Source organism: Gallinula chloropus, assembly GCF_964237585.1.
Source record: "Gallinula chloropus genome assembly, chromosome: 3".
NCBI lineage: Eukaryota > Metazoa > Chordata > Aves > Gruiformes > Rallidae > Gallinula > Gallinula chloropus.
Genome location: NC_140087.1, coordinates 105290341 through 105362429, shown reverse-complemented (window position 1 = coordinate 105362429; position 72089 = coordinate 105290341). Strand labels below are relative to the sequence as shown.

Genomic DNA, 72089 nt, shown 5'->3' with positions numbered 1-72089 from the left:
GAAGGCCACAGTAATAACAAGGGCACAGACAATTCCAATGCTCTCCAGGGTAACATTTCATTTCAGTATTTTCCAGAAACTCATAAACCACCCAGTCAAAACCAACCACTTTGCTATGCCTTTCCTCCCATGCCTTACATTTTCCCAACTCTTTCTTCCGCCCACCCCTTTCCTTGCTTCCTCCTATTCTTTCCCTCCTCCTTGCTTACAAGGAACTGATGAATTAGTGCACTCCAAGCAGTCTCCACAAGGACAATAAATCAGTAAGGCACAGTTTCAAACTTTAACCTACCACAAGGCTTTTCCTTCTCCACAGTTGACTCTCTCAGAAAAGCAAGAGCTATGTTTACACAAAGCCCTAGTAACAAGAAGATTGAGTTGTACGTTTTTTTTTCTTTGCTGGGGGGAGAGAAAAGCCTTAGAAGCTTAAAACTAGAAACTACATTTGAAGTTATGCAAAATTACTGAGAAAATGCAAATATGGGCAAGCTCTAGTTCTGAGATACTCAGAGACACCAGCTGAGCAACTCCCATTTCCACCGAAACATTCACTAGGTGCACTGCCCAGTGCATACTTGCACTGTGCACTACAAGTCTCAGGTAGAAGAACAAATCACGTGTGATTGGAAAAGCCCACTGCAAACCTTACTGTCTGTCACTTGTACACTAGCAGAAGAGCTCAGGTTTTAGCTACAGACCACATCTTCTGTAAGACAACATATACACAAGTACCTTCCTCTTATATGCTACACTTGAACTGCAAAGCAGATATATCAGTAGCTGAAAACATTAGACTGGGGTGAGGTTTGGTTAATTTACCCACAGCACACTTTGTTCCTGTCACTCAGTAACAAGGACCAAATTCCAGGCAGATATTTGTAAGAGACAGCATTTTTCACAGATCCCAGTGTGGAAAGCAAATTTCCAGTCTCATGCCCCAGATCTGCCCCTCAAGAGATTAGAGTGTTGTTCTCACTTAACTCTGAAGGGTTATCTTCCACCAACAATATTAACAGAGAAAAGAACCAACAGAACACATATAGTCAATAGGACTAGGAAGAAAATACCATGGAAGTACAAGAGAAAGAGTCTTCACAGAAGGAGTAAAGTTTCATAGAAATGTTTCATAGAAACACAGTAATTACAGCCAGCAGGAAAGTTACTTTTACATTATCCAAACCTATGCCTAAAATCAGCAACTCCAGCTAAGAAGTTGGACAGCTTCTCTGCAGAAGTAACAGTTTCTGTTATACCATATAGCACTGTGCATCAGCTGTGACCCAGAAACACCCTTCTATCTTCAGAAGACAGAAAAGTACAGCAGATTCGAATTAGATGGTACGGTATACAAACTCAATCACCAGACTAAGCATAAGAAGAAACTTCTGTAGTCTAAATCCCATCCTAAAATAGTCTTTCTATTGTTGGTGCCTAAACAATAAGATTTTCTAAGGTAACAACCTACATTTCCTATACTCTGAGAGGAAAGAAAGTGATTTTGCAGGCCTTCAGAGGAAGATCACGTGTCTAACACCAGACACCTCAACCAACAGAAGAAACCCACCCAAACAGGAGAAAAAAAACCCAAACAACACATCACATCTTTCTGGAAGAATTACACTTCCTGGCAACAAATCCAATGGCCTAGGCTGTGCAATGGACTGAATTATAGATCAGTAAGATGTTGGGGGTTTTTTTTATCCCTCTCAAACACAAGACAACTCTCATACAGCCTGTTCAATATATCCTGTAAACAGGATCTAGCCTGATCAACTACTAGCTCCTCCCTGTTTCTCTTAATAGTACTATCAAATTTACTAAGTGGGTAACAGAAGAAGAGATTTTAGAATTCCTGTACCTCACCAGTCAGCCTTATGTATTATCTGCTACTTCACATGACAGAAGTTGTATTTGTGAGCTAGGATGTTTACAAGCAGCTTCTGACCTAACAAACTTGGTAACACAAATCTCTCTCTGCACACCGTAAAAACCCAACTGATTATTTCCCTGCATCCTCCTAAGTTTTATTTTCTTTGTCTTTTTATCTCCTTTCCTACACATAATTCTGTTGCTCTGATTTCCTCCTGCTTGATACAGCCTGCCCTCTTCGCATCACATCACCTACATCACAATCCAGCTTGAGTCTCACCTCCACAGTACCCCAGGGAGAACAGCCCAGGTCAACCAAAGGAGAGAGGTCAGGGCATCCTGCTGGGAAACCAGCTTGGATCAAGCTTTTGTCTTCTCAGACAGGAACAGTTTGCCTTTTTTAGGCACAGTATTATAACATTTAGTTCTATTACCATGTGTGCTAATATCTCAGTCATACCAGCTTGATACATACAGTGTCATTTGTGCAGAGTTTTCTTGTGTGTGTGTGTTTTACAGAACTACACATTGCAACTCCATTTCTCCCTATTCTGATGTGACATTCAACCAGCACTTGTCACACTGGCTAAAGAGCTCACAGACTGATTCTTACTATGCAATCCCACTTTGATTAGGGCAAATGTTTAATTAGGTCAGGTTTCTTCCTCCGTTCTTATCGTGATCCATTCAAGCCTCTAACACTGGCCTTGGAAGACCTTCAACAAACAAAATCAACAGAGTTCTCCTGTCAGTGTGAACTGCCAAAAGATTGTACACACCAAAAAAGGATGAACTAAATCATCACCTGAGTTACAAGAAACTGCATAGGTAAACAGCTCAGTTTAGTCGTGCGCATCTCAGACACATCAGCCAGTACCTACCACATCACATAGGCTGGTGGGTGGATGAACAGTGCATTAGCTGCCTGAGTGCTTGTTTTCCTTCTCCTGTCCCTCTGCAGAGCAAGAATCAACATTTGCAGTATTTTCAGAGGTTATTAGCCTCAATATCAATCCCAGCTCTTCCCCTTCATGGTGATATTACCATTCATAGCAATGCTTGCTGCTTTGGTGGGGGTTTTTTATTGTCTGCAACAGCAATGGCTGAAAAACCAAAACGGAAGGCTGAAGTGCTAAGGGCACATAGAGAGAGCAGAAGGGTAAGAAAGGAAAGAATGTGGGCTCACCACAGTGGAAACACTCCTTTCAGGGCTCCCCACCCTGAAGTTGTCTAGATAACAAGTACCAAGTTACAGACTGTTGATGCAGGAACATAGGCAGGGGAACACTACTGGGATTTTCCCTGTATCACTTTGTAAACTTGAGCACAGCTCTTAAGAATAAATCAGTAAGTGTTGGGCCTTGGTTTATTACTTCTAGCTTCCACTTAGTTTTCTCATCTTACTTGTTGATGATTTGTTGTAAGTTAAGATGCTTTTGGAGCTTGAACTACAGCTTTTCTTTGCTCATTTATAACAAAGCTTTAAGAACAAACTACTGGCAGTTCTGCATTTGTAAATGGCTTTCCCTGCCAATTAATTCATTTAGTAAGGACAGAATGGAGCTGAAGACTTTCCGCTTTTTTCACCTTTTATATTATTATGGAAGAGACTTGGCTTTTGAGTTACCCAAACAGAACAGATGGTGAAAATAATTAAAAGAAAATACAAAATCACTATAGAATAAGATAAATCGTAAATCAGTATAGAATAAAAAAGTAAGCTTTAACATCTCAGGTGATATGAATTGCAATTAAAAGCAACATTTTTGCATTGCTTGCTGGTGCACCTAGACCATATTAACCCCTCCCAAAATAGGCACACACTTTGCAATGGGAAGTCAGTTCTGGCATGTTGGGTATAACCCACATTGCATATTCATGGGAGCAGTTTTGTTTTTTATGGGTCGCAGTGCTGACCTGCTTACTAGCAGAGAGCACATTGGGCACAGGAATAGAAGACATGTACATCTTCTTCACAGTTTCCCAGCAGAGAGATGTGGCATGCAGCATTAAAGCAAGGGAAATTTGCACTGACTTACTCTGGCAAGGAGGACATTTCTAGAGCAGCTTAAGTTGTGCTCATCATTCTAGGGATTTATAAAGGAGAGCTTTAAGAACAAAACAGGTAAACAAAGAGCATTCCTCAATGAGTATTGATGGTTTTTAAAGGAAGTTAACATTACCAGAATGGAATCATTTTACTTTCTGAAGAAGGAAACCAAATACATCACTGGCACTTACACTTAAAGCATTGATACACACAATGTATTCCCTAAGCCACTTTGTAAGATGAGCTCCTTCTACAAGTCCAAGCGATCAATCCATTATCTAAAAAGCTGACTAAAATTTGTCCCACAAAAACAACACCCACAAAACATCTAACAGCTCTTTGAAGACATACTTTTCCCTCTGTAAAAAATCTACATCAAGCTTCTCCCTTTAGACAACAGTTATGCCTGAAAAATTCTTTTCAGAAGTTTACCAGACACTCAGATGGTTGCTCCCCACTCTAACAGCCCGTTTATTAACAGGAATCCAACCAGCTACCTTAAACACTACATCAGGTCTTGCTCCATACCATAATATACCCGGAGTAGGGTCAGTGTCAGTCTCAGACTGCAAACTCCACTGAGAAAGGGTATTTTCTTCTATGCCTGCACAGCACGTGCTGCAGCAGACCACAGATTTCAGAAGTTAACATTAATGCAAAGTTACAAAAGGGTTCAACTGATATTAATACCCTTGTACTAAGTTCCATGCCTCAAAAAAAAAAAAAAAAAAAGGGTGAGTAGCTGACTTTAGTGGACAACCATTTTCTCTAAACCCTCCTGGGTGTTGGGAAGTATCTTTACAACAGTGTTTGTCAGAGCAGTTTTGACTCCTAATTTCCTCCCTATTGTATGCAGCAAAGCCATTATGTGAAGCCATTTACAGTTTCAGTTTTTTAAAAAAAAATTAAGCAGAAGATACTTAGAAACAAAATTTTACTGGAAAAAGTTAGTATTAAAAAGGCCAAATTAAAAAAAAAAACTATTACAGATTTCTACACTTTCCAGGGGCCACATGTTGAACATTTTAGATAGTAGGAATCCTTCCAAGTTCAGCTCGTGCTTTCCCAAACCAAACAAAGGCCTAAGCCACAGAAGCCTGCCCTCTTTTCAGCTTCTGGGAAGACCACAGATGAGGCTGTTCATTATGGTCCCAGCCAAGTAACATGGTAAACACATTCTGTCCACTCAGTCTTGAGACATACCCTCCTATTTAAAGGGAATCCACTGTACTAAGAAATAAATCTTTTTTGGTAGATTCTGTAATTGTTACTTTTTCCTATTTACTTCAATGGTCGCTATAGTGCTTTATGTTAAGGAAGCCATGAAAGAGCAGCCACAGTGGTCTGACACCAGTTTAAAACAGAGATGTTTGGAAAGGAATTGTTCCAGAGGTTCTCGACAACATGGGCTGCAATCCACTACTTAAAATACACTTTTGTGGTTTGTTTTTATATATTCCTAGTAACAAACTCAATCTGATTGCTCTCTCTTGGTTGACTTTATTGCACCCAGCAATCTAGGAGGCCAATAATAGAAATTTAATTTAAAATACGGTTATTAATGTTCCTAAAGATAGACTATTACATGAGTAAGTTGCCTCACAGGCCTGAAGTAATTCTCCAGATTTTTTTCTTCTTTTTGGTCAAAGGACAATAAGTGCTTGGCTAGAAGAGCTCTACATGCTTTCAGAATGAAATAGTTTGTCAATATTAAAACAGACAGGAAGAAAACTTTTAGAAGGAAGGAACTAACCCTGGAACATCTCTGAATTCCTATTCTGTATTTAAAGACACCCCCCACCCCCCGTGCCAAAGAACGAATGCTTAATCATCAAAGGTATCCCGCATTTTTTTTCTGAAATCCTTGGTTCATCAAAGTTGTCTACGTATTTTTCCCTCATTAACTGGCAAAGACAGTCCTTCAGTTTCCTTCCAGCATGAAACCAATCAAGTAGATTCAAGAGCAAAGCAGTACTACTTTGAAACAAGAGGGAGGAGCACGGTAGCTGGCTGTTGCTTCTTCAGAAGTGTTAGAACAAGCCATTTGGACACATAAGGGCATCTCCTTTACGCTTGGCACAATTGGGAGCAAGAGCATCACAGACTTGCACAAAAGTTACTTTTGCTGTTTAACCCACTAATATTTAGAAAAGGCAAGGCAAATAAAATGCATTAACTGCCAAACAAATTATTTCAGGGAGCAAATCTACATAACCTAAGGTACCAAATGCAAAGTTTTTAGCTGAAATGTTACTACCCAGGGAGTGTTGGCTACCCAGGGAGGATGTGGAGTCTCCGTATGTGGAGACATTCAAGACCTGTCTGGATGCCTATCTGTGCAATATGAACTGGGGGGTTGGACCCGATGATCTCTTGAGGTCCCTTCCAACCCCTATGATTCTGTGATCTCATTTAGGTGGGGGCAAGGCCAGAGCAAAGCAGGGGTGGAAGAGCCCACAGTGGAACAGAAGATAGGAAATTCAGGGTTTCTTTGATCCATACATGCTGTGGTTTGACCCCAGGCGATAACGAGACACCTCACAGCTGCTCCATCAACCCTCCCCTGCCAATGGGACAGGGAGGAGAATGAAAAGACCCCCACCCAAATCAAACTCCATACCTCATGGCTTTAGATAAAGGCATTTTAACGATAACAAAGGAAAAGTGTTAATCAAAGTGATGAATATAAAATGAGTGATACACAAATGCAACTGCTCACCACCTGAGAAAAAACCTGATGCTCAGTCTGATTCTGAGCACTGATCCCAGGTTGCTTCCCCAGTTACATATGGAGCATGACGTTCTCTGGCAGGGAACATCCCTCTGGCCAGTTGGGTCAGCTGTCCTGGCTGTGCTCTCCCAGCTTCTTAGGCACCTGGCAGGGCGTGAGAAGCTACAAAGTCCTTGACTTAGTGCAGACACTGTAACTATCTAGCAACAACTAAAAAGAACTGTTATCAACATTATCCTCACACTAAATCCAAACCACAGCACCATATCAGCTACTAGAAAGGTAACTTTATACCAGCCAAAACCAGCCCAATACCCAACTCTGTGCTCAAAGGAGAATAGTGAAGTTCTTGCACCACACATACTACACCAGCTGTAAACCAAAGCAATGCTACATAAGCTTTAAGTCCCTTAGGTCCAATAGCTCAAGTTACACAACTGAGTTAAATGGGGAGTTTGGGGATATGACTGACAAAGCAACTAGGTCAGTAACTACTGGCACATTTGTAGTCTACCCATACTTTAAAAGAACAACAAAAAAATACTAATAAAAAGTCTACAGAAGACAGTGAAAATGAGAAGGATGTACAGAGCAAGAGACATCCAAATACAAGATTTAAAAACATCTAAAGCACACAGAGCTTTTACCTATGTGGTTGTTAGCAAATGAATAAAAGCAACTAACCATTGGTGAAAGTGCCCAATAAAGACAGCCAAAGCAATCAGTAGGAAAAAATAAGCACAAAGCAATATAGAAGGAATGGATTAGGGTCACAGAAAAACAGCACCAGAGAGAGAATTCAAGCTGCTGGGCAGAGACCTCTTCCCCTCACGCTGGTCAGAAATACAGGCTTTTGTGCTCGGGCAGAACACTTCAATACTGAGTGACAAGCTGGACTTAACTTCTAACCATAGGTTTAAATCAACTGACCTGTGATGAGGAGGATGCACCAATACCTGCTAGTGACCCAAAATAACTAGGAGGCCTGGGCTCCTGCAGCACCAGCAGTGACTGGAGTCTTAACAGATGGAAAAAAGCTGGCAAAGTGGTATGTAGTGCACAAGGCACATAATTATCCTATGTCATAACAAGTTTGTGCTTTTCTGCCTTGAAGTGTTTTCTTCTAGGGAGGCTGGCTTTGTATTTTTGGTTAAAGCTGAGTTGAGAAGCAGGTGTTGTGCTTGGAACAGCGAGGACTGAGTGGGCTCAAAGCTCCTGGAGAAGTTCCTTCCACATCCTCCTGAGAAAACTACTTCAACTTGGCCTATGACACACCAGCCACCAACCTGCTTCTTCCTTAACCTTGGGCTCTGGCATTTACAGAAACGGGAAGCAGCACCTCTAAATTACCACATAGTCATTAAAAGGATTGCTGATTAACATAGCAAGCTGTACACCAGCCTTCATCGAGGCAGCAAAGGGATGATGCTGACAGGTCCCCCTCTCTGGGAAGCAGAGCTCTTTGGCACCTTCATTCCCACTGCCAGTTCTTATCCTGAAGGATGGTTTCAAGCCAATGTGCAAATTTTACAGGAGAATGAAACTGAACTGAGATGTGCAGAAAGCAAGCAAGAATTAAAGAAAAATAAGGAAGAGCTCAATTTCTAGCTACTGGGGATGCGAGGATGATTCAGTAATACTAAGCAATACAGCAATCCCTGTTGGGATCAATATACTAACAGGAGAATCAAAAACTGATCAGAGACAGAATTAGAGGCCTCAATGTCTGAATCTAGGAAAGGGTATGAAAATTTCACATACTGCTGTAATTAACTTGTATAAGTTGCATTAAAAAACTAAATAAAAATGAATTTCTGCTAGTGAAAGCTCAGGAACTGAGTTTGTTATGCAGCCACAAGACCTTTTTACCAAAGGCAGATGTTTGCTGCAAGGACTGGTATGCAGTGGTTGCCTAACTCTTCTCTATGAAGGTCAAAATACACAACAGCAGTCAAGTGTCTTGACTTGTGCCTGTTTCCCTACTTCGCAGATTGTCAGTACATTCCAACACATTTAAATACTGGAATCCTACTGCTTCTGGCTTTTCCCTGATGCTTTGTGCATCTGCAGCAGTTGGTGTCCTCTGCTCTCTTCACACCTGCTGAACAGGAGAAAGAAAATTATCTATCCTCAACCCCACTGACTCTTCCAACCACTTTGTAACAGGGAAGCGGTCGGTTACGTGGAACCTGGAACACACTATTCAGAAAGCCAGTTTCACATGTGCACAGAGTCTCTTAAAAACCCCCAAACATTTGCAGTCAGATTTCAGTTCTACAGACTGCAAAAGGAGGGGACATAAATCTCCCATTTAGTTTTTGGTACATGGTACAACCCCAAAACCTCTTACTCCCGTTGCACTTACTGGAAACTAATACTAGGGTTTAAATAAAGTGAGAAAATAACCCCAAAAAGATAAAATCTCCAGTATTTGGAACACTCTCCCCTCCCCCCCCCCAAAATGCAACCTATGTCAAGTTATTTCAATAGGATGCTAAGTCCTTCTGTAGTAATAGTGATACCTTCAGAACTAAGAATTAAAAGCATTGAAGACTGAGAAGCCACTGCCTGGGTAGTGGCAACCACCCCATGTTGCTCTGCACAAGCCACAGGCCCTCACAGATCAACAGCCAAGCAAAGAAAGAAACATAGATAGCTCTTGAACAAGCTGATATAAATATATACTTTATAAATTTTGCCTACTATTAAAAAAAGTAATTTCCCACCTTCAAACCTTTCTTTGCTATTGGGATGGGGGAATTTTCTGTGGACTAAATCAAATAGGTTAATTTTTACATTCTGCTTCATGAACTAGAATTAAAACCAAACTATACTTTGTGGCTGTCACCACAGAAAGTCTTTGTCACCTCTGCACAGCAGTTCTTTCTTCTTGTCACAGGCCTGATACTCTGCTACTTGACTTCTGTAGGCAGATTATATTTACATTTTTACTAAATTCCATTTTAGCTGTCAGTTTTCTGCGTTGGACTGAGCCAAGCTATGCCTTTGGCTACTGCTACAAGACATAATATAATACTACTATTAATGCAAATTATGAATGTGTCACTGAAGCTAATCATCCACACTGCACACTTGTCACTAAATTACAGTACACTGACTCAGTTACAGAGGTCTCAGCTGCCATTAGGGTTACAGACAGCTACTTAGAAAACATTACATGAAGTAAAACCAAAATATTTTGATTGCTTTATTCCACAGCAAAAAGAAACATAACTGTTTTAAGGTTATAAACAATGAGATAGAAATAAACAACTCTAAGAAAACCCCACAATTTCAAGCCAATGCTAGATCATTAGAGAAGAATTTTGCCTTTTACTGGCACTAGCTTTCCCCATCTGCTCCCTTCTCTTTCTACTAATGAGCAGGAGCAAGCTACATGTATGAAAGCATCTCTAAAGATGACGAGACACACGAGCTTTTCTCTACACACTTTGGAAAGACCAACAAGTCTTGCCAGTATGTTTACTATGTCATGGACAGGAGTGGTGGGCTCTGGTCTGCTGGACAAGGAAAATCGAGAGGGCAACACTCCCCTGCTTTGTATTAATAGCCTGAACTATGTAGAGTACGTTCTTGCTTGTTACACAAATACCTCATGACTATCCGTACGCCACAAATATTTTCCAACACAGACCTCTGCCAGGATATGCTCCACTCCTGTAATCCCTCAGAGCCATTTCAGTGCCATTGGGCTGGCGGGCAGCAGCAGAAGTCAAAAACCTCAAGGCAGATTTCAGCTATGTACGTGCATGGTGTGTCAGAGCTGCTCCTCACATTGATCACAGAAGCCCAGAGTATTTCAGAAAGTGCCTCGAAGGGTTTGGGGATCTCTAGCAACACCTCAGCAGACAAGTGAAACAGGGTTGTGAGCACAAGCTGATCCAACCAGATGAAATAAAAAAAAAAGCAATGGCACTATAGAATTGTTTTTTGAACCTCACCTTGCTTTTTAAGCAAGGGATACAGAAAGCTGTATCAGGTATTTGTTTTAAATTATGTTCAATCTCTCTTCCTTTTTTTCCCATTTTGGTTCTTTGCTAGTAAAAGAGATGTGGAAAAATGAGATTTTTTCACTTAGTACTAAAAATGTAGGCAGAAAAAAAAAATCCCCAGTTGAAAACCATTTCAGCAAGCTTTACAACTAAACAGCACTTCTTTATGCTAAGACATGTTACCCAAGCTGAGTGTACAACTTGTTAGATTAAAACCTCAATACCTAAATTCAAGCCAATGAGGGCACGATTGTGTTTTTCTGATCACAGGGAAAAAACCTCTTGTGAAAAGCCAAGCAAACATCATTACACTTCAATAATTAAGCCAAAAACATGAGTTTGAAAGGAGAAAAAACCCAACACTTTAAATCTGTCAGCATATGACTTTTCAAAACTGTTTCCAGAAGATGCGTGTGCAAGTGGCATTGCTTGGGAAAATGGAAAGCTACCAACAGCGAATCACGAGCTCAGGCAAATGAAAAATCTAAAATGTCATTATTTCTGCATACAGCCATGGATTAGAGTCAGCATAATGCAGCACTTCCAGCTCTAGTGATATTTACAGGATGATCTTTTCCAGATTGCAAAGAGAAGTGAACAGACTTTAATTGTTCAAACAGAATTCTTACTGCTTTCTAGAAGACAAGATGATAAATATTTGCTTTGTTTTTAATTGACTGGAAATGCATTTATTAAATATATCAACAATTTGTTATGGAGTACATATAGACTTGCAACTGTCTCAAAAGGAAATCACTTCTTTATTTGGAGTGTGGATCTACTGCTGCTTAAAACTGACAATGTAGTATTGTGGGACATTATTAAATCAAGGACCATACACAAAAGCAAAACAGGCTCTGTTATAGAGATATTAAGACGCAGATAACATATAGGTCATAGAGGGATATGCAAATAAAAACCTAGTGTGAACCCATTTGAGGTAGTACTGTGAGACCGTGCTTTGGAGACAGGTATCAAACTGCACCAAAACCAGTCTTTCTGCAGCTTGGACTCTGCTAGGAAGTTAACTGGAATGCAGATTTTATTGTCTTCCTACATTCAACTGGTAAATGAACCAACCCTTTTCATTCTAAAGCTCCAGAATTAAAAGCAAACTTTAACAAGTTTCCTCTGTAGTAGCTTGGGCTATGTGGGTTTGATTTTTATGGGGGAACACAACTGCAATTCCACAGACTATAAAACCCCACGTCTTGGGCACTTCCCCTGGAGCTCCTGTTGGCACAGGAGTCCTGTGAAAGAGCGGCTGCACTGGAAACTCCATCTGTCTGTGCCCAGGCCAAGCGTTGTCAAGACAGTCAATGCAAACGCCTACCACAACAATCTCTCCTTTGTCAGTCACAGGGATCCCATGAGAAAGCACCAACCAGTCTAGGAATTTGGCTTAAGGTAGTGTTAGACAAGCCTGAAAAACAAAAAATAAGGGTCAGACTTTATTTAGATGGACTGTATAAAACCGGAACTAACAGCTCCCTTCTGTCAATGAGCTTTTAAAAGTAGTGAAGGAAGACAAAGTTCACCTTTAACCCTTTCTACTCTGCACTCGCCGGTTCTGTTTGTACTTACCAGCTTGGGAAGATTAATCCTAACAAGCAAGAAATCTGTTATTGTTTTTAATGCAATGGATTTCCAAGCCTGGGCAGGAAAAATACGTTTTACTATCATCTTATACAGCTGCAGCCCCCATAACCCAGCACCTCAGGAGAGCATAATCTGAAGGATCCCAAATCATACATAACACTAGAATCAGGGACTTCTTATGTACAAAGCCAACAATGATCTACAACAACTTTCCACACACTTGGCAAAACATTTCTAGAAACCATACCAGGAAAACATACATACAAAAACACATGCAAAGCCCAATACTTTGAGCAAAAGCAGTCTGTAGGCAGAGCATTTTAATAAATGCAATGAGATGCCAGGGAAGAGGAGGAATTCAGCACACAGCAATTGGCAGGAATCCTATTTTCACTTCAAGATATTTCCCATTTTCAGATTTATTCAACAGTGTTATTTCTGTGAGACAAATCACTAGGTCAGCTTCTTTCCAGTGAATACTCAACATGTATATCCTCAAACGAAGTATGTAGATATTTTTTTTTTTTAAACATAAACCACATTTTTTATTACCAAACCTAGAAAAACACAGCTTGGAATTCATTTGTAGCACAAAGTAAAAAACACACAAGATTCTGGTCTTCCGGTTACATTGAGCATGTTAGCCTATTACACTTTAAGCTACCAATCAGTAATTCAACCAACAGTAATGTCACCGAAAAGAGGTTCTCTCCTCCCTTCTTGCATATCCTCCTCACCTTAACCTTCCCCCCCGCTTGCTTCTGTGCAAGAAATCCTGCCTGAGAATTAGGAAATCGAACAAATTGGTGTTATTGCCCTCTTCCCACATTCACTTGACATTTTAGAAAGAAAGAAGTAACAAAATCTATTTTCATTACAGGGTATCTGCTTGTAAGATAAGAAAACCGCCTCCTGTAGCCTAAGGTCAAAAGGACCAGTGGATGCATTAGGACCTGAATGCCACAAAATAGTACCCATTTCTGAAGCAAGACAAGTAGCTTCATGTGGCTAACAAATACTGCCCAGACTCATAATACTGCCTTGGGCTGAGCACCTAAAGAGATCCACCACTTCCTCTAATGGTGGGAAGGACTGAAGAGCTGCAGCCGCTGACCTTCTTTCAATTTAGAACTTCAGCCAGCGGTTCTAGTTATGCCCCTCTATTGGCTTTGCATGGCAAGGTTTTGGTAGCAGGGAGGGGAGCTACAGGGGTAGCTTCTGTGAGAAGCTGCTGGACACTTCACCAAGGTCTGGTAGAGCCAAGGCAAACCAGCTTCAAGACAGACCTGCTGCTGGCCAGCACCAAGCCCATCAATGATGACGGTAGCGCCTCTGGAATAACAAGATTTAAGAAGGCAGGAAAAACACCAAGAGCATTTGCAGCTAGAGAGAGCAGTGAGAATATTTGACAGGAACAGCTCTGCAGATGCCAAGGTCAGTGCAGAGAAGATTCCTCTGTAGCCTATGGAGAAGACCATGGCAAGGCAGGCTGTGCCTCTGCATCCCATACACAGTGATGTTGGAGCAGAGATTCCACCTGCAGCCCATGGTGGACCCCACACTGGAGCAGGTGGATGCACCTGAAGGACACTGTGACCTGGTAGGAAGCCCATGCTGCAGCAGACTCCTGGTAGCACCTGTGGCCCATGGAGAGAGAAGCCCACACTGAAGCATGTTTGCTGGGGGGACTAGTGACCCTGTGAGGGATTGACACAGGAACAGTCTGTTCCTGAAGAAGATCTGCACAATGGGAAGGACTCATGTTGGAGAAGTTCAAGGACTGTCTCCCATGTGAGAGACCTTACACTGGAGCAGGGACAGAGTGTGAGGAATCCTCCCCCTGAAAAAGGACCACCAGCGACGACATGTGATGAACTGACCACAACCTCCATTCCACATCCCCCTGTGCTGCTCAGGGGGAGAAAGGAGAGATACAGGGAAGTGGAATTGAGCCCAGGAAGAAGGAGGGTAGGGGGTGGGGGGAAGGTGGTTTAAGGTGTGGGGGGGTTTTGTTTAGTTTCTCATTACCTTACTTTGATTGATAATAAACTAAATTATTTTCCTCACTTCAAGTCTGATTTTGCCCACAACAGTAATCAATCCTTCTCTCAACCCAGAAGCCTTTTGTTGTATTTTCTCTCCCACCCAGCTTAAGAGGGCAGTGATAGAGCAGCTCTGGGGGACACATGGCCTCCAGCCAGGGTCAACCCACCACACTCTCACACTCCAAATAGGGAGGAGGAGGAGGAAAGTAAAAAAATAAAAGGAGAGTAAAGGAAATTAGTGTATGGTACTTTCTTGTCCAGGCAGCCAAGATACTCAGTCTCTTCTCATACTGTTGCAGTATGGCTAGGGTTTAAGCTGCATGCAGACAGCTCCACCACAGATGTTTTCCAGCTCTTCTGCCAGCCCTTCTTAGCACAGAACTTGTCCTGGCCAGAACTCTCAGTTGTTGCATCAGCTTCATCCAACCCAGGCATCTGCTGACCTCTCTCACCCTCTTAAAATCTTCCCCTTGCCAGCACCCACCTCAGCACTGCAGTAACTACTCACTTCACCAGTGCTGCCGTCCTGCAGCCCCCTCTCCCACTTTTATCTTTCAAGGGCAAGAGGAATCCTGAGGAAACAATTCCCTTTTTTATCAGTAGCATGTCTCCCCTCCTGTTTGCTCCCAGGCAATGTATTCCAGCCACAAAACTTCAGCCATCCTCTCTCCAGTGGGACCTCACAGATTTACCTCCCATTCCCAACCTCCCTCTCTTTATCCAAACTGGAAATTCCAGTCCTCCTCTCTGACATTTCCTCAGAGATATCCAGCTGATAGGTTAAGCTCTACACAGAGCCAGACAAATGCCTTATCTCCCCTCCCACACAAAGCTTTCCCAAGAAGCTCTTCCTTGATTAACCAGCATCCCGCCAGTCCTCCAGCCTGCAGGCTGACCCTGATGGTCAATAGGACCTGAACATCTAAGTCCTGTATAAAGAACATCCATAACATACATAAAATACAATCCGTTCCTTATGATCTGTCAGACAACTAAAATGCTCATCCAAGCACTTAAGGTATTTCTCCTTTTCCTGGGCTTCAACCAACAAAATATGACTTTGAGAAGTACTTCTGAAGGAACATAAGCAACAGACACTTCCCCTCTATGCCACCTTGTAATTTTAACCGTTTAATGCTGTTTAATTCATGTAAAAAGCCAAAATCCCTTCTCCACAATTGCGATAACCTTCTCAGCACTTTTTCTCTTCATTTTTTGCCAGTGTTTAAGAGCCAGCTGCCTACTTCTAATCAGCCAGCAACATTGCCCTCCATCAGCAACAGAGCAATGTATTGCACAGAGATAGATCTGACAGATCGATCAATTCATCTGATCTATTTCAGACATTTATCTTTGGACAAGATGAAGTTTGTTCTAAAATTATCTGGACAGGGTTCCAATAAATACAAATAAGACAAATTCAGGAAAAAGAGCTGCTCATAGCCCACCCTTCCCACTTTAAATCACTACCAGGAATTTTTTTCAGCACTAAATTCTTGTGGCTCTTCCTATACCTCCTGCACGTTTTCAAAAGACATTTTAAAGATGTGAAAGCTAGGACCAGGAACAGAATTTGAGCATTACCATCATTAATACCACATAAAAAGGTTTCTTTTATAAATCACATCAGCCAAGGATTAAACTAGCCCTCTCTCCTTTCAATAGGACATGCCCAGAAAACTTGTCACTGAGAAATGTGACTGCATTCAGGCACACCCTGCATACCTAGCTATGGTTTTACTCATCAAAACAAAGAAATACTTCTTTGTGACTGCTTGCTTATTAAAATCTGGTAATGGCAGACTGGTAAACAGCCTGATCTGATTATTTTTTTTTAAGCTTCTGTCTTCCAAATGAAACTGTTACATGGTGTCTGGTCTTGTACCAGTCCTTCTGGAGCATCTTGATTCCCAGTTTATTTCCCACAGATATCTCCTTGTTTATACTTCCCAGTCAGCTGCTGTTCCATTCACCCGGCATGCTTTTGCTGACGTGCTGTAATGGTTTTGGTTTTCCCAAGAAAGCACTATTGTACAGAGCCACAAGCTGACAGGCGGAATTAGGAAACCTGTGTCAGGCTCAGCACAGGACCAGTGACAGATGCAGAAAGAAAGGCTGTGGGATCTGCTCTGTATTTGTGTGACAGCCCATGGTTCATCTGTTTTCTGTGTCAGCCAAGAGTAGCTCGGAGGCATGAATGGCTGTGAAACTCATCTCTCCCCACTTCATCCTATCAGAGCTGATGATGCAGCTCAGCCCAGCAGCCACAGTGTCCAAGGACAAAATCTAAAGGACACAAAGGAAAAAGGATAAAGTTTGACAAGTTGTATGCACAAGAGGGAACTTCAGCTTTGGATTCTCACCTCTACTTATGGCGGTAAGAATGTGTGATCATGTGCAACACTGTCCTCACCAGCCTCCTTACCCCTGCCAGGAAACTGGATCACATACAGGTCCTACACTGTCACCTCTACAGAAAGAGGGGAGGAACAGGGGGCGAAAGCCAAGATCCCTCAGCACTGGCAGCTCCAGTGGGAGCCAAGGACACAATACGCTCCTCAGATGCAAATTCTGCCGTGCAGGGTATTTAGGTGCTGCAATCAAACCCATCGTGCAATCCCTGTGCCAAGGAGGTTACACGTAGTTACATCTTAAAACACTTCAGCAGACCTTAAGCATACTGCTTAGCGAAACCCTATGACCTTTGAGTAAAGCTCCCTGCTGCTCAGTGTGGTTCAGGCTGGGAGGGGAAATTCCCATGGATTCCCTGGAAGAGAGTCTGAAGCTACTGCCCACCGCAATCCTTCCCCTCCTTTAAACCCTCAGGTTTACATATCCTGCATCATTTTCTCTTGGCAAGAGTTATTCAGGTTACAACAGCTGAACAGTTATTTGTCTGGCTGGTTCATGACAATAAGACACTTTTTATCAGATGAGAAGTGGGAAGGTCTTTAAAGTTTTTTTACAGAAAGCAGTCAGACATGTTCATGCAGACAGAAAAGCTCAAAACAGTGATAAAAGGTATCTTAATAGATCCACTCGTACTAATACACGAGATACTGTGTGCTGAAAACAGGGAAATACATCACATCTCTAACACGACAGGTCAGAAGATTTAATTACCTGCTTCACTTTGAACCTGACAGCTATTACTACTCCACTAACTCCTGGATGCACTTGCAAAAGCTTTGTCATTTTAGATTTGTAAGAAGAGGTGGTCTTAACTTGGTTTTAACTACCAGGTTTGCAATAATACGTGCAATAGAAAAGCACTCACAATTAAGCCTTCATGGGAAGACAACTCCCCCCACGTACACACCTGCTCATTAAAGAGCTGGAATGGAAAAATGCCTTGTGTGTATATGTATATTTTTCTCCTCTAGTGAAGAACAAACAATCAAAACCTACTGTTAACATAATGAAATCAGCATTTCATATTTATCTTCCTGGAGAAGGTTTTGTAATCTTTCCAGATGATCTTCAAATGCAGTGAGTTGATAAAATATTGTATGGATTCCTATAAAAAGGGAGACGTAGGCATATCACACCACTTCAAACAGTTTTAATGCTGTGCAGGGAAACAAATGCTTCTCCCACATTTTGTTTTTTCTGAATTTTAGAAAATTTCTATCCATCCCTTGGATAGAAAAAAGTATGTGAACATAACTTTTTAATTTCTCCATTTGCAAGTATTTTTGAAAGCTATCAGTCACTTCAAGAACTAGAAAGAAATCAAATAGAAGTCTAAGGGCAGGTTGAGCCTGACCTACAATTCCACAGTTTAAACCCGACCTCATTTTGACAGTCACAAATGGACCAGAGAAGTTGCTGCTCATCTCAGATACCTTGAAACACTCATAGTATTTGACTGGGAAAAGAGTAGGTTTGTTTTGTTTGGGGTTGGTTTGTTGATGGTTTTGGTTTTTTTTATTTGAGGGGGCGTAATAAAGGAAATTTTAATTTTATATGTCCTAGATTTGCATTCCTGCAGTCCTGAAGCACCTACACTCCCCTTTGCCACATGAGCCCACAAGAAAAATACACGGGCCATCACCTTTTATGCCACTAAACATCCATGCAACAAAGCTACAGAGGTACAACAGCATTTGGTACAGTCTGCAGCCAGATGGACAGACTTGGCAATGGTTTGGTCACTGCTGGCTGGCAGGGAGCTATGCAGCCAAACACAGCTGAACAGGAGGTCAAGAAGAAACTGGTATAATGGTGTTATCTCACAGCATACACTCCCTATAGCCCTAGAAATTTTTTGGGGGGGCCACATCTCCCTACACCTGTTGTATTAGAACTGTACACCAACTGCCAGTGCTCATCCCCCTATCTTGCCTTGTATCAGCACGTTTACCAAGGGCACTGTATCGGTTGAAAGGACTACAGTCCTTTGATGGAAAAGGGAATTAGATATCTGATTTATCTTCAGTGTTCTACCTCAGGTTTCCAACAGCCTCAGAAGTAAGCCAACCACCATCCCCCACTACACACACACAGGGAGAGAGTGTAAAAGACCAGAATGATCCAAACAAGAACTGTCAGGAAGGAAAATACAGCTCTGTACACAGGGTACACAGCCGTTCTCTGTGTACACTGCTACTCATTTATAGCACGGCATGCGATGCTGTAATTCATACCACCACTGTAGTCAAAGGCCCCCATTGAGCCTGGGTAACACCAGACCATCCTATGACAAGGCTCTGAAATAACTCACATCTTCCCTGTCATGCAGTACAGCACTACTCACCCCTTCACAGACACACCAACTCTTCAGGCATTAAGGGCTCACACACTTAAAATGTGCCATCCAATGCCCAATGCTCTTGTTCATTTTGAGACACATCATCCTGAAGCCACTCTCTCTGCATATGTGGTACTTCCCAAGAATGGATGACATCTGCCAAAGCATACCGCATTGAGAGGAAAACCACTATATTTACATTATTCTTTTCTGAGGAACTTGTATCTTGTTTTCTTTGACCGTCCTATTATATGACTTAACTGTTAACATCCATAGGAAATGTCAACACGTAAAAACAGCAAGTATTTTTGGAAATAATTTATGCAAAGTATCCCTATTTCAAAGTATCTTCATTTCCTTGTTTCGGTGTACTGAATGGCTGCTGAGTAGGAAGGAAAAAAATGAAACTGGAGGAGTGCTGGGGTTTTTTTGTAATATTATTATGGAAAGGAACTGTTACTTTAGAGAAATCCAAGATGACTATATTTAGAAAAACGTTCTCAGGCAAATCAGAGAATTTTTTCTGATCCCTGCAGACTTCCCATCACTGTTGGTATATAATAGTTTTAAATGTCAGAAGCCACCTCAATTAGAGAAAGTCAATTAGGCATTTAGACGCCCTAAGCATATAATGATGCAATCACACAAGATACTTTTATGAAGCCCATCTGAGCATTTATAAATGCATCAAAACATGATGCGTTTATATCTGATGTATGCATTCGAAATTAAGATGTCCATGCCAAACAGGAACACAAATCTTCTACATTATTTCTAATTGTCACCTTACAGTATTTACCATGCTCAAGTACTAGAGCTCTGTTTTCACAGAGTGGAAACAATCAAAGCTCTGATGAATGTCTGGGAGGGATTCTGGACTTAATGATCTCAAAGGTCTTTTCCAACCTAGTGATCCTGTGATCTCACTGAGGAACCTTCGAATTTCTCCCACTCAAGCACTGGAACATTCAGACAGAAGACACAAAGACTTTGGCTAACATCAAACACCTTAGCTCAGGTCTACAGCTTCTATAAAGAACATTTCTCACAGGTTTCTTGGAAGACTTACTTCTGATGGTCACAAACTAACCTCCACCAACTTTCAAATGCAGATACCTACTGCCTTCTCAGTCATCACTCCTAATATCCGCTTAGAGACGGGCCCCTCGCTTCCAGCTTCAGGTAGGCCTCAGTATTTCCTTTAAGATACTGTCTTCTGTCAGACATCCACCTCATCCACAGCCTTACTCTGTGTATGCCGGTTTTCCCCTTCCCCTCCCGACACAGTAGGCACACAGCCTGCTATATGAAGAAGTGGAATATTTGGACTTACCAGCAGTTTTACACAGTCCCTGCAGTAATGCAGGCTGTTAACAAGGGCAGAAAGTACGGCCACTGTTTCTGAAGCAGTTAAGTTGTACTTCAAAGTTGTTTTCTTGATTTCCTTCAGACCTCTTCACCCCACCCAAGATTACCAACTATTTCACATAATTGGCAAAAACATTAAAGAAACACAAAAATAAGTCCATAAAATATTTACCAGTAATCTTTAAACCAGAAAAGATCTAGTCCTTAGATTTCATTTAGGAATACTTCACAGAATCATTAAGGTTGGAAAAGACCTCGAAGATCATCTAGTCTAACCCTCTCCCTATCACCTATATTACTTGCTAAACTCTGTCCCTAGGTACCTCAGCCAACCTTTCATTGAACACCCCAAGGGACAGTGACTCCACCACCTCCCTAGGCAACCCATTCCAATGCCCAACCACTTTGAGAAGAAGTTTCTCCTAATTTCTAACCTGAATCTCCCTCAGAACAACTTGCAGCCATCCCCTCTTGTCCTATTGCTACTTATCTGCAAGCAAAGGCTCACCCCCAGCTCACCACAACCTCCTTTCAGGTAGCTGTAGAGAGCAATAAGGTCTCTCTGGAGACTCCTCCAGACTAAACAGTCCTGGTTCTCTCACGCATTCCTCTTAAGACTTGTGTTCCAGACCATTTACCAGCTTCGCTGCCCTTCTCCAATGCCTTTCTTGTAGTGAGGGGCCCAGAACCAAACACAGAGCTCTAGTGCAGCTGCACCTGGAATAAACTACACAGGGATGATCACCTCTCAGGTCCTGGTGACTATGTTATTCCTCATGCAAGCCAGGATGCAGTTGACCTTTTTGGCCACCTGGGCACAATGCTGGCTCACGCTCACATAACACCCACAGATCCTTTTCCTCTGTGCAGCTTTCCAGCCACCCCGCCCCAAGCCTGTAGCATTGCCTGGGGTTAAGCCCAGGACCCAGCACTTAGTCATGCTGAATTTCATCCCATTGGCCCCTGTCCATTGATCCAACCTGTCCAGGTTCCTCTGGAAAGCTTTCCTACCCTCCAGCCCTGAAGTTGACTGTCACATGTTTTTTTTTCATCATTACTATTATTATTTTTAGAAGAAAAACAGCTTCCTCTTTTCATCAACCTTCAGATACTGTGAATTCTTCCAAAACTCTATTGTCAGTAAGGCTGGACAATTCCCATGTCACCCACATTAAGGCAACCACTATTTAGTATTTAGAAGGGAAGAGGATTTTCATGAGAGCTGATGTGACTTTGATATGACATCCAGATGTACACATCCACTTATTATTTTACCCTGGCACTCTCCAAGTTGTAATTACAGCAACACTGTCCAGGGCAGCACAAAAATGGTTTGGTTTTTTTGGTTGGTTGTTATTCTGGGTTTGTTATTTTTTCAAAAAAAACAAAAGCACCATCTTTTCCCTCCTTCTAAAGCTCAAGATCAGAATTAGCTGATACTACAGTGAGAAATACAGAACCATTCTTTTCATTGAAATAGCTATCTCAAGGGTTAAGAAATGAAGCTGTATGAGAAAAGATACCAAGGTGAGAGGAAAACACAGAGATCCTGAATGACCCTGCTGCCCTTCCAGCTATCCTTCCTGGACTGCCCCTAGCAGCAGCGTTGGCTGCCAGGAAAATGGAACATCGCTATTATTAATACAATCAGGAGACATGATGGGTTGGCTACTCCTTATGTTGGCAGCTATATGTAGAACTATCCCATCCAAAAGCAACACCTCCCATTAGTGAAAGCACCACAGACAGGCATACCTTTGTCCAGAGACTCATACAGTAGAATTGTGGAGAGGAAAATGAGAAAAACCAAAGAAACCCCAATAAGCCCCATAAAGACCTTTCAGATATGCAAATGCAGAAGAGTGATCTTCCCAAGGAAGAGGAAGGCCTGAAAACACGTTTACCTGTAACTATAATGAAGCTTCATAGTGGTAGTCTAAATTGAAAGGCAGGGAACACAGCCATAAACATTACATTTCATTCAAATCTGTGAACTTCAGCTTTTTGAGGAGCTAATGGGGATGTGAAGTGACTGATGAAAATATTTAGCGCTAACTGACAGTTCGCTAAAGAGACTATCACACTCCTTGGATTTATGAGTCGTCTAAGGATTTGTCATAACTTGATTTTAAGCTAAATATCTAATGTGAACTGAAGTTAGAACTACATTGCAGCTCCCTCTGAAGTGAGATTTTTCAAAAGCAATGTCAACCTGGAACAAAAGACAAGAGAGAAGAGCATTATCCCCCCTACTAATGTCTCTTTGCAGACACAAAGGGGACAGTGAAACAAGCCAGAACTGTGTTTCACCCTCAGTAACAGCCAGTGGTATAATATTTGAGAATGGATTTTCAGACACAAATCTGTCCAAAGTACATGGCCAACACTGCTGCTCCAGTGTGATGTCACATCATGGAATAAAGGCGATAAATATGGGATGTAAAATGTTCTGAACACTGCCACAGCAGTAGAGAGAAATTCTACCTGTGCGCCTTTCAAAACTGAAGATGTCAACAAACATCAGAAGCACAAAGAACATTAGGAAAAATTCAAAAGCTTTATTGAAGCTATGGTTTAAGAAAAAAAAAAATGGACTGCCTCTCCACAAGCCTAACACACCTTACACATACTCACCATGTACATTTGGTCAGCACTTTTCCCACAACAGAACAGACATTACACAAATACAAAAGCAATGTGTAGTACATCTGAAGAAAGTAGGTGTAGGTGTTTCCTCCTCTAGGCTCCAAATGCATGATAAGTAATACGTCCCACACAAAGTAAGATGCTGGCACAACGTTAGTCGAACCAGAACGAACAAACAAAAGACTAAGATGTATTCAACAGATAGCACTGCACAAGGGTGATCAGCTCATCAGCAGGGTCACACAGGGTATGTTTATGCAAAACAAATACAGATGAGAAATACAGAAATAAGACTGAGCTGTTTCAGCTCCTCAAATGGAGGCTGTTACCTGATAGGACACAGTCTTATACAAGACAACCACAGCAACCCAGAAAATTTCTGGGTCTTTAACGAATCATTATCACAAGAAAAAAAAAGTCATTAAAGGACTTGAAATAATTATTTTAAGGATAAAATTAACATAAGCAGCACATTATTATATGAAGAGCAGTACTAAAATATTTCAGAAACCAAAAAGCTATTTCTCATCATGTACTTTCTGCAGTATTATAAACTTATTTAGACATAAAGACTTGCTCTTTTTCCATATTCATAATTGTCAAACATATTCAAAGAGGAAATAACAGCCTAATTTGAGAAAGAGTAAAAAAATAGGAGCACAGTATAAGTTGATTTGTAAGCAACCAAGCCAGTAAAATCCAGTTTCCTAAAAAAGTGTGTCAAAGCGGTAGCAAGAGTTCAGACTACAGTCTCGCCTTCAGCAGGCATCTTCCCATCTGCCTACTGCCAGGAACCTTGTGGGCTTATTGAAGATAAGCTTCTACCCCCCTTCCAAATACGCAACTGGAATTGGTGAAAAGGTTTAAAAGTTAAAAAGCAAGAGCAAAAGACAGACTTTCACAGGACAAGTTCTGCATAATTTTCCTAGAAACCCAGGCTAAAAATATATACACACAGACTGCAAGTAGCTTGGTCTGGAGTTGCAGACACTGTTACAAGATCAAACTGGAGACCTAACCCTGACCACACAAGTCAGAACATCACTCTCATTCCATCTGGATAGAAGCATCTCTTCATGCAGGTACAGCGAGATGAAGTGGAACCTGATTCTTCAGCTAGTAACAGGAGGAAAGCCAGGGTTAAATAACATTCAATTTCCTCCTAAGAGGACAAACATTGCCTAAAGCATCAGGCCCAGAAAAATACTACTGCCTTAAGCAATGTTTGCTTGACTTCTCCTATCAACCCAGGGAGGAGGAAGGCCTTTAGGCACTGAATGGGTTCTGCCCACCCACACCACCCTGCATGGTCACTGTATACAGGTGGTTCTGCCTGCAAATGGGGTGGTCAAATTCCTCCTGATGTTCAAAGGTTTTATGTGACACCTGGCAGCAGCTGGGCATTTCCTGAAAGTTCGTCAGCCAAGAGCATCTGGCCAGAGTGCAGGCTCAGGGCAACAGCAGACCCAAGACTTTGAGTTATTCTGGGGATGGCACCACACATGGAGCTTCAGCAGGCTCATCTATGATAAGAACAGAAAGACTGATCTGCAGAAAGATCCCTTTAAGTACCAGAAAAAGATAAATAGCCCCAGGTTCCTTTTCACTGCAAGCATAGATTGGATGGAGCTTCGAGCAACCAACCCCACCTAGTGAAAGATGCCCTTGCCCTTGGCAGAGAGATTGGAACTAGATGATCTTACAAGGCCCCTTCTAACCCAAATCGTTCTGCAATTCACCAATTCGGCTTCCTCTCCACTTTTGCTACCCTACCAGCAACAGTTTGCGTGTCGGAGCTACCTGCAAGAGGAGGAAGCCTCTCCCAAGTCTGCACTGTTCAAAAATGAAGGCTTCGTTATTAGCACAACCCAGTCTGGAGAGGATGTACCTCAAGGGCAACATGCTGAGGAAAAGAAAAAGTCATTATTATGAGTGCTTCAGGAAAGCCAGTGAGGGTGGGACATTATGCAGTCCACTTTTGACAGCTGAACCAGATCTGCCCCCTACCAGATACTGTCTAGAGAAATTCAAGGGTAAAAATATTGTATAAAACCTGCAATACATGTATCATTCATTGTATATATAGATACATAAAAGGAGACATATCTGCGAAGTTAAGAAATCCCTCTCTATCAATCCTCATCAGCAGTAAGACATGAAGTAGACAGCAGAAATAAGCACCGGAAGAAGCTTCTAGTGGGCCAATAACAGCTTACTGCCTTAAAATATTTTGCCAAATTCATCTTTTATATTCAGCTAGTGAAGAATATCAAGAGTCCTCCACAAGGGCTGGATGTGTACACAGTTGTCAGGTATTATCCAATTCTTATGCTGCAGATGACCTATTTACCAGAGGCTGGAGCTGGGATGAAGGCAGGTCAGCTGAAACTTTCCCCAAGCACAGTGATAGCTTTCACAGATCACAGTTCATTGTGGAGTCTTTAACAGAAAACCCAAATACTTCAGAAACTGCAAGTAAAGTTTCCAAGTGAGACAAGAGTAAATATAAAGACATATCTGGAGCCTTGCTGATCATGAGCAAAGCTGTGATCAGTTGACCAGGCATATGCAGTGAAAAAAATAATGGCTGAAGCTGCTAAGTCAGAATCTGTTATTTTCCAGACAGTCCGCAAGATCCACCTTCACTCCCAAATACTTCAGATGATCCTTTGAATATCAGAGTAGGAAAAAGGTCTTAAGTAAGCTCTAGTCCATTTCTTCAATCTCAAGCCATTTCCTTTCAATACAAACAGGATCTAGTTGTATAAAATTGCCATAGTGATACTTCACTGTTATCCTCCAGGTATTTTAATGCAACAAGCTACCACTCACTTGCTACTCTAAATGAAAAGATGGAAATTATGCTAAAAAAGGAAGCAAAACTGTCTTGCCAAGACTAGAGTCATCTGATGAGAATTTTTTTCCTCACAGTAAATAAGACTACCAGACACATCGGTTCACTTTCTCTGTTCCTCATTTTCTTTAGCCCTTTTGAGAAAGGACACTTATGGTGTCACCACCATAAATGGCACCATCAGCAAACAATCAAGCTATTTGAAAACCCATTTTGTACTAGCAGTGCCAGCTCCAGTATTCACTGATTGCATATGCAGAAGAACTGTAAGCATTTCTGATCTGATTTGATTATGAAATAGAAAAATCATTCCAATTACTTTGCAGCATGCAGCCAGAGGATCAAGTGTATTTTCAACAGCTCCTCCCAGCCATCAGAAGTGAAAACCAGAAATCATCATTATGATCTTTTTGTCTGATCTCCTTCAAAAGGTCAGGGAAAGATGAACATTATGCGCTCATTCCTGCAATGCAGAATAGAAGAGGATCCTGCCTTATAAATGGAACAGCTGACCACAGCCTAAGTTAGACACAGAAGAATAGCTAAACCATTCAAACTGAGTGGTGGGTTGGCTCGTAATTGTTTTCCTATTTCCTTTTTGTAGCTTGAGAGACAAAAATGAATACACAGTTAAATCTCCTCATCAAGCCAGAGACTGCTAGCTCAACTCCCTAACTATTAGTGCTACTCCACAGAAAACATAGTGAGAAATACAAGAGACTCTGATTCCCTTGTTACATCAGGTCTCTTGAAAAGGGTCTACAGGCGCAGATGAAGCTGCAGGACCATAAGAATTATTTTTCCCCTGCATCAGCACAGGGAGGGCAAACAACAGTTTTCTGCCAGCCGATGAGAGCATTCTTGTAAACACAGCAGATACACTGAAGCCATTCATACCCCTGGTATGGCACTGCAGACAAAACTCATGGTTAAGACACCAGCCTTGTCCTTTGGTTTGACTGAAAGGAAAGTTGTGAGAAGTTACTAAAAACACCCCACAGAAAATGTGACAAAGGCTTGGAATGTAATGGAAGGGGGGGTGGGCAAGAGAAAAAACCTACAAACCTTTAAAACCAAAACCAGCTAAGCAAATACATAGTCTTCTCTCTCAAAAAATACTGAGATCAAACATTGAAATATGCAAGGTTCAGATTGTAAGTGAAGGTAACTCATAATATTAGACTGTTTCAAGGGCAAAAATCTAAAATAGTTGTTTGTACATGATAAACACGTGATTTGATCTAGTGGCTTCTAAAATAGGAATCAGGGCAATCGAGAGGGGGAGGGAGAATCAACCCTTTGTTTTACCTAGAGATGTTTCCTTCAAAGTATTGATATCAGGTTCAAACATCCGTCACTGTACTCATTTCAACCACAGATGGTTTCTCCCCCTCATGAACAATATCCATATTGCATTAAAGACAATCTTAAGACACAATAGCTAGAGAAAGGAGCGGTAAAGGTATAAAACTTGGTCCTAGGGGGTGAGCCATCGACAACCACAACCAGAAAACAAACCCTGTCTTCTTCAAGTAGCTCCTACACTAAATCAAAGACTTTCACCACCACTTTTCTCACTCTATCTTGCTTCTGCTGGGTATTTAACAAACTTCAAGTCAGGTCACACTGATGCCCTGGCATTACCAGGAGAGACATTTAAGTTCTTCCACACTGTGAAATCCCATCTAAATATAAACAGAGCAGTTTTCTTTAAAGGCACAAACCCACCCCTCAGTCCACCATATCTCCACGCATCCTTCTTCCCCCCCTCCCCCCCTACATCTCAGGTCTGTGAAAAAAGCACAGACAAGTAAACAAAAGCCAGGAACCGGGAGTTCAAACTACTGATGTAATCTCTCCAGCAGCACTCTGCCCGGGACCGTTGTAACTTCAGCTGTAGCCACTCCTGGGTCAGCACTGATAAGCTAATGCGAAATGAAGCAATCTATTTCACAATGTAAACAGTTGTTTGGCTACACGGGGACAATATAAACAAATAGGGCTATTTATAAATCATCGGTCATGCTCGTAGTAACAAGAGAATAATATGTTCCAGTGCAAAAATTACTGTATTTCCAAGAATACGGTGAACATTCAAGCAGCTTGTATCTTCTGCCAGCTTGCCCCACTGATGCTCCCAGTTCTTTAGAAGCAGTAAAGCCGAAGTGATACCGGGTCTGATTTTTCAGGAGTAAGATGCCCTCGATTCAAAACGACATCAGGGATCCAGAGGGTGTGCGGCTAGGACAGCCTGATCTACTGGAAGGTGTCCCTGCTTATAGCAGGGGGTTTGGAACTAGATGATCTTTGAGGTCCCTTCCAACCCAAAGCAGTCTATGACTCCAGGATAACCTCATTACCATGCATAGAGTTTCTTCCAACATCTAAAAAACCCCACGGCAGCATCTCCGGTACAGCGCAGGCAAGGAAAGCGCGAACAGACCCCGAGCCCTACTCCTACTTTTTCCAGCCCTGGAACCCCCAGAAGCCCGTTTCTTCCCGAACTCACACCCCACCTGTACCTGAGATCAGCGGCGGAGGTCAAGCCACACGCCCCCTTGCTCGGTCCTGCGACCCGCTCGAGGTGTGTCTGTTGCACCCCAAGGCGCTGAAGCGTTTCAGGCAGCTTGAGCTCAGGTACGGGAGTCACGGCACAGCAGACACGCGAGTCCGAGCAGCCCGTTCTCGTTACGTGCCCGACGCTACCGCGGGAAGCCGCGCCGCCGGCAGCACCCCTTCCTCTGAGGCAGCCGGGCATCTGCCATACTCCCTGCACCGCTCCCCAGACGCGGCGCCCCCGGGCTCGTACCGAAACACCAGCCCGCCGGCGAAGGGGCGGCCCCCCGGGCGGGAGGAATAACGCGGGCTCTGCCCCGCGGCAGCCCTCGGAGGAGGCCCGCAGCCCGGCGCGGGAAGCCGCGGGCAGAGCCCTTTACGTAAGGGGACGCGGGTGCCACGCGCGGACCCGCGCGGCTCAGCGCCGCTGCCCCACCGCCGCGGCGGGGAGCGGGGACACCCCCCCTACCCTTCCCCAAGCCCCAGCGGGGGTACCCCCACCTCCCGGCCGCACCCGGCTCCCCCCGCCCGCTGCCCAGCACGCCTTACCCCGCCGCTCCAGCCTTTGTCGGCACGGGGCTGCCCGCGGTAGGTGCGCGGAGCCCCGCGCTATCCCGCGGAGCCGCGGCAGGGCGCCGCCGCCCCGGGCATGGTCTCCGCGCCTCCCCCGCCGCGGCGCCGTCAGCCACGAAACCGGAGTGTGCACGGCGGGTGCCGCTCCCGGGCTTTTCTCCAGCGCGGGCGGAGGAGGAGGGCAGGGCGGGGAGGGATGAGGGCGGGCGGGGGCGGGCGCGCCCGCAGCGAGCCGGGCGCCATTAACCGCCGCGCTGCCGCCGCCCGCTTTGAAGCGGCCGCGCCGCCGGGCACAGCGGCGCCCCCTGGCGACGGCGGGCGCGGGGATCCCGGGGTTTCCCGCTTGGCAGCGCCAGGAGCGGCGCCGCGCGGCCGCTTCCCCCGTCTTTTAATGTTTTTTTTGGGGGGGGTTTTTTTCTTTTTAAGGAATCGCATCTCAGGTGTGTCCCGGTGTGACGGTCCCCGGCCCAGCAGGTCAGTCAGCGGCAGGAGAGAACCGGCGGGGGCCTGATCTTCCAGAGGGGGACAGGCGGGTTTGCCTGGCTTGCCAGGAAGGGGAGAAGGGAGATGTGAGGAAACCGCGATGTGCCGGCCGCGGCTCTCCTGCACACGCTGCTGCGCAAAAGCAGCTGCTTTCCTGCTGTTGGCTTGCGTACGGATCAACGGCCGGCTTTCTTCCCTAAGGCGGGGAGACACGTACGTGAGGAAGAACACCGGGCTGGGCAGATGAGTAGGAGCTGTCCGGTTGATGTAGTGAAGCGCGGCTTGTGCCCGTGGCCGAGGGGTGAGGCAGCAGAGCAGGCCCCGGAGGCACCGTGCCGGGGTCGCGGGGTCGGGGAGGGCGGCAGGGAGGCGCGGAGGCTGTTGCTGCCGCTCTGCCCCCGCCGGCCTTCGCTCCCCGAGAGCTCGGAGGAGAAAAAAGGGAAAAAAAGGCGAGGAGGATGAAAAGCTCAAAAGCTCAGCCTCTCGTCACAGGCGGCCGGTTGCTGTGGGGAAGCTCGATTTTGGGTTATGTGGTAGAAGAGTTTCTCCTGCGGCCTGAAGGCAGGAGGTGAGCCTGAGAAGCTCCTCTGAATTGACTGCTTTTTTCTCTCTTATTTGCCGTAACAGATGATAATATTTTTTTTTTCCCCTCCTCAAATATTTATGGATAGTTGCGTCCATCGTAATGGCTGTCGTCTGAACAGCACCAGATATTTTAGCTGTCTTCTCCCAGCACAGCCCAGTCCACTCAAGCACGTAACAAATGCTTTTCATCACAAGGAGAATCACCACTATTGTTCTCCCTTTCGGCCTAGACGCTGCCCTTGGCTGCAAAGCAGCCCCCCACCCCCATCCCCCTTCCCCGCTAAATACAGACCGCATGGAGAATTACAGAGCTCTCATGAACGCTGCCACACGTTCTGCTATGGCTCTGGGTTATGTTAAAAAAAAAAATAAGAAAAAACACATTACAGGCAAATTTAAGAAAATAGAAACATTTATTGACATCTGCAACGTACATGAAATACTTAGCACTAATTATGTGACAGTACCATGTAAAAATTCATCATGCAACCATATACACAATGAAAAAGAGGGCATCTTAAAATGCATCTTAAAGGACAGTTTTATTCATTACCCAAAGTATATGCATGATGACTGTAAGTGAAGTAACACGTTCTCCCAAACACTCTCCACATATTTTACAAATATTTACAACTGCATAATACTACTAAACGACAGTGCAAGTTCCTTCCCAATTCAGCATCTTAAATGCTTAAGCTTCAGTACCATGAGATTACACAGAAAAATACAAATAAGCATATCTGTGCTTGGAGGACTTAAATTTAAATCCTGATTCCTCTGGGTCACAATTTGCATGTAATCTCTACGCTTGGGAGTAGCCCTATTGAATTCAGTATTACTTTTCTAGTCCTGTGCTGAAAGTTAGGCCCAACTGCAGAATGAACTACAGGCCTGAAGTCCTTTTTTTGGTCCAACATGAACTGTGTTTATAGATAGTGAAAAAAAAAACACTAGGTTAATCAAGCTGTAGCCCAAAACCTTTTAAGATACTGCACAAAAATAATTTTTGCTTATGAAAACGCCCAATAGCTATTCTTTAACTTCAATGGTTGTCTGTTAAACTGTGTTACGTCAAATTCTCCATTTCCAACGTACAAAACTCATTTCCTTTGGAAGAGTATCACACAGAGTGGAATCTTTCCTTAATTACGTATGGTAGCATGAGGTGATGTGAAATCCTTAAGATTTTAAGAAGATGGGAAGTTAGAACCATCTGATAAAAGCCATCTTCAATGTCTTCACATTATTTACTGGACTTTTGCATGTGCAGCTCCAATTTGTTTATCCTGCAGCTTCCTCGGGAGGCACAGAGAATCTCTTGCAGCAAAAGAACAGCCATTCACAGAGTCAAATGCAAAAGAAAGAATAGCAGGATTTCTGGATCTGAAGGGGAGTTTGTGCACCTCACATCTGCGTGCTGTGATACAGCTGGCATTTTCTGCAGAAGCAACAAGCTGGTAGATTTAGTGGTACACTGGCACACTAAATCTTTCCCCATGCTGGGACTGAGCCAGCAGCAAAGGAAAATGCCTCTTTTCTATCACGCAGCGTAGATGCCGAGGAAGGGGCAAGATTTAATATTTGAGCAATGGGAACACAGAGGAAGTCAAACCCCACAGTAACATAAATTTGCGCTGCCTGTAGTTGCTACTCAGGCAGAACTCCAACTGAGGTCAGCGAAACAGCTGCCAAAAGACTAGGGTTAATGTGTGTGGGCCACATTTTAAATGTCACTTAGTATTAATACAAGGGGGGGGGAAACAACCCACACCAGAAATTTAAGTGTCTCAGAAGCGTTGTGATTGCAAAACACAAAATGTAAAGAGACAAAAGAGCACCACTGAGTATATTTACAGTTAGTGTAATAAAAATAGAAACTGCAGGAATTATAAATGGAAACACTTTTACGGTGTATGCAGAGATGCACCTTCCTATATGCAGAAGTAGCAACTCCTACTTACGTGCTTTCCCCTTCAACTTTAAGATGGATTAGGTGAATGCAAAACATTTACCTTGAGAAACTCTTTAAAAAAATTAACTGGCATTATCAGAAAAAGGAAAGAAGGTGCAATTTTCTATACATGGTACATTTAATGCATGTTTGCTCCTAACCGCTGCAAACATTTAAATGTGTCAGACAGTCCAGGCACTGAGTGCAATGGACAGTATGGATGAGTAGTGTCAGCTCACTTCTGCTTTGTGCAAAGTGTATCCCTGTGCCCTTCATACAGAGCTTTGGGGTGGATGGGACTAGTTAAATTTGGAAAACTCTGATTATAAAGCCAGAAGAATTGCCAGAAAACCAAGAACAAGGGCAGCATATTAGATTACTGGGTTTGTAGTGGGTTTTGACTTTTCTCTATGTTGATTCTGCCAGCACTTATGGTCACAGGCAGCAATCAAAAAACATGATTAGTTTCACTTAATACCTGCACATTTGTAAACCAGCAAGTAAGAATGATTACCAAGTCAAGCAACCTTTAAAACAAGGTTACAGGACATATGAACTTTGTTGTTTGTATGCCATCGCTTGGCAACATAAAAAGCAGGTGAATAACACAGCTGGCATGCAACAGAAAATACTTGTTAGTTACACAACGTAGTATTAATTAATTTCAGAAGGAATTTTCATCAGAGCTGTATGTATGGGGAGAGAAAAAACTGTTAAAACTATTAAATCAGCATTTGCAGATTTCACTGTAAATATTTGTTAGGACTACAGTCAATGGCAGAGTTGCTCGTTATTGGGTAAAATGCACTTTTATGTTTTAGGACAAATGGAATATTTTTTCCTCACTAAAAATACATTTTCACAGAAAATTACATCCCCCGATATTTTTGCAAAAGTCACGTGTGCCTGTAGAGGGGAGGGAGAAGAACAAGACGCTTTTACAGCGATACCCTGAAGAATGAAAACTGACAACTTTTTCGTCTTGATTTCCTTTTAAATATGTTTTTACAGCTCATGATGCCCGGACTCTGACCAGAGTCCCCCCTGGAGAAGGCAGGGGCTGCTCCCCAGGACTGCCAGATGGCCCTCTTGTGATCGAGAGAGGAACTGCAAACCCCCTTTCCCTACGAATGAGGCACTCCACCTCCCTTGCTGCTTACTCATCATTGCAGCTGTTTATAATGAATTAGAGATTAAGGTAGGGTTTGGTTTATTTCTGGCATGTAGACTTATGTATTATCTTAAAACTGCTCCCCGGGTGACATCATCCCCGTAACAGTTTGCCCTTATGTCCTTCATATGATGACTAGAAAGTCGGTTTCAGAGATACACTTAGATGAAAGCTCCGCAGGTACTTGTTAATGTTCAACCAAACAGTATCTAAGAACATCATCTACTTTCTAAAAACATTTAACACATTCATATATAGAGTTACACTGATCATCGATCTGTGTAATACACCAAGCGTAGTTGGTAGTTGATAGTATTTGTAGTTATGCACATATATACACACCCATCTTCTTTACATAACGCACCTGCCCTAACTCAGTATCTTGAGTTACCAGTCCAGCTTCATGTCTGCTTTACTCCACACATACTTTCCTCCTCTCTTTAGGAACATCTTCTCATCAAATCCACTGAATTTTATAGCTGCTTCTACGCCGATGTCTAGGATAGACTTGGAAGGCTCTTTCCGTCCATTTCTGCAGTTTAGAAAACGCATCTGGAACATCAACAGATAAGACATTAGTAAGTCAGTTTTTAAAAGCTTATTTTTTCCCACAGAATTAAACAAGTTACACTGCAATCCCACAAAAGCCTGTGTAAGTGCATGCGCAGTTTCACTGTGATCCTTAAAAGGCTCAGAACCTCACAGTTAGACACACACTGACATATCTGAGCAAGAGCAATACCATAACTCCTGAGGATTAAATAATTGCTCTTCAATTACATTTAAACTAACTAGGCTCTTTAAAACTTAACTTTCAAGACAAGTTTTGTATTTTTAAATTAAATAAAAGCAAAGATATACTGCAAAGATACACTGTGAAGACACATGTTAGCACTTTTAAGATTCATGATCATGCATGCAACCTGATGGCAGCTTCTCCTTAGGTCATACCTAAATTCAAGTTCTCAGTATGTTTCATGGGAAAAAATACATATATCCCTTGCATTACATAGTAAAATTATTTTCTAGAAAGTATGATAAATAGCGTTGGTTATCACTGTTCTACACATACATCGTATCAAAGTGTCAAGTATCAAAGACTTACGTATTCATCCAGAATGAGATACGAATCCCTCATCTGTAACAGTTCAAAAGAAAAAACTAAATTAATATACAAATCAAAATTTCATTCTAGTGAAAAATCAAGGGCAAACCAAACAACTATTCCTTTGAAGCCTGATCCAAATCTTTGGAACGGACAGTGTCTTCACGCTGTTTCAGTGAGCTTGGATCAAATTTATAGAAATAAATGACAGGATTACTAGCATGACTTAATGCGTGAATAAACCATCAACAAACTCTGGATGTGACCTCTCAAGTACCTCACTGAAATATGGGTGCCCAACTGCCTAATGGTGTTTTAAATAAGACCCAAATCTTTTATTAACTTCTACATCAGCAGAACTTATACTATTTTTTATACCCAAATGATATTGTCATTTTCCAAACAAATCACTCGATCTTTTAAGGTGGGGTGTTTATCTCCCCAACAAAGAAAGATATTCTCCCAGCTCAAATGTAATATCCCAACTCAAAAAGCTCCCAGGTCTGCACCAAGAAATAGGCCAACAACTGAAATAAGACATCATTAAACACTAGGGTGCAATTCTGTGGCACTGAGAGGCAACCCAGTCTGCTCACTAGAGCTCTCTATACATTAGAAAACAAACTATAAATGGAGACTTTTAACCTGTAGAGAGGAAAAGGAAGGCAGGATGGGAGATTTTAGCCATTCTTAAACTTGTTTCAAATTAGTATCTCAGTTCATAAACTATCTTCACAGTCTTCTAACCCTCATTATGCCACATATAGGTTCTGTAGGCATCTTACAAAATGTCCTAAGGCACTGAAGTGCTTTTACTGCAGCTAACATAAGATTGACGGCAGCTCATCAAATTAACTACTGAGCTCTGCAGTAACGCATGGAGTTTTCTTGCGAATGAAGAGCCCAAATACACAATTCAAAGGTGTCCTGACAGACAGTGTTAAAAACTTGACTTTGTTGTGGGTTGAGTCAGACAAAAATACTAGTTCTTGTTCCTTGATACCCAATATAATGCTGACTGGCATCATGTCTTTACTTTGTGGGGGTCAATGACACTACTATAGCGTAACATTTCTACTAGGAAACTACACTAAGTTAATATTCAACCTTATCAGGCTCTGAGGTCCCAGTGGGAAAAAGTCATCAAATTATGGAGGATTTAACTATCATTTAAAGTTTACAACTCAGCTGTGGATAATTCAGTTTTCTCCCGTGGGAGAGGACTCCCGCTGATTTCCCCGGGATTGGGATCAATGAGGTTTTACTCTTCTATTAATAACTTTGTGCTCAATAAAAAGCCTTAAAGAAAATTAAAAACTTTGGCTTCCACCATAACAAAAACAGTTGCTGACAAAGTTGTAGTGTACCTCTTCTAAGCCAATAAATACTAATAGGGAAAACGTTAATTGCCATGAAAGCTACTAGTTCCTTTCCATCTTTCCAACTTTATTTTAAAATAAAGTTTAGAAAGGACAGTTTTGATTTTACCTTCTGATTAGATTCAGGTACCAAACAGGAGACATCTTTGTGGCGATCCAGGAATTGCTCAAAGTCTTCATTGCTAATAACAAACTTCTCTGCTTCTCTCAGGGCATCCTCACCAGTGTTCTCCCCTTCAATGAGCAGGCACTGGAATACCTGAAGACAGAAGGCACCTGGTTAAGATTTGATGTTTTCACTTGCCTTGAGTATAAGAGACTCTCACCATGACGAAAACCTTCAGTGCCCCTAGCAGTGATGCCTTTGATTTTTCTGTTCATGGATTCACACTGATGCAAACTACGGTAAGTGAATACTACATGAAGGGCACGGTGCAGATTTATTTTTAGCAAATTAACATTACACAGCTCTAAATGTAATTATACAGTCATAGTTCCTGACCAGGTTTCCACAGAAATCTTAACTACTCTGGTCTTAATAAGATATAATATATAATAAAAGCTTAAATTAACTTTTGATTGAACCTGAAATAGTACGGCTGTATTTATAAATGCCTGTAAATACTATGTACAACGTAGTCTATTAAGTCAATCTGTATTTTTAAAGATTTAAACTTGATTTGTGACTGCAAGCTTAACTAGCTTCAGATGGTCACAGAAAAGAGAGATATGACTCCTCAGAAACAAAAGGCAACAGTTTGTCTACTTAGCGGCCGAGTCCTCAACTACATTCAGACTTTGGGGGAAAAAAGATGCCTTTGCCATCAACATGCTCTGTAACCCCAGTAAGAGAGTGGGCCAGGAAGCTTAATAAAATAAAATATTAAAATGTATGTCACGTTTTCCTTACACTCCATTAGTGGGATGAAGTTTTCACAATGATTTTTTTTTTCTCCTGAGAAATCATGTGTGTATACCAATTTCCATGGGGCAAATAATAGGAAATGATTCCACAAGTTGTCCAATATTTCTGTGTCACATAATGTCTAGCCATTTTCATGCAGGTATCATAATGTATTTAATACACTAGCCACTAATACTCTAGAACAGAACATTAATGTACGCTTATATATTGCTGATACATTAACTTCAGCATACGCTAACTTTTCTGCATTTTCTCAACATCATGACACATTTTCAAGTGTTAAAGACCTTCCATCTTACTTGTAATATTGTAAAAACTAGATCTGGGTTTGCTGAAACATATATCACATAGCACTGACAAGAAACCCACTAACACTACCCGAGCTGTAGCTGGAGATCTGACTGAGGACATTAAACCTCAGAACTTCATGGTATACGCCACTTTCTTACCTTCCAGCGCACAGGGTTGAGTGCCTTGATCTGCTCATTCATATCTTCCTCAACATTAAATCTGTTGATGACTGAATTTATTTTGAAAGCAACAGCATACTCTCGGCACCACTGTCTGAGTTTATGAAGATTTTCCACGTGGTTCTTCTTTCCTTGACCACGGCCAATCAAAACGTTGACGCTCTCATCAAAGCTATCACATGAAATTGCCAGAATGTCTAAATATTCACCTGAAAACAAGTTTTAAAGGTTGATTAGTTGTCAGTCACACTGAAAACGTATCAGGATCCTGCCCACTTTTACTTTCTCCTGGCCTGTCACCAAGTGCCATGTAAATATAATTCTGTGGAGTTATCATGTGAATCACAACAGCCTCAACAGTGGCATCCTTGAAACATATATTTTGTGAGTGTGTGTCATCCCCCCCCCAAGCATTATGGAGGCAGCCTGAGCTACTATTTATTATATTACTATACCTAAGAGGCAAGAGTACAAACTGCCTACATTCACAACATGCAAGTTAAGAATATTTCCCTTGTGTTTGGTTTGTGCTTCCTAAAAATGAGGTATTAAAACCCCTCCCACTTGCACTGAAAACCATCTTTTGGTGAGGCTGCCCCAAGGACGCTGCCAAACCCTGTCAGTGTGTGTGTGCACAGTGGTTTGGGGTTTTTTCCTTACCATACTTCTTGAACCACCGTTCTCTAATCAGGCTCCCGTTGCTAACAATGCTGACACTTGGTAGCTTCAACTCCTGCTTGCAAAACCGGACCAGTTCGCCTACAAATTCGCCTCTGTCCTGAAGGAACGGTTCTCCTCCCGAGAAATTTATCTTTTCCATTCCTAGAAAAGGACCAAAGAAAAAGATGCTGTGAGCTTCTCCCTGCCTGCTGCCCGCTCCGTGCCGGCTGCACAGATAGGAAAGGGACCCCGGCCGTGTAGTTAGCGGGATAATCCCACCACCCTCGGTCCTGACGGGACGCGGCTGCCGCGCATCCCGGCTCGCACCCCGGACTCACCCGCCTCCTTGAGCATCTCCAGCCCCCGCTTGGCCTCCTCCAGGGGCAGCACGAAGGAGGTCTTGGCCGTGTGGAAGCAGAAGCCGCACTTGTAGTTGCACTGACGGGTGAAGTGGTAATTGACGCTGGTGGGCGTCGGGGACGCGTCGTCCCACTCCCGCTCCCGCCGGGGACCAGCAGGGGCGGCGCGGCTGGGGGCAGAGACCCGCCGCCAGCCGGGCAGGGGCAGGAAGAGGGAGAGGGAGGCCAGGCGCCAGCACAGCGCGCCCAGCCGCCCGTGCAGCGCCGTCAGCACCGCCAGCACCGCCCGCGCCACCTGCCGCGGCAGGAGGCGCAGCTCGGTCAGGTACATGGTTCGACAAGGTTCGGCTCGGCAAGGTTCGATCCCGCTCGGCTCGGATCGATGCTCTGCTGTTCACTTGGACCCAGCGGGATGCGCAGCGGCTTACTTGGACCCGGCTAGGCACTGCTTGTCTCGTCTCGACACGACACGACACGACACGACACGACCAGGCTGGACTCGCTTTGGCCAGGCTCGGCTGGGCTGGGCTCGGCTCGGCTCGGCTCAGCTCGGCTCGCAAGCTGCCGAGGAGCGGTCGGCGCTCCGCGTTTAAAAGCGCTGCCATGGCCCCCTCCCGTCCCGTCCGTCCCGCCCCTCCCCGTCCAGCCGAGGCGCGGGGAAGCGCTCAGTTTCGTTTTCCTTTCTCGCAGAAGGGAAACATGGCTCCGAGCCAAGGTGCTGTTTCGTTTCTCCCGCCACGCCCCCCTCTTCCCGGCCCGGCAAGGCCATCCCGAACCCCGCCGGCTGCCCGGGGCTGGAGCTGGGTTGAACGCGCCTAGCAACTGAGCACCCTTTCCGATGTGTGTGGGCTCAGTGACTTCAGATCTTTTGGTCAGATGTGACTCGTGAAGCAGGGGAATGCTGAGCATCCTCCTGCATCTTCCCCAGAGGCAGCCGTGAGCTCTTGCAAGTTTAAAGAGATTTGGATTGCAGAGCACTGCAGGTTAGGGAGTCTGATGACTTCAGATTCATGAAAAGAAAATACTTGACAGTTCTTTACCTCTTGTTCTCTACTACTGCCTAAAGCACCTCAAGCAAGGCTCCTCCACCCAGTTGAATATAGGGGTAGTCGTAACAGCAGAAAAAGTTGGCAGCTGCCACATTGCTGGGGCAGATGGATGCCTTCATGGTAACATCAGGAGAGCCTGGGACCAAGCTGCCAGTTCCCATATTGCTCAGTTTCAGCTGTTGCTGGAGAGGAGCACCTCCATCACAGCATCAGTTGCTATCAGGAGGTGCTCCACAGCTTTTCAGCCTTGCACTGCCTTCAGTCAGTCTGTCCTCATTCTTACACGGGCAGTTCAGTGTCACCACTGTTACCAAGGTACAGAAGCAGGCTCAAATCTCAAGACTACCAACTGTATGATGGCTATGGCAGGTTAAAGTTGGAATGTCACTCACTTCATTTGACCTGCCAGAACTGCAAACATAGCAGGACAGTCTTGATCTCATACTCTCCTCTCCTCTCCTCTCCTCTCCTCTCCTCTCCTCTCCTCTCCTCTCCTCTCCTCTCCTCTCCTCTCCTCTCCTCTCCTCTCCTCTCCTCTCCTCTCCTCTCCTCTCCTCTCCTCTCCTCTCCTCTCCTCTCCTCTCCTCTCCTCTCCTCTCCTCTCCTCTCCTCTCCTCTCCTCTCCTCTCCTCTCCTCTCCTCTCCTCTCCTCTCCTCTCCTCTCCTCTCTTCTCCCTCTCCTTTTATTTCAAAGGAGTAGGAGAACTAGCTTCATCCTGTTTGCAACTTTTAATGGGAAATGATACCTACTTGTGAATAAAAAGTTTTCTATACATTAGTTTGTCATCATCTTTCCTCCACCTTCCTGGGGATGATCTACCATCTCAGTAATGGCTGGATCAGTGAATAACGGGGCTTGAGGTCTTCCCCTTCAGCCACTATTTAGTTATCTGTATCAACTGCTGCAATGGATTTGTGCCAGTAGGGCTGGGTGTGAGACTTCTTGCTGTATCTAGGTCCCTTTTGCCACCTCACAAATGTATTGCTGCAGCATGATAGGAAACATCTCAGTTCCTGGGGCCTTCCAAAACTCTCTTAGAGCTTGTCAGCAGAAACTATTTCAGTGAGTTAACATGAGGGGAATTATCCATGTGTCCTTCAATTTGCTTGAGGTTTATGTAGGACAGAAGGTTAAGGATAAAAGCAGGGTTTTCTAGTCAAATAGAGGAGTTGTTGATCACAAAGCTGAAAACGGAGTTGCAAAGAGAGGCAGACGACAATGCAAGTTAAAAATGAAACCTGGCATTGAAGTGGCTCCTTGGTTGCTTCAGTGTTCAGTTCAATCTTGGTTGCTGCAATTGGTTTGGAGAAGCCTTGTACGCTCTGTTTCCCCCCCACTCCGCAAAGCCCTTCTGTTTCATGTTAGGAACTCTATCCCACTTCCTATCTTCTCTGGACTCAATTCAAATTCCTTTCTCATCTCATTTCTTTCTTTTGTTCCTGTCAAGTTGAGCCAATGCAGATATAGGGAGTACGTTTTCTAAGAATACTTGTGGCAACCACAACACTTTGAACTGTGCCTTTCACAAAATCCTTTGGTTTGTGTCTGAATATATATAGGTGCATGTACATATATATATACATTTATGTATGCTGCCAAGCTCATAATCTCTGCATTTGGTTTTGCACAGAGATCTTACTGCAGCAGACAAATTATCACTTACCTCAACTTGTCTCAGAAGCTTACCCTGATCTTCTGAAACTCTGGGAATCAACAAAGATCCACCGAGGCTGGCACAGTGACTGAGACTTGCTGCAGTCTCAGCCCCGAGCTTGTTGCCTAGTGCCTCAGCTGGACAGGAAAATTAGGTTCAAAATACCTCATTTCCAAAATAATGAAAACATCCTTGATGTTCAAGAACATGTCAGAACAGTGACCCAGTAAACCAAAACATTACCATTTTTGAACTTTTTTATTATTTGAAAGGGAAGAGGAACAAAACAAGCAGAGAACCTGACATTCAAACTTAAGACTTTCTGTTCTCTGGATTTTATCTATGTTTTCTTAGGAAAACAGCAATTATTCAAAGCACTCGATATTTTTTGCCTCCACCAAATGTGTTTTCAGATGACACTCTGCACTACAGTAATGACCCACAAAGTAAACCCAGACCAGGATGTGCCCCCTACGGATGTGCAAGTAAGTCCTAGCAGCAACAAGACAGGCATCCACCTCTTCCCAAACTGGGTGCTCTATGGTGAGATTATAAGAAAACACAAACGTGCATTTTTATGCACTAGATTTAAATCTACAAAGCATGTTGCAAGCAAGACCTGATGTGAACTGGTAACATAAATAATGTTAAAGGAGGAACTGTTTTCACATAGTCTGTGAGGACCAAAAACAGTCCAAGGACAACCAGGCAAATTGTGAAGTGACAGATGTAGTTTTTATCATTTGATAAATGTATTACTTCTTGCTTCACTCCCAGCTGGAAATTCTCTCATCCATTGCATCTCCAGCACCATAAATGGGATTCTGTCAAGGACCTTGTACTTGCAATGACTCATGCCTTCTTGGAATGCACATATCCAAGGAGTGCCACTGATACTACCTAACAGAAAGGTAAAGCCTAAGTGCAATAAAATTATGAAACATGCAATCTAAATATAGAAGCAGACTAGTCACATTTCAAGGAAGTCCACCTTTGATCCTCAGTGTTGTGTATATGATCCACAGCTCAGGAAGCATTTGAACAGATTACTCCTAGAATCTCAGGCAAGATGTTGGGAGAAGGATCCCTCTGTCCTTTCCATACCCTTCTCCAAACATTTGGCACTGGTCACTGTCATGGGCAGAAGAGGAGGGTCTTTTGACCTGACACTATACTAACTTCTGTCTTCTTACATTCTTACCCCTGCTGCAGTTTTGCGTAGCTGGATTCTAATGGAGAAGGGGGGGCTGCAGGGATGGCTGCTGTAAGGAGCAGCTAGAAGCTCTCTGCAGGCCCCAGAGAGTAAACATCGGCCAATTCAAGACCAGAGTCATTGCTGACCAAGGCCGACCCAGTCAGTGATGGTCACAGCACCTCTGAGAATCACATTTAGGAGAAAAAAAATGTTATCAGCTGCATTTTGCCAGCAGAGAAGGGAGTGAGAAGATATAAGGAGCTGTGCAGACACCAAGGCCAGGGAAGAAGGCAGGGGCGGGGGGAGAATGAGGTGCTCCAGGTGCTGGAGAGCGATTCCCCTGCAGCCATGTAGAAGACCATGGTGAAGCAGGCTGCCCCCCTGCAGCCCATGGATAGTGATGGGGAGCAGAGACCACCTACAGCCTGTGGAGAGACCAACCCATATTGCAGCAGGTTTGCTGGGGGACTTGTGACTGTGGGGGACCACACTGGAGCAGTCTGGGCCCAAAGGTCAGCACCCTATGGAAGGAAGCTGTGCTGAGGCATTTGGTAAGGAGGTGACACCCCCATAGAAAGGACTCACGTTGGAGAAGTTCGTGGAGGACTGTAATCCTGTGGGTGGGACCCCATGGAGCAGCAGGGGAAGGGGGTGTGGAATGCTCCCTCCCAGCTAAGAAGGAGAACAACTCAGGAGGAACTGACTGAAAATACCCATTCCTCCATTCCCTGCCCCTCCCTGTGCTGCAATGAGGGAGGAAGAAGGGAGCGAAATTATAACTAAACTCAAGTCTGCAAAGAAGTGAGGGGTGGGGGAGAGTAGAGGTGTTAAGATCTGGAGAAGGAAAGCAGCTTATGAGGAACTGACCGAAGCCCCATTCCTCCATTCCCTGCCTCTCCCCGTGCCATGATGGGGGAGGGGGGGGGAAAGAAGGGAGTAAAATCATGACGAAAGTGAAGTCTGCTAAGAAGGGAGGGATGGGGGAGGTGCTTTAAGATCTGGCCACACTTCTCATTACCCAACTGGTTTCACTGGGTGTGCAGTGCAGTGTAATAAATTAGAGAGTTTCTTTCCTTTACTCTGTGTTGACTCTGTTTTGCCCATGACACTAATTGCAGTGATCTCTCCCTGTCCTTATCTCAAGTCCTAAGCCTCCCAATAAATATTTTCTCCCCTTTCCGGCTGAGGAGGGGAGTGATAGAGTGGCTTTGGTGGGCATTTGGTCTCTAGCCAGCTCCAAACCACCTCACCCCTTGATCTTTATTGGAAGGCCCTATACTGGTGTCCCTTAAAGTTTATTCTGCATGCAAACACCTATATTCTATTTGAGTGCATTTTATGTATCATGCTCTTTTGTGGGCCTTTAAGTTAAGTAGCATCTTAAGTTGCCTGGTGTCTGAGACAGCTGTTCATGTACCTTACAGGACTGTGCACTTAGATAAATATTTTAAGTTACAGGTTGATTAATTTTCAGGAGGTTTTTTCCCCCTTTTCCAGCTTTGTGTGGATCAAAAGGTTTTTGAATGGTCATACGGCTTCTTGTGTCTGTATGTCTCCCTTTCCAAAGCTACCTGTAAGCACAATGGTCCTGCAGGCTCCACGACACTATTTTTCACATAGTTAGCACATTTGTTCTTCAAAATCCTTTCATATTATACAGAAGACAAAATTATAAAGGTACTTGTGAAGAAACTCAAAAACACTTCCCGTAAGTTAATTTTAAAACATATTCGTACTTTCTACACTAATTTTAAATACAAAGACCTGTCTCAGACATACAAGGCAAATCTCTTTTCCTATATTTTTTACCCAAGCTGTTCGTGTTTAATCTAATGGGAAAGACCTACAATCTTGCAAGAAGATACTTTTAAGTAATTATCCAAGAAGACAGGCGTCATGCCTGTTGTAAGTGATATCATAGGCATATTATACATGAGGAGAGAAGCACCACCAACCTGGCTCAGGAATGCTTGTAAACAAGGTTATATCAAGGCTGTGGGAGAGGAAAAGGGAAAGCAAAAGTTGGCTCTTTCCATTTAGTCAGCAGGGAGGGGAAAGGCCACAGTGCCATCAGAAAAACAGGAGATTGAACAGCCAGACAGGTCAGCGAGGAACACTGTCAGCTTTACAAGTGCTTTTGAAGGAAAACTTGGCTGCAGGTCAATTGGACCTCTAAAAAGTAAATGAATGGGGAACTGGCAGATAAGTTTCAGTGTAGGTAAAGATAAAGCAATACACGTAGGAAAGAGGAATTGAAACCTTGTGCAGCTAATGCCGAGCTCAGGAGTGGCATATCTCAGGGAAGAGATCTTGGATATTTCTATGCAACAGGTTGTGCATTGCTGGAATTTGAGACCACAGGAGGTTTGTGGACGTAGACTATATCACAGAGTCAAAAAGGGATTTAGAAATGTGTATGAGCAAAGTTCCATAAATAGGTGTTAAAAGGAAGAGGTGAGAATGTGCTGTCTGACATTCCCAATGTGGTGATTATGGATGCTAGAGGAGCATGAAGACTAGGAGAAGGGACCATGGACAAATCAGGTTTATGCACAGCATGTCATCCTGCTAGACAAAATCTTGGGCAAGAAGAGACACTAGTCTGACCCAATAGGGCATATTATGTTCTTAAAAGTACCATCTATTGGTTTGTTGTATAATGTAATGTGTTTTACCCTGTGTCTTCTCGCATCCATACTCAGCTGCCATGTATTTGATGTAGAATGACGCAGGAGTTCTCAGGTATGAGAAAGGGCGTGTTTTGCCTTAAGAAAAAAGCCAGCTGAGACTGCACTGAAGGGCCACTGAGACTGTGTTTCCAGTTCTTGCTCTAACCCAGCTGGCTACTAGCTTCCTCAGTATGGGCAGTTTCCAACTAGTGTAGTGGATCTCTAGCTGATACTGCTATCAGCTGCTTCCTTCTCCCTGCAGATACACTTAAGCAGAAGATGACTGTCCTGCAGCACGTTTGAGCTAACCACAAGGTGCCATAGAGTTTCTAAGGAATTTCTTATAGACTGTGCTGACTTGTATAGTATATTCTTTCAGAAGATGCATCAGAAGCTTAGCTTTAGATGGCAGTTATCCTACCATTAAAAGGGAGAAATAGGATTCTGCAGAGGTGCAGGTTCTCAGATTCACAGAATTGTAGGAGTTGGAAGGGACCTCCAGAGATCATTGAGTCCAATGCCCCTTCCAAAGCGGGTTCCCTAGGACAGGTCGCACAGGTGAGCGTCCATACAGGTCCTAAATATCTCCAGGAGGACCCCACATTGGATTAGGTGGAGACACCTGAAGGATGCTGGAGCTGGTGGGAAGACTATGTTGGAGCAAGCTCCTGGCAGGACCTGCAGCTCATGGAGAGAAAGACCCATGCCAGAGCAGGTTTGCTGGGGGGACTTGTTACCCCGTGGAGGACCAGGCTGGAGCAGTCTGGGCCTGAGACACTGAGAGACATTCTGTGACTTATGACTGCACCCCACAGCAGTGACCCACGCTGGGGCAGCTGGTGAAGAGCTGAAGCCCTGTGGGAAGGGACTCACATTGGAGAAGTTTGTGGAGGACTGTCTCCTGTTGGGGGGACCACACACTGAGGCAGGGGAAGGGTGTGAGGAGCCCTCCCCTGAGGGGGAACCCAACAGGTCGGTGCTACTTGGCCACTGCAACACATCAAACCAGTCCAGTTTGGCTTATGGATTTGTTTGTCTCTTTGGGCCAGTCCAGAGAAGCAGGGTGTATTTGTGCTGCTTTTTTTTTTATTGGTATTCCACCAGGATTCGAGCCGGGGAGCCCGCGGGAATGTGTCTCTTTCCGGGGGAAGGGCAAGCAGGCCGGACTCCGAGCCCGAGCAGAACCTTATTTTCCACTTTCGTTTCCAGCCCATCCACGTCCCAGCGGGACCGATGCCGCTCATCCCAGCGCCACTGAGGCGGGGGAGGACGGGCAGAAAACCCGCCCCTCGGAGGAGCAGCTTCGGGTCTTTGCTCGGCCGGCGCGGATAGTTTCGTTTCCCGCTGGCTCCGCCGCCTCCCGCGTCTCTCCGCGCTGTCGCTGGTCCCGGCTGCCGGCTCCGATGCTGCGGCGCTGCCCGCCGGGGCCGCCGGGCCCCCAGCCCCTCCGCCGCGTCCTGCCGCCAGCCGCCTCCGTTGTCCGCGACCGCCTGCGGGAGGTGAGAACCCCTCGGGTCTGCGGAGCCGCGGGGGGCCGCGGTCTGGGGGTCCCAGCTTCACGGTGTGAAGCGGCGAGGGTGTGAAGGGTCGCGTCTTTCCTTGCAGTGCGCCACGCGGATCCCGGAGGCGGAGGCGCTGCTCGACCTGCTGGAGAAAAGCCCCGAGCACCAGGAAAAGGGACGCTTTCCCGTGGTAGTTTTTGAGGGGCTGGATGCCACAGGTAAGAGCGGTGCGTGTGGTTGAAGAACCGCGGGCGAGAAGTTGTTGGGAAGAGCAACCGGGGTGGCTTTCAGCCAGGCATTGGGCTCGAAAACTCAGCAGAATCCTGTGACAGTTTGAAGGAGGTAGTTGTTAAGACACCAGTCAGTCTTCTCATGCTTGTAAGAGATCAAACAGCCTATGCTAATTGTCATTCAGTGGATGAGCCCGTGATCTGTGCAGATGAAAGAGTACAGAGCGTGGAGTACTGGAAATTACATTTCTTGTGTGGATGGTGAAAACACACTTTTACCTGAGGGTTTTCACATCAGTGAACTAAAATTCTGCTAGGCTGGCAAACTGTCAGCAGCTTGTCACAGAGAGAAATGTTAGTTCCCTCTGGAAAACGCTGTTTTCCGTACTTTCAGTTAAAGGCAACTGGAAATTCCCTCTGAAAAGAAAGTACTGAGTTACAGCGTTGCAACATCCACATGAATCATGACCCAGAAAAGTGTTGTAAACAGACATAAAGAGAAGTTGCCATTTAACGCTTTTAAAGGAGTGAAGGCAGAAAGCTGGGTAGAGGGAGGGGAGGAAAGCCCTGATAGTAGAAAGTGGAGTAATAAATCTTGAAGCCAGACTTGTAATCATTTACCACTGAAAACCCTATCTTGAGATACTCAGGTTGTGTAGTCAGGTGTCAGAACATGTGCTCCAAGAGAACAGCTAGGAGCAGTTTTCAGTTTTTAAAACTCATTTGTACCCAATGTGTAATATAACAGACCTTTCCTTCTGTAAATGACATGCAGGTAAAACCACTGTAACCGAGTCTGTAAAGGACACCCTGAATGGCATTCTGCTGAGGTCTCCACCAGCTTGCATCAGCCAGTGGAGGACGATATTTGACGACGAGCCAGCACACATCAGAAGAGCATTTTATGCTGCAGGCAACTACATTCTTGCTTTAGAAATAGCAAAAGCATCCACCCAGGCACCTGTGGTTATAGACAGGTTTGTGTATTTGAGAAGTCCTCTTACACTGGTGCTACCATACAGTTGTGCAGTAGTGTTACAAGCAGAAGCTGTCAATTACAGTCCCCGGGTTTGTTTCTTTTTTTGGAAGTGCTACTTTGCAGATAGTCAGATAAATATGAAATCATTTAATGAGTAATACTTACGATAACAGTAAGGTGGGGATCTTTCAGTAGTGTAATATTCAGAACTCACTTGAGCACAAGTGAAAGGTGTGTTAGGAGTAGTGGAGACATGCACTGTGCAGCCTGAGCCCAGTCATAGAATCACCTGGGTTGGAATAGACCCTTTAGATCATTGAGTTCAACTTAACCCTAGTTAAGGGTTAATAGCTTAACCCTAACTAGCCCACCTCTAGATCATGTCCTTAAGGACTTCCATCTACATGCCTTTTAAATACCTTCAGGGATGGTGACTCCAACACCACCTGGGCAGCCTGTTCCAATGCCTGACAACCCTTTCAGTGAAGAAATTCTTTCTGATATATAACCTAAATCTCACCTGGTGCAATTTTAAGTCATTCCTTCTTGTCCTATTGCTTGTCACCTGAGAGAAGAGACTGACCCTGACATCTTTGCAACTGCCTTGCAGGTAGCTGTAAAGCCTTCTTTTCTCAAGACTGAAAAGCCCCAGCTCCCTCATCTGTTTTTCACAGGACTTGTGCCCAAGACCCTTCACCAGCTTCATCGATCTCCTCTGGATGCACTCCAGCTTCTCAACATTCTTCCTGTAGTGAGGGGCCTAAGCAGTGCTCCATGACAGATCTGAGCAGATTGAGGGCTGCTGATCATGGCTAGCACTGAGAAGGGTCTGAGATATGGGGTGGATTAGAATGACCGAGTTTTAGGTAGAAATATCTTTTGAGGGGGTAAGGCCAGAAATTTGCTTCCCTTTTATTTATTTTTTTTTTTTTAAATTTAATGTCATTTCTTGTTTTCACTAACTGTGTAGGCTGCTTTCTTGTGTAGGCACTTTGAATCTGATGGTTTATTTCAGCAGATGTACTGTAACCTTCCACCACAACACACATACACATAAGTTATTTGTGTACGCGAGCGCCATTTTTAACCAGCTTCAAAAATGCTGGCCTGTATAAAATATAGTGTCTTGTAGTGGTGGGAACATTAAATGCAAGTGAGATGTGTATCATGAATAAAATCCATCTTCATTCACACGTGATCTGTTATGTAAAATAGGATGGGAACCACAAAAAAGGGACCCTGAGTATTGGATTTTGACATATAACTCTTTTGACACCTCATTATGTGAGCTTTCTTTTGATAGGAGTATCTGAAACACTCTGCCTAATGTGTAGCTTTTGCCATATGTTTTACTTAATAATTCACGGTAATTTTGAATACTGCATTGAATATTATCACTCTGTTAAGGAAAAAAATTGATGGCACAGTATTTTACTTTGCAGTTGCTTTTAAAATCAAAGTGTCACCTACCTAGTCATTACTGTACTCATCGTTATATTGACACCTGTCTCCTATGTTACTGAAGAATTAGTGTCCTCTCTGAAATTTCTCTCTCTGTTCTGGATTTTCCTGGCAGATACTGGCACAGCACGGCTGCCTACACAATTGCCACTGAAATAGATGGGAAAATCCAGGATCTTCCACCAGCTCATGATGAGGTGTACCAGTGGCCTGAGGATCTGCTTAAACCCGATCTTGTTCTTCTCCTGACTGTTGACCCTGAGGAGCGAGTCCGCAGACTTCAGCGTCGGGGGCTGGAGAAAACAAAGGAGGAAGCTGAGCTGGAAGCTAACTGCTTGTTTCGGCAAAGGTATGATTTAATGAAAAACCAGACCATGGAGGCAGTCTTAGTTCCTGTGGGATCAGTAGCAAAATCTCTCAAGCTGAGAAGGAGGGTAAATTCTGTCACTTCTGTTTGAAAGTGCTTGAACGCTGCAGGTGAAGAACTTCATTCTCCTGCAAAGGAGCTTTGACTTTGCCTTTTGCTACTTGCTGCTCGTATTGTAGCACCTTTCTTATTGAGGTTGTGAAGGGGAGAAACATAAAAGTTCTAGAACTGGGAACCAAGAAGTTGGAACACATAGATTCCTCAGAAAGCTCTGGAATTGAGCTTCAGTTTTGGGGAACAAACTTTAGATCTCCTCTTGTAAATATTTTAAATTGTGCTAAGTGCCTTAGGTCCCAGGATAGTCAATACATTCAACAGTGCTTCAGCTCATCACCCGCTTGGAGCCCGGTGATCTAAGTGTAAGTATCTGGAGCCATTTGATGTGAGACATCTGCACGATGTGATGCCAAACGTGTGTGTCCTCTCTGGACCAGCAACTGGAACCTAAATGAGATAGTCTGATGCATCTTGAGAGGTACTAGATACATTTTCTTAGGCAACTGAATTGCAACCTGCATATCCTACTTCAGGGTGACTGAACAGCTGCCTGGGCTCCACCAAATGAATTGATTAGGTCACTGTTGTCTACATTGGAAACTCAAATACCTAGTGCTTCTATAGATACCTCAGTATAGTTACCTGAATGTTGGTGTCTGCATCTATAAATCACAAAGCTGAAATCTATCTCTAGGTTTTTAACTTTCCTGGTGATACCTTACAGATATCCATAGTGCAATTCTGACAGAAGCTCTGTGCAGACACACGGTTCATATAGTGGGACCTGCGGAGGGATGGGTGAGCTAAGAGAACATGCTGCCATTAAGAAATCTTTCCTGGTTTAACTCTGCTACTTCTTATTCATGTAAAAAGATTTTTGTTATTTCTACATGTTAATTATGTCAATCTGGATGTGCAAACATTCAGAATCTTGCTTGATTCATTTTACAACTTGTGGCCTGAATGCCTGGCGTAATTAATTCTTGTGGGAACATAGAAAATCATATTCACATTCTCATTCACATCCTCGTGGACTAAATTGGAGAGAGTTCTGCATTATGAAAAGGTTTATAGTCAAAGGTAGGAGTTTTTCATCCTGTATTTCATCCTGGTATTCCTCTGGTTAGCAAAGTTAATCAAAGGAGGGGATTAAATGATGCGTCAACTCTGCAATCCCATTCTCCAGTGGCTCAAAGTTGAGAGCACACCTACACAACACCATGCCATGCCATGAGACACCTTAGCAGGCTATGAATAAACTAACTCAGGTGTTAGTAGCAGGCTGTCCACTGTACAGCTGTACCAGACTGTATCCAGTGCAAAGCTGTAAAGAAATAAGTGTTTTAATAAACACTTTTGTTGCTATTCTCCTCTCCCTTTTCTGTTTTAGTATACTGTCCTTATCCCAAACCACGAGTTTTACTTTTTGCTTCCGATTCTCCTCCTCATCCCACCGGGGGAGATTGTATGGGTGTGGAATGGGAAGGAGTGAGCAGGCAGCTGTGTGGTACTTAGGTGCTAGCTTTGGCTAAACCACATCATCTTTGCAGTTGATTTCATTCTGCAGCGCAAACACTTTCTTCCAAGACCGATGACTAATGCCATTTCATATCCCTGCAATTTGTAGTTTTCTTTCTCTTGTTCTGTTTTTAAATAGTGTTGAAGAGTCATACAGAAGGATAGTAAATCCTGCATGCCATGAGGTCGATGCCAGCCCATCCAAGGAAGAGGTTCTTGAGGCAGTGCTACAACTAATTGAGAAACACTGTGCTTTGTGAAAGCACCTTCCATGTAACAGCACTTAAAAGATACTTTTTATCGCCCCTCTGTTCTTGGACCTGAACATGCACTGTGATGTGTTTCATCCCACAGAAGAATCTTCTCTTTCTTCTGTCGGCACTAATCTATGCAGCTTACCTGTTTCACCGTTTACTTTCCTCTATGAGGCCAAATGCTGCTTATGTTATTGGTCATTCCTAGAAAAGCCACTGGCATGGGTTTGGCTGGTGTATAGTTAATTTTCTTCCCAGTAACGGTATAGTGCTGCGTCTTGGATTCAGTGTAAGAATAACGTTGATGACACACTAATGTTTAGTTGTTGCTCAGTAACGTTTACAAATAAGTGAAGGATTTTTCAGCTTCCCAGGCCCTGCCAGCGAGGAGGAACGAGCCTTCTGCAGGAGGTGCACAAGAAGCTGGGAGGGGGCATGGCCAGGACAGCTGACCCAGCCTGTCCAAAGGCATGTTCTATATTGTATGGTGTCATGCTCGGTCTATAAATTGAGGGGAAAGTTGGCTGGGGTACCATCACTGCTGGGGGACAGGCTGGGCACTGGCTGTTGGGTGGTGAGCAACTGCACTGTGCATCACTCATTTCATACATTACATTTTTAGTAGTATTATTTTCTCTACCTTTGCTGTCCTATTAAATTGTTATCACAACGCATGAGTTTTGATTTTTTTTTCTTTCCCTTTTCCCAATTCTCCCCATCACACGCGGGGTGCAGGCACAGGGGCTGAGCAAGGGTGCTTAGACACCAGCTGGGGTTAAACCATGACAGCCACAAACATACTATAGTCATGTATGAAGTACCTCAGAGTGCTCTGTGACACTGTGACATCTCAAGACACTATCGTGTTGCATCTTTGTCACCAGAAGAACCCATTCCCACATCTGTTGTGTACCGGAACTCCCTGGACTGCAGCAGGAGCTCCCAAGGAGAGACTGAAATGTCTTTTAACAGTAAAACAATAAACTCTTAACACTGAGGGACAGAGAATCCAGTGGGTCAGTGTTGTTTACTGGGACAGAGGATGAGCAGCTGCTGCTGTGATGGGGATCCTGCAGAAAATGTATCACATGTGAGGGCCAATAAGCATCTAGGCCTCTAAATAATGAAGTCCAACATATGCAAATGAAGTATCAATTTATTTCAGAGGGAAACATATTAAAACCTGAGAAGAACATGAAATTAAGAAGATTTGATGAATTATTGCTATTGCTAGCATATTTTTCTACAAAACATTTACTATATCCTGATAATAACTTTGTTAAGTTGAATTTGTTTTTTTGAGGGAGTGTGAAATGAAAAACTGAATCTCAGTGATGGGAATGATTGTAGCTTTTCGCTTCAACTTTTCTTTCCCATGTGGGATTTTGCACATGCTGAATGTGAAAGCAGGCTGCCATCAAGATTTCATCTCTCCAAAGGCTCTTTTTTCTGTATGTTAGTTTCACTGTTGTTACTTTGAAGTCGATAAACTAAACACACGGATAATCTTTTGTGGGATCAGAAACAACATACCTAAAATATAAATTTTACTTACTTACCCGTGTAAAGCAAATGCAATTATCAATGAATCTATTCTGTAAATAAAAAACATACTCAGGACTGCAATTCCTATATCCAGTCTGTATATACAAGGTGATGGAAAGAAAAAAAAAATCTAAATCATGTTTTATTCGTACCCTGTGTAATGCCTCCTTGGCCAAAAGGGCACCTTACTGGCTCCTGCTGTCCACCAGGACACACAGGTCCCTCTCACCTACGCTGCTCTCCAACAGGCCAGTGCCCAACCTCTACTGGTGCCTGGGGTTGTTCTTCCCCAGATGCAAGACCCAACACTTGGCCTTGTTGTATTTCATTAGATTTCTCCCCGCCCAACTCTCCAGCCTGTCCAGCTCTCTCTGGATGGCAGCACAGCCCTCTGGTGTGTCAGTCACTCCTCCCAGTTTTGTGTCATCAGCAAACCTGCTGACTGTGCACTCTTCATCCAGGTCAGTGCTGAATATATTGAATAGTACTGGTTCTAGTACTGAGCCCTGTGGGACTCCACTAGATACAGGCCTCCAGCTAAACTCTGTTCCACTGACCACAACTCTCTGATTTCTTTCCTTCAAACAGTTCATAATGCATCTCACTACCTGATCCTCCAGACCAGACTTTATCAGTTTAGCTGTGAGGATGCTGTGGGAGAAGGTGTCAAATGCCTTTTGTTGTTAAGGTAAACCACATTCCCTGTCCTACCGTCATCCATCCACCTGGTTATGTTTTCCTAGAAGGCTATCAGGTTGGTCAAACATGGCTTTGCCTTGGTGAAACCAGGCTGACTGCTCCTAATGACCCTCTTGTCCTTGATATGCCTAAAGACTGCACTGAGGAAAAGTTGTTCCATCACTTTTCCAGGGGTGGAGGTGAAGCTCACCAGTCTGTAGTTAGCTGGGTCCTCCTTCTTGTCCTCTGTGAAGACTGGAGTGACAGCTGCTTTCCACCAGTCCCAGGCACCTCACCTGTTTCCCACGAATAAAACTAGTTTTCTGAAGCTTCAGTTGTTGTGTAAGACGGGGAGGTTTGCATGTGGCCACCAGCCCCTGCCATGTAGTCCCGAGCATGGTCAGCCCCTGGAGCATCCCTGCTTATCTGCAGCCAGCCCATTCTGGAGGCCAGGTGCTTGCTAGCACAGATGAAGGCTGCTTGCTGTCAGTCATCCTGAGGCCAGAGGACATGCCAAATTATACTTCTTTTATTACTACACCAGTAAATTTAGTCATTTGATAATTTACTGAATTACATGTACAGACCTAGCTTTAGGAAAGGATCCTGCAAAGATCCTCATATTACATCCTCAGAGCACCTGGTGGGTTGGACCAGCAAAGCTCACACACAGAGATTTAATATCAAACATGACAATTGTTCTGTTAGTAAATCCTGTCCTTAGTGAAAAATAAACTCTATTTGTAAAGTCTGGGTGTTTCTTGAAGTACAAAAAAATACTTTAATTTGCCCAAATTAAACTTTTTGTACTTGTTAGTTATTTAAAAAAAAAAACCTTCAAGAGATTTATATGAGCGAATTTTATATGAAATTTAATTTAATTTAATTGAACTCACAACAGCATTTCAAACACCGTTTTTTTTCTCCTCATTTTTTAATCTCATTTGCTCACATTTTTTCCAGGTCTGGAGGGGAATAGATATTTAAATGAAATAAAAATCAGTTGCCTAAACATGGACATCCACAGGCAGTTAGTCTCCCTAAGATATCTGAGATGTCTGTGTGGGGCTGCCAGATATGACATGAGACATTTGGTTGAGCGGTTGATCTGCAGAGTGGCAGCTGGAGGCCTGCAGGGATTCCATATGGTGCCTAAAACGGCGCTATCCACCCGTTTAAGCAGTGAGAGGGATAGAGAGCGGCAGTGGGCTGTGCCTGTATTAGCAGAGGAGCTGGTGCAGAGGCCCCGGTTTGTGCTTCAGGGATTTGTTTCAGGCCAGCCCTGATGCGCTCGCATGGGCTGGTCCCTCTGTAGTGCACGAAGTGTGGTTCTATGCCAGATCTTTTGGGTCAGCTTTGTCTGGACTGAGGCCAGTTTGCAAACCTTGGGACTGCTCCAGGATATGAAGCAAAGCGTGGTGGGGAGGGGCAGTTGGGAGGAACTCTTCAAAAGTGCATTCCTGGTCCAAGCTGAAAAGCTGACGTGGATGTATTATGTAGCCATAATATTGAAGTAACTTGTACCTTATGGGAAGGTTTCCTTGGAGCCATATCAGACTTTAGGCCTGGTTTCCTCCTTGTCCAGATTAAGGGCTCACCTGGAACGTGCTACAGCCCCATTTTGGTCCATATTGCCAGGATTTCGGCAGGGGGTACCCATAGGATGGGACCAGGGAAGAGTGAATTTTGGTGTGTGTTTGGCCCCATCCTGTCGTAGCATGGGATGTAGCTGTGGGGCTTATCCAGTGCTGGGAGTAGTAAGCGCTGCTGTCAGCCTGAGAGCAAGGAAACCACTTGTAAGCAAATACCAAACTTCAGCAGTGAGATATAAGGCTGCTATTTGGCCATTCTCCCCTTCCCCACCAAAAAACAAAAATTTGCAAGACAAAGACTAGTTCCACAAAGTCAGAGACTAGAAGATGACATGCAGGTTCTTTTAGAAGACATGAAATACCTGTCCCCATTACAGATGCAGTTTCATAGCCATGTTTTTTACCATTATTTTCTGTAGGGATAACAAGCAACTTTATATGCAAACTGATGTTTGATCAAGTAGGAGTTCACTGTGCTGAGCGCCTGGGCCTAACACGTGACACTTAGACCAGTTCTTCACCAGCTTTTCTTCACTGTCCCACATTCTGTGCAGTCTCTCCATAACATTATAGCTTCTGGAAATTTGCTCAAAAACACATATGCTGCCTCCACTATCAATTCCTGACAGTTCAAGGAGCAGGACAGCCAGGACTCTCCATGGAACTTCAATGGAAGGAAAAATCTCTCTCTTCTAGCTCAGGATAAAAAAAAGCCCCAAAGAGATTTTATTGTTATTTTCCTTTTTTTTTTTTTTTTTTTAAAGGAGTGAATAGTTGCTAGCTGTCTGTTAAAATTCATTAGCTTTTTCAGTCCCAGTTCCCCTATTTTTTCAATTTGAATATTTGAAGAAACACATAAGACTGAATTCTTGCTGCAGGGGGCTTCACTGACTTTGATCTTTTAAATGGAAAGCTCTGTTCAAAGAAATTAAATCAGCTCTTTCCTAAAGACAAAGATCATCACCCTCTGGCTTAATTTAACTAAACAGATGTAGGGTTTATGTAAATATGCAGTCATTGTGATGTGAAACAAAAGCTAGAATACTCTGCCATTAGTGCAAAAATGCGTCCTGTGTTACCAGCTGGTCAGTCATGACCTTTTATTCAGGAATAGAGACAGTGCATGTCATGCACTCCAAAGGAGGGGAAACATGACAAAAAATGGTGTGTCTGCAAACTCATTGCTTGTGAAAAGAGCCAGCCAGATAAAGCCCCAATTTAAGTACGTGGCAGGTACAGAATGAACTCTGGTAATTTACTTTTTCTGCTGCTCTCCCCCTCCCCAGAGCCAGCTGTACAGGTGAAAGGTCAGTGCAGGCTGCTATTTGCTTGGGCTTTCAGGGTTGTTTTTTCCTCATGAAAGATGCTGTAATCAAGCAAGCAGATCTTTTCTTGAGAGGATGAAAGGCATAACTGAAGAAGATCTGGACCACCTCCCACAGCTGCAGGTCTCCTTGTGCAGTTACTCTGAGGCTTTCGTTGATGATACAAATACTCTTGCAGAGGAACATTTCCAAATAAGTCTTTCTCGACTCCAGTGGCACTGGTCAGACTTACATGAGGCTGGAGCAGTAAGTAATGACGCACCATGCTAATAAATCTCACGTGTCAATGCAAGCAGATTTCAGGGTATTGACACACAGAAGATACTGTGCTGCTGCTGTCTCTGAAGTTTGGTCTGTATCCAGCTGCACATACTCCTTGTTCCCAACCTGTAAGCTTTTAGGGTGAATACTCCAATCCATGAATACAGCTCCCAGAAACTTCCCACCTGCATTCCAAAGTGCTGGCCACACAAGAAGCCCAACATACCCATATTGTCCCTCCAGAAAAGAAATCTGCAAATATTCTAGGACTACTTTTAGTTTTCACTCCAAAACAGGACGCAATGCTTCTGTGTCAGGTTGGCAGAAATCTAGGGGTTGGAAGGGACCTTGAGAGATCATCGGGTCCAACCCCCAATGTCTCTGTGCTAATATATTATTAACTTGCGCTTTCTCAGTCTACAATATTGTACTGGGGCTGATTACCTAAGTGGCTCTGTTCTCAAATGACCCATATTAACACCCCTTAACAATGTAGTTCACATGTTATGTTTGTGTACTATGTATGTACATTACCCCCCAAAATGCGGGTTTTGCTCTGCTTTTCCATTTTCCACATGAGATTTGTTAGGTAAACGGAATATAGGCTGTTTTAGTGAAGGGATAGCACTTAGAGTTTTTATTTTGCAGTTCCCAGCTTCTGAACTACCACTGGGTTTAACTGTGGTATTTGGGATCAGAAGCCTTTAACTGGATCTGACTCGTCTTGCCTGGAGCAGCACAGCTCTTCTGCTACCAGCAGCATTCCCATATGACTCTCATAACACAGCAGAGTTCAGCTCTAGAGTTCATCTACTTCATAATTACAGCTGCCTCCCTTGGAGTATGCATCATCTGTGGAACAAACTGCTCTCAAGGTATTGTAGAAAGCCTGTCCTTTTTCTGTGTGGGAGTTTCACTCAGCAGACAGCTAGGAAATGATCTAAGTGTGGGCTCTGCATAGGAAATTAAAACTTACTTATCTGCAGCTGCAATTCAAAGGAAGCACCTATATGTAGCGTTGCCAGTGACCACCAAAAATAGATTCACTTTCTCAAAGCGTTTGGTCTTAAGAAGAAATAGCTTGGTATTTCACAAAGGTTTTCCTATAAATCTAAATCTGCTGGGACAAAGCCTGTTGCTCACGCACCTCTCCAGAGGCACTGAATTTACATGGTGTTTTTTCAGGATGATTTTGCAATAGTCAGAGGGGACAGGGGTTGTTACCTACATTGCCTTTTCCAAAGGAGTTCTTTGGGCAGCTTTTTTCAGGCAAAACCAGAAGAGCAGCTGCAGTACTGTCTCTGTGAAGGAGAGCAGCACGGTCTGCAGCCACTCGTACACTGGCCAGAGGAGTCCTGGGACACTGCACATGGCTCAGAAGCCAGGTCAAAAGAAAGCAGAAAGCTCCTCGGGGAGGACAAAGGAAAACAAGAACATCTTCCAACACAAAGTAAACAACCTGGGAGCTGCAGGCAGAGGGGGGAACTGAGTCAGAGGGGAATCAGCAAGAGCTTTGCTCAGCCCATGCCGTAATAAAGCAGGAGACAGGAAAAATGGGGGATATTCAAACAAAAGTCAGGGTCAGAGAAATACACGTTTCCCTCCTGAAAGGTCATGTCACAAAAGGCGCAATAGATATTCCATGCAAAACCAGCAATGGAAAAAAAAAAGAAGAAGAACATGCAAAGGGTACAGGTATTTGTGCTTCAAAATCTGATTGTCTATGATGGAATCATGCTGATTCCATGATTACAAGGATGCTGGACTGGATGCACAGCATCCTGATATGTGCATATGTGTGTGTGCATGTGTGTGGGTGTATGTGTGCACGCCCATGCTGGGGAAGGCATAGGGAGTTAAATCTATCTCTAGATATGTCACTTAGTTACGTGACAGGACTTTTTTTTTTTTTCTTTCAAATGCCTCCTGGAAATAGGAAAGACAATTGTGGTCATTTCCTAATCTCCCCACAGGGCTACAAGAATAAGAACACTCTTATTCTCAAATCAACTTTAGCCTGACTCTTACCCAAGACAGAACACAAGGGATTGAACCTTTGAAGGCAGAGCAAGAATCCAACCCCTGGTTATGTTTTTCTGCAATGTATTTTGTCAGCCTGCTGTAAAAAGGAAGAGTGTTTCTGTCCTTGTGCTCTCAAGGTTGGTGGGTGAGCCCTGGCCAAACTTTTCACTGGAATGGCACTGCCAAGGTAAGGTTGCACACCTGGGCAGACCTGGGGAATGTATCTGGTAGGGAGGAATGTTTAATGTGGACCTTGTGCTCAGACTTTCCACTTTGGTACTTCTGGAGACCTTTAAGCTGTGTATAATTGCTGTAACGAGGTCCTTGATCAAAGTATGCAAAATATAGGGAGCTCATTAGGACTTCTGGTTCATCTTTGGCTGACAGACAGCAAAAAAATTATGTGTTTAGATTTTTAGAAAACATTAGCAATAGGGTAGGGAACAGGGTTTTGGATATAATTAAAACTCTTAAACCAAAACTAGCAGCCTAGGAAACTTCCCAAGAAGCTTCTGAAGCTCAGCTTCTCTTGTATATATCCCTCTCCCTGCCATCACCCAGGATACAAACGCTGAAGCGACAAGAAACCCTGCTTTCAGAGCGCTCTGTATCAATAAAACCACAGCAGGCCTGAAAGCTTTGCGGGAAGCTTGTTCTCACCATTGTTTCACCTCTCTGTTTGAGGGGTTGTTTTTGTTTTGTTCTCTTCCCCAGCAGCTGTACTCACCGAGAGAGAAGTGAATGGATTGTAGGTGGTGGTGTTTCATATCCCACAGGAAAAAATGTAGAGGTAAGTGGTTTTAGCATTTCCCATTGTCAGGCTAAGGAGCAAAAAATAGTGGCAGAACTGGAGGTATTGACATAAGAGGGAGTGAAGAGATGACCAGTGGGGAGGAAGAATTGAAAGATTTCTGTAATCAAGCTCTTTGTTCTAGTTCCCACCCTACAGAGAAATAGCTTTTCAGTATATATCAAACCTTGCTTTGCCTTGCTTTACAATCTCAGGGAGAAAACAGGCAGGAACATATGACCACACTGCAGGAGAAAAGCAAATAATGTCCTTTGCTTCCAGCCATGCCAGGGACATACATGGCCAGTTGTAATAGGGAAAGCCCCAAATCCAGTTTCAGTAAATGAAGCACAGTTTATGGCATCAACGAGCCTGGGGTTTGTGTTTATCTCCTGGGATTTGGGTGGCCTCAATGTTGCACAGCCAGCCTGAAGAGCTCGGGTAAGTCACAGAGGTCTGGAACTGACTCTGAACTCCTCCAGAGGTCATGGCTTCTTTGGCTGGGGATTTTGGGTTAGGTCCATTACGGATTATCACTCTGAGCTCTGATATTCTTTCTCAGTGTGGAATTAACCAGATCCACATGGTGGATTTGGAATCTAATGTTCAGATGTGGAGAGCCCTGGGCATTAATCCCCCAGTCTTTAACAGGGGCTATGCACATGCTGAGGCTCGGGATAGGAGGTCCTGCTTTTTGGGCTGGCAATGAGAAAGGGTCTCTTACCCTTTTTCTAGCAGTGGAAGAGGTTTACAGCCTCAAGGTATACTAATTTTCAAGTGCTTCAATAAGAAGCAATGGAGTTATATTCGAAATACTTAAAGGCCTTTTAAAAGACCTCCTTGTCCTCATAATCTGTTCTATAGCATAAAAAGGAAGGAACTGCATTTCCTTTGGACAAATACCTCTTATTTCTTTTGCAAGTGTTTTCTTTTGTGGGGGCTGTGTGCCTACCCCAGAGGGAAGCAGGAATTTCAGGTTGCATGCTTTTTCCATCACCGGCTGTCTGCTGGCGTGCATGACCTATTGATGTCCCTGGTGATCCGCACAGAGACTTGTGCAGAAAGGAGCGCTGCCACTTGACATTAACATCCTCTTTTTAAAACTCCAGGAAAAGGATTTTTAGTGTGGGTTTGGGGAGTGAATTTTGCCCGAGGTAGAGTCTTGTAACTGCAGGACCACAGGGGCCCCAAGGGAGGTGCAGAGAGCAGGCCTGGGAGATGCAGGGAGTTGGGGAGGGAGGGTAGAGCCCCAAAGACCCAAGGCAGGTGGCTCTGTTTTTTTGGCAGGCTCCCTCAGAGATCTACAAGACACCAGGACTTTATCTGCAGGGTGTCAAACATCTGATAAGCCAATCTGCTGTAAGCCTGGTTGAGGATCCTCACAGATTTTCCTGCCGTGTGCCCAGATTTCCCCTCATGGGGAGCATATCTGGCACGGGCAATGTGAGCAGTCTGATTTTTAAATTCCATCAAAGGGGGAAGCGCTGCGCATCAGTCTTTGGCATTTCCCTGTGCTCCGCCTGTTAGCACAGCGTGCCAGCGAGGGACGCATCCCCATGTGCGATCAACGCTGTCCCTTGGAGCCACCCGCTTGCCGTGGCTCTGCGAGCCATCCTTTGGGGTGGGTGTATAGGTACGGCGGGGCCGCGAGAGGGAGCGAGAGGGTCGGGATGGATTTAGGCGGGGTTTGTACCGCGGGGAACGCGCGGTCGGCTTGGGAGCCGGCAGGAGTACAGGAGGCATGGAGCGGGCTGGAGGAGCAGGGGGGTCTGGGGTTGCATCAAAAGGTGGAAACCCAAAAGATAGTTTAAAGCCGTTTTGATACGCGGTAGGTGCTTGATGGCGTTTGTTTGTTTTGTGTAGTTTTTTTTTTAATTCTCGGTTTCTTTTTATAAAGGGCACTGGCCAAACTGCCTGAGGTGCCGAACGGCATAAAGATGGGGCTTTTACATGTACCTTTCTGCTCTCCTAAGAGAAACAGGCAAGGGCACTATTAAATAAGGTGATTAATGTGACCCCCAGTCATTAATATGACCCTCAGTTGTGCAGAATTTAAACACAATGCTTCGCTGAAGTCACTGTTTGACTTTCCTGTCACCGCTCTCTCGTGTGGCTGCGAGCAAATCGCCCGAACCCAGATCCTCGGGGATAATTAGGTAACTAATCCTCAGGAAAACTGCGGAACCCAAGTACCTAAATAATACTGCAGCGCTCTTCCCTCCCTGCCCCATTTGTCTGAAACGAATGTGTGACAACTTCCTCCCCTTGCAGAGACACAGAACACACTCAATGCGCTAAGGAGTGTAAAGAGATTATATGTTGCAGGTACCTGCAGCTCAGGGGCTTTGATTGTTACAAGTAGCATAAAATAACTGGATCTGGATTTTTTAATTTTTTGTGGGTTTTTTTAATGATGCTATTTTTCGTTCAAGTGCATCCTGGGCTGGCTTTCCATGCAGCCATACGAAGGGGTGCCACTGAGGCAACAAGCCAGGTATTCTGATTAAAAAGTCAAGATCCCCAGAGCTCTGCAGCACCACATGTGCCACATCGATCCGGCTGCCTATTACAGACCTGGCTTTTGTGGCTCCCGAGTTTCATCAGTTTGCTTTATTGTGAAGGGGCTTGTTCAGGCTGCAATAATTAAGGGCGTGTCAGGTTTTTCCATAATACAATCTTATTTTTCAATGAGCTATAAAATTTCACTCTTGGCTGCAACTTGACATATGTAGTTGAGAACCTGCTGCTTTTAAAGCATTTTTGAATGCCTTGAAGCACTCTTTGAACCAAATTGGGCCATTAAGAGAAAGGGGACTGCACTCCATAATGCGATAGTTCTAAAAACCTCTTTCAAGTCAGTAGGAATTCCTCCCCCTCCCTCTTCTGATATCTTTCATGCCTCAAATAATGGTAGGAGTCAGATGAATTACTGGTGTTAAACATATCACAAAATTTCATTGTGGAGGTAATGTTAGCCCCACAGTTAAGGTTGTATTGAGTTTTGATTTTAAAGCAGAGGAAACATTTACTGTTAAAAATTGGTTGGGGTGCCTCAAAAATGACATATACCTAATCTAAACAGTGTAAGTAGTTATATTTATGCTGAAAGCTGCCTGAAACATGCCCTTTTAGGACTCCGTTTTTAGTTTCTCACTTTGCCAATTTTTCTGAGTTGAAGTATCCCCTGCAGAGTGCCTTGCCCCAGGGCGAATGCTTTTGGAAAAGGCTTAGCAAAACACCCAGGAAAAACATTGCAAAAATGGTGTACTGATTCCCAGCATGGTGTGCAGGAAAAGACGGACTTCACCTATTTTAGAAAGTTTCAACCACCATTTTGTCAAAAGACTGTAGCTTCACAGAATCACAGAATGTTAGAGGCTGGAGGGGACCTTGAAAGATCATCTAGTTCAACCCAGAGCAGTCTCACCTAGACTAAATTGCACAGGAATGCATCCAGGTGAAAGAGACTCCACAACTTCTCTGGGCAGCCTGTCCCAGTGCTCTGTCACCCTCACAGTGAAAAAGCTCCTCCTTGTATTCAGATGGAACATCCTATGCTCCAGCTTGCACCCTATTGCTCAGCTTCTCCCTGTTTTTCCCTGCATCTGAAACCAGAATTGCAGGCCACTTCTGACTAGGAAGTGGTTAGAAGAGCTCTGTGACATTGGGGTGAGCCAAAAGCAAGGAGCTATGTGTTGGAATGCACACAAGAGAGGATGACTCTCTGTATGGAGCCAAGGAGCAGACCTCTTCATTATTTGAGGCCCAAGCTGCTGGTGAATGAGACGGGACTCACCAGGTTCAGTCCAACAACATGTTGGACCCGCATCTCACTATGAAAATGGAAAGAAGGAAAGGGCTTGCAACTACAGGAAGGCTGGCTGGGTCTTTCAATACGGAAGTGATACTCAGTCCTGCTCTCTGTCTGCAAAGCCCCGTGCAGTCCTGGGTGGGGGCATAACAACTTTCATTCCTGCCCCTCCAAAGAAGCAGTCTGATAGCACATAAAATGAAAGGCTGTTTTTTCCAAGTCAATACCTAATTCAGAGCAATTTGCCCAGTAAACACTCAGCCCTCAGAGCTGTCCCCAGAGGCATCACGTCCTTTCTACAACACATGGCTTGTTCTCTGCCAGTTGCCTCCATCCTTTGGGCAGGCAGGTGGGCCATGGCTGGGCAGGTCTTACAAGGTCAGGTCACCCTATATCCCTGGGAAAGCAGATTAAGTCACCTCTTTTTTTCACAGATGACAACTAAGCATGTGTGTTCCTCACTGTAATGCTTACCAGGGGATGTAATGTGTCTGGTCTGCAGTAACACCAAGCTTTCAGGGTGACAACTGGAGTCAGTGGGAGTCATGTTTGAAGTAAATAAAGTGCCCTGTGATAAACAGAGCCATAAAACAACATTGGCTAAAAAATCTGGGGCCTGGCATTTCAAATGAGGATTTAACAAATGAGGAGGTGGTTTTGGTATGAGTGTTTGTGCCTTTCTCCTCATCCAGAAAGGTGACAACTATTTTTTTTTAACTTCAAGTGGAAACATTTTGAATGTCATAAGCTTTGCTTAATCAGAAAAAACCCTAAAAAATCCCACAACACAACAACTAGGAATCAACCAAATCATTACCTAAAAGATCTACCATTTCAAGAAATATCTGGGTGCTGTTTTCATCAATGGCTACCTCCAGATGACTTCAGCGGTGCTAGAATTTCATTCTTTGATCTCGGAAATGTATCCATGGCATCAAAGTCTGTGAGGTCCTTAGTAATAGCATTTCTGCTTTCAGATTTGCATAAATCCAGGAAAGAGTGTAGCATTACAGCTCAGTGTCAGGGATTAACAAGGTGCTGCGTTTAGGCATGGTGTGATTATTGCTGACCAAAGTGGATAAAGGAATACACGTGAATAAATCAAAGGCATATAAATATTAATAGTGATAAAAATAATAGCAAAGCATAATTCTGAGAGCTTCTGAGGAATGAGGATCTATGATTCTGTGTGAGATGAAAATCAGGATTAAGTCAAAGAAATTATAATGATATGGATGACGAGGGCATCAGTCCCAGGTTTTTCCAGACAGGCAAGAAGCAGCTTGCAGCAGGTTTCATTTCAGTCACTACTTCAAAATGGTGAAAAAAAAAAAAAAAGAGTGAATTCTGATATGAAAGATAAGCGTGAATCTAGGCAGCAGGAATGAAAACAGTTTAGAATGGACGGTGGTTTGGACAGAGTGATTTTCTTCAGCTGTCTTCCTCTGGCATATGTTGTTTTATTCAAAAGACTACACATGGTTTGAAATCATTGTGCCTCTCATTGAAGACAGACCAGGCAAAATTCCTTATAAAAATATTTCATATATTTTCTAAACGCTGTACTGCTGCCAGAATCGGCAAGGGTGCATTATCTGGAGTGCAATCAAATGTCATGCTAGAAAAGCACTAAAGCCTTTTTAATTAAAAACGTCATAAAAGCTTAAGTAAAATTATAACTACTGGTTACTGTAATCTTCTTAGAGGGGTACTCATGTGTATGCACGTGTGCTTGTGCCTGCACGAGTGCCGGTGTGCGAGTGTGCTGGAAGTGGGGTAGAGGATGAACCCTGGGCAAGCACGATGTCTGCAAGGGTTCATCAGAACATGCAGCTGTGTGTACGCTCCAGCCAGACTCTTAACCCCTTCATGCTGCCAGGTGAATGCTGTGCAGCCTCACAGGCTCACGCGCACAAGTGCAGCCAGTGCGGCTGCTGCACAAGGTGTGAAGAGGCTGTACTCCGAAGTCTGTGGTGCTCCAGCTGTTTGTGACAGCTGAAATTCATGGCAGGGCATCTCAGAACTGCTTGAGTCAGAGCTGTCAGCTGCCCTGAGACAGGCTTTTCCATCTTACATACGCCCCATCTCTAGCCTCCGCACAGAAGTGTATTGGTTGGTTACTACTCCAGGGCATGCACTGCTCTCACCCAGGTAAAATTGCTGCCCCTCTTCCCATCCCAGCAGTAGCAGGAAAGGGAAAGCATTTCCTTTGGTAGCTCTCTGCTGCCTTTCCATTCTGCCACACTCTTTCCTCTAATAGCCTCTTGCCTAAGCTCATTTTGTTGAAATTTTTGCCCCTTCAACCTTCCCGTCCCTTTTTCCACTTCTCCCCCCAACCTCAAAACAGACTCTGCCATCACTCTGCCACCAGCAGTAATACTGAATTTTTCCTGGAAAAAAAATATGTTAAGTTATAAATATCCTGCTGCTGTATTTGAATCCCCACTTTACACATTCTTGGCCATTACATTAAGCAGCAGCACCATGTAACTTCTCAAACTAACGATTGGCATGTTAATGCTGACAGTTCAGGCATAATATAACAGTGAAGATTTATTCTTTAAAGGTTCAACTGTGGCTTTGCTGTGAGACCCATGCAAAGGGTTGGATAATGTTACGCTGGCCCAGCAGCAGACTGCGAGGCAAGCTGAGTCACCAAGCCCCCTGCTTAGCAGCCACTCACAGCGTAACTTTTTATGGGGTGTCTGAGTCCTGTTGTTCCATTGTGCAGCTCTAGAAGTTGCAGCACAACTTGGCCAGAGGGAAGTTCACATATTTTGAGAATCAAGTCGCTGAGGTAGCCTGAGAACTGAACAGTCCCCAAAACAGACATTTGATGTTCTGGTGTACATCTAGTCACACAGAGCCCGGTACTCTCTGCTGCACATGTATTTTGGAAGCAGTGAGACAGAAAAAGTGCACTTTGTCATCTTTCTGCTCTTGCACTTAATTGTATAACTTACTACTTTTTTCATTTAAGAAAGGTGTTGACCAGGATGTCTTCATCCAGGTGCCCCAGCAGGATGCTCCCGTCAATGCATTCTCTTGCTGCATCATTAGACTTTCAAAACAGAAGATTTCAATTAAAAAATACCAAACAAATCAAACACATCTTTTTCCAACTGCACATTCTCTGCTGCTCCATCACAGAAACAACTGATGGCCAAAATGAGCGAATGAGACAGATTTTACCCACTGCTGGGACACAAACGCTGTTTCTTAAGCAGTGGTATTTTCCCTTCTAGTGTCAACCAGTTCTTGTTTGTGCCACCAAATTTTAAATCGTTTTGATTTGTTAAGGTGAAAATATAATGTGCATAACAACTCCTCAGAATTTAGGTTTGGCTTCTCACCTATTGCAGATCTGTTTATTTACAATTAATGAATTTAAAATTATGAGTTGCTTGTACTAAACACTTGCTTAATTTCTTTCTTGTCTTATAAAGGTGCCATCATGCTTGGGTTCAGTGCATGGACTAGCAACATTTGAATAGCTCTTACGGAGAAACAGAGCTAAGAATTGCAGTCAAAATGGGAAGATTATTTGTGCCTTGAAAAACAGGATCTTAAGCAGTGTTTCTCCAAGGAGAAACTTTGCACAAGAAGATTTCAGCTCATGGAGAACACGCACAGCTGATGGAGGCACTGGGCAGATATTGCATCCAGGCGACACAGCTGTTGATCTGTCTATAGCTTGTACTATTTCAAATGAACAGTCATAGTTTAGGAACATATGCAAAGTCCCTGAGTTACAGGTTGAAAACATTAAATAGTAGTTTCTGGAGTGGTGAATAGTGATTGATGACACTGAGAAGGTGGGGTCCCTATAGCTTCTTGAGCGGTCTGCTTTCGTCCTGGAAACTGAGCCCAGCTGGACTCAGACACATGTGTACTAGTTCATCCCACATTCTCTGGACTGTGCTAACAGTTTAATAGTAGAGGTAAACTGGCACCACTGCACAGCTGAATATGTAGATGTAGCTGAGACCTGCAGCCTATTCTGGGATAGCAATTTCTGCCTAAGGTTCCTTCCTCTCAGGAAGCGATCAAGCCCATAAAAAATACCTGAATTTAGTCTTTTGGGACACAAAATCTATGCCAGTCAGACTAGGAATGTGCTATGGATTACCCCAAGTAATCTAAATTACCTAATTTAAAATCCAGATTTATAAATCGGACATCACTGTCAAGTCTTTCGCTTAATGAATGTACCCTTGAATATCATAGGAAATGATTTAAAACCTGTAAAAATATTCTGTACATGATTAAATTGAAACATCTATGCAGTCTCTGTCATCAGAGATATCTGACCGCCTTCTGGTTGCTACAGCATCGAGAGCCAGCCCTATTCCACAGGCTGGAAACTAATGTCTTGGGTCTTGGGTAACTTCAGTAACCTTCTTTAAGAAATATTTTAAGGAATTAGCAACACTTAAAGTCTTCAGCTTAATAAACTAAGTTAATTTCTACTTTCTGCTCCAGAGCGACTGGAGCCATAATTGCACCATTTTATCACAGCATCACAAGCAAAGCAACAGCTCTCCAGCATATGGAAAATACTTCTGAGTTTGACAGGACTGAAACAGTTTCACTGTTGCAGTTAATTGGCCCCTGGAGACAAAGACCCACCGTCCTCAGGCTGCTTTGGCTGATACACGCAGAGGGGCAGGATCAACACCTCAGAGCCTCTGTGGGCTGATGGACTTCTTCACTTGCAAGCTGTCTCCTTGGAAATCTCATGGCAGCAGGTGAGGCTCACATGCTGGTTGTAGACTAGACATTGCCTGAGCATCTGAACCATTTCCAAAACAGTTTACCTAGACCTTGGATTTCTGCCGACAGTGGCCAATCTGATGCAGACACCTACCTTGGCACAGTCTTTGTGCATTTGATTAAAGTCTTTCCTGGTGAAAGACTGGGTTTTGTAGTACAAAGGCTTTTGAGGAGCTGCCTCAGCAGAACCATACAGTAGTAAATACAAGTGTGACATTTGGTACCTGCTGTTGAAATGGAGGCACAAACATATGATAAAGAGGCTGGCTGATAGATGGGGACATGTTGGGTGCACTATAGTGATAAATTGTTTCCCTGTTATGCCGAGGAGACAGAAGTGATGCACATATGGCATACTGGCATACTGTCACTTCTGTATTTCCAGTGTAGCAGAAAGCTGTGAATCTAACAACTCGTCCTAACTGATTATGCCAGTGCTGGTCAACATTAAAATGACAGAAAAAAATAAAGCCTTTGCTATATGTTATCAGTGATTTTTAGGCAGGGCCTGATTTTGTATAATGGCAGTGTCTTTTTGTACCAGCTCAAAACTTTATAGTCATTAGATAACTCATAATGACTTTCTAGGCCTTATACATACTGAAAATGTACATCCGATTAGAAACTGGCACTGCAGACAGCCTGCAGGCAAATGCAGCGAGCATTTTATATGAAGATCCTGTAAATTTGAGGTTTACCTATGCTGACAGATTGAAATTCCCCCGTCCATTTTCTATCAAGCAGGTATCAACATCCAAAGTCTTGAGGGGGGTAGGACTGCATTTGATTGCCTCTAAATTCATACCCTGAACCACAGTGTAGCATGGGATTAGTCTTTAATGTGAGACTAAGAATATAGCGTATCATCCTCACCTTCTCCTCTCTGCCATTATGGAATATTAATAATATTCCTTTTTATATGATAATTCAGCATGGTGCATGGATGATTTTCTGTGTAAGAAATTATATGTTCAGAAGCTGTCTTCCAGCCTTCCACTCAATCAGATTATAGCCAGCATTGCTATCTATACTTAATCAATATCCCAGATGCTGACTGATTGTGGAACAGATACTAGTGATGCTCAGAGTAAAAAACAATGTCGCTGCCTCCCTGCTGGGTGCTGACTCATCAGCCAAGATGTATCATTACTCCTGTGCCATAACTCACCTTTGTGCTTCATGCTACTAATCAAAAAGCTCCAGTTCATCATATACTTTCTGAATTAAATAATAATGCTTTTTCTTCCCTCTCACACATTCCAGTGCAGTAGCAGCAAAGGCAGAAATATTTAGCATATTTCTGGTGCTGGGCTGTAATTTTAATTTTTGTGGAGCATGCACAGGACTAGGCAGGTGTTTTGAAATGTAAATACAAACTGGTGTAGGGTGGGATGCAGTACACAGACTGCTGCAGAAGACTCCTGCATGATGAGAAGCCCAACATCTATCTGTGTAATAGGGTGGCAGGCCTGTGTAATGAGCAGAAACTGCTCATTTAAAACCTTTACTACGTCTCTCCAACTAAAATATAAAACACATTACAAGAAGGCAGGAGGTGGAATAGCAGAGCTCCAGCATAATGTGGAGGGTAGTGCACAACAGGCCCAGTAAAATACCCTCTGTAATGTATATGGGAAGGGAATGACAGGCCTCTCCAGCCAGACAGGAGCAGCGGGCAGTGTTTGCTCTCACAGGCGTGATGCTGAGCAGCCGAAAGGCCGTGTATGTGTCTGAAACGCATGCGCATTGAGAAGGCTTCTAAGCAAGTTATCCACTTCCAACCTTATGTGCCCGTGGTTAAAGGGATTAGGCAGGGGTAATCCAGTTCTGGAGGAGATTAACTTGCAAAAATAAGAGAAAGCTTCTGTGGTGGATGCATTTTTGTCTTTGCCGCCTTGGTTGGAGTGTTAGGTTGGGTGGGGGAGGGAAAAGGATGAATAACCTCCGCCCTCTGTTTATCTCCCCACTAGAGGCCTCTGTACAACTGTCAAAAAAAGCTTTTATTGTCAGCATATTTTTAGGGCACTTAAGATGACAAAGTGCAGAGACCAGTTAAACTGCCTGCTATGTATAGAAGGAGAAGCCTTGTGCGAACAGAGCGCAAAACTACCCCTTAGGTAATGAGGATTTCCACTATTGTCCAGCAGCTGTCATACACTTAGCAATATATTTATATTTAAAGCTTGACCCTGACTTCACATCAGATGGGTTTATGCAGTGTGTTCCTGCTGCCTTCAGTGATGCGATTTTAGTTGATATTGGTGCAAACAAGGAGAAAAGCAAAGAGATATCAAGTTGTAACAAATAATGTAAATAGCACATTTGATTTCTCTGTATATTACTATGTCTTTCAGCTGCTGTTGTATTGACAGCTACATCTGAGCTATGCTATGTGAGCTCCACAGCTTCCCATTAAAATATTATTTCAAAAAGCTTCTTTTCAGTGCTTCATCCTTTTCAGGAAGAAACGATGCTGATGCTAATGACAATGATATGGGCTATCCCACAGTCCGTAGCAGGTCTCTAATTCCATCAAGAGAAAGACTTGAGGGGTTGGCTAATGTCACCAGAAACCCTCAATGGAATTACAGCTGCAATTGTGGGGGTCTGGAGTATTTCATGTGCTGCAGTACGGGGCAGGAGGAGTGTCACTCTGCTGCTTCTCTAGAGCAGTCTTATTGAACTGTGCTGAGCAGTGTGGGGAGATAAGGGAGAGGATATATATGTTCCTCCTCAGTGTCAATGTAAGTGTCTTCTTGGTTCTTGGTTCTCCTTGGTTCCAAGTGAATTGTGGGATCTCCACCCCACCAGCCTGCACCCTGGGTGAGGGGTGGTTTGGCTGGGAAGTACTGGCTCCCAGCAACTGCCGAGAGAGTCGTGTTTAGAGGAACTTTGCTTTAGGAACAGGAGGTTCAGTTCAATCCAATTTACTTGGATGCTGGGATTAACCCTGCCTGCCTGTGCCCACATTTATATTGTCCATGCAGTGCTAACATTTTTTAAAAAGTCTTGCAGCTGAGGTTGCTTTGGTGAATGAACTTATTTGTCCTCTCCCCGTCTCATAACATGAACCTTCTGTGCACTACTGTTCGGATGGCTGCAGAATTTACTGCATGAAGTCACCAGCACCCTTCTCCTGCTTCCTTCTCCTTGGTGGCTGGAAAGCCTATTTCATATCAAACCAGAACATATGTGTGTGTACATGTGCTTTGCCACTTGACAGCTGCAGCCATACACACCTGTGAAAGTCCTGCCAAAACCAAAAGGAAACTGAAAAAAAATATACAAACCCCCCAAATGAACAAACAAACCAATGGGTTAAAATAAAAAGCATCAGTGCTGTTTAGTTTCACTTAAATAAGAATACAGAGACATGTGGGCAGCACCTGGGTCTATAGCTGTGGACCCACTGCCCCCCCAGGAACATACAGTTTTCTATTCCTGCGGTAGGCAGGGGTCAGTGATAATATTCTTTTGCTTACATGTTTCTGAAAGTCAGCTTCATATAAACCCTGTGTTCTTCCTCCAGGTTCTTAACACACACACTCCCAAAAACTTTCTTAGCAATGTTACCTTTTGGGTAGTGTCCTAATACCTCCTCTGGCCTCCTCCCACCCCATAGCACCCAGTCCCAGGTAGGCTGGCAGAGATGCTATCACACATGCTCTCTTCTCCTTTCATTGTATGCTCTTGTAGGAATTAATCTTCAAGGTGAGTTATGCTTCCAGGCCCCTTAAAACACCATAGATTTTCAGCACAAACTGAAACCTAATAATGCTAATGAACGGAGAGCTTTTATCTTGCTTTTTTGCCAAGTTCAAGTATTATGGCTCAAACCTTCATAATTACCCCATCATTTTATCTGTGATTGTTTAGCATGATGATTTCATGAGCTTTGCTGGGGAACAGGTAATCTAACCAAGGAACATTTTCAGGCTATCTGGCAGCGTTTCTTTTCAAAAGACACATTGTTCCTACTGGAGTTTACTCTACTATTTCATCCAATTCTTCTTGACATTTTGCTGCTTGCATGGTGAGCTCTTAAGGAAAAAGATGGCTTAGTCTTTGTCCTCTTTATCTCTACCTTCATCTTGTTTGTTGTTAGCCTTGAAAGCAGAAGCAATGGCTATCTGTATGCCAAAAGAAAAGACAACTGACTTCCTTCTAGGTTTATCTGGCCTGCTTCAAGCTAATTTAAAGAAGTAGTTCTGGCA

The 72089-nt window shown here is 43.8% G+C and overlaps 2 protein-coding genes across 2 annotated transcripts; one reads left to right on the top strand and one right to left on the bottom strand.

Annotated features, from left to right (window-relative positions):
• Positions 1-33631: 33631 nt before the first annotated feature.
• On the bottom strand, positions 33632-38473 carry RSAD2 (radical S-adenosyl methionine domain containing 2; the record flags this gene model as incomplete). Its single annotated transcript, XM_084261170.1, has 6 exons — positions 33632-33796; positions 34350-34382; positions 35838-35987; positions 37103-37332; positions 37784-37945; positions 38122-38473. The coding sequence occupies 6 exons, from the start codon at positions 38471-38473 to the stop codon at positions 33632-33634; spliced, it is 1092 nt and encodes a 363-aa protein (XP_084117296.1).
• A 6291-nt stretch (positions 38474-44764) lies between these two features.
• On the top strand, positions 44765-51084 carry CMPK2 (cytidine/uridine monophosphate kinase 2; the record flags this gene model as incomplete). The annotated part of the gene is made up of 6 exons (XM_084261169.1): positions 44765-44783; positions 45815-46209; positions 46316-46430; positions 47218-47419; positions 48998-49231; positions 50964-51084. 6 exons carry the CDS (start codon positions 44765-44767, stop codon positions 51082-51084), a joined length of 1086 nt encoding a protein of 361 aa, XP_084117295.1.
• Positions 51085-72089: the final 21005 nt, after the last annotated feature.